The 71,874-nt window shown below is 41.7% G+C and overlaps 3 protein-coding genes across 4 annotated transcripts in view; all 3 read right to left on the bottom strand.

Moving 5' to 3' along the window:
• Positions 1-22,397: 22,397 nt before the first annotated feature.
• On the bottom strand, positions 22,398-47,820 carry ankef1a (ankyrin repeat and EF-hand domain containing 1a). The gene is made up of 11 exons (XM_074685398.1): positions 47,687-47,820; positions 45,545-45,752; positions 45,209-45,370; positions 36,891-37,090; positions 36,639-36,788; positions 36,262-36,385; positions 35,003-35,822; positions 33,758-33,984; positions 33,444-33,583; positions 23,749-23,904; positions 22,398-22,738 (listed from the first exon to the last, which is right to left on the bottom strand). The coding sequence occupies exons 2-11, from the start codon at positions 45,732-45,734 to the stop codon at positions 22,613-22,615; spliced, it is 2,295 nt and encodes a 764-aa protein (XP_074541499.1). The 5' UTR covers positions 45,735-45,752; positions 47,687-47,820; the 3' UTR covers positions 22,398-22,612.
• LOC141802256 (uncharacterized) lies at positions 30,771-32,321 on the bottom strand. Its single transcript, XM_074685783.1, has 4 exons — positions 31,704-32,321; positions 31,114-31,274; positions 30,910-30,990; positions 30,771-30,809 (listed from the first exon to the last, which is right to left on the bottom strand). Exons 1-4 carry the CDS (start codon positions 32,305-32,307, stop codon positions 30,771-30,773), a joined length of 885 nt encoding a protein of 294 aa, XP_074541884.1. The 5' UTR covers positions 32,308-32,321.
• A 9,785-nt stretch (positions 47,821-57,605) lies between the features above and the next one.
• emilin1a (elastin microfibril interfacer 1a) overlaps positions 57,606-71,874 on the bottom strand; it is a 60,518-nt gene continuing 46,249 nt past the window's right edge. Inside the window, exons 7-14 of one of the 2 annotated variants that reach the window (XR_012599484.1) lie at positions 69,470-70,747; positions 68,662-69,076; positions 64,568-64,693; positions 64,467-64,484; positions 64,117-64,251; positions 61,841-61,894; positions 60,621-60,708; positions 59,984-60,180 (exon numbers count right to left, since the gene is read on the bottom strand). Coding sequence is in view for 1 of the 2 variants with exons in the window: in XM_074686020.1 (XP_074542121.1) it covers positions 58,771-59,084; positions 64,117-64,251; positions 64,467-64,484; positions 64,568-64,693; positions 68,662-69,076; positions 69,470-70,747 (2,286 nt within the window). In the remaining variant the exon portion in view is untranslated. Of the gene's footprint in view, positions 59,085-59,983; positions 60,181-60,620; positions 60,709-61,840; positions 61,895-64,116; positions 64,252-64,466; positions 64,485-64,567; positions 64,694-68,661; positions 69,077-69,469; positions 70,748-71,874 lie in introns of those variants that run through there. The other variant, XM_074686020.1, reaches the window with a different exon arrangement.

Here is a 71,874-nt window from a genome sequence, read left to right as displayed (position 1 = left end):
GCAGCCTGTGCCTCGGCAAACAAAAACAAAAAACAAACAAAAATATTCACAAAAATACTGCTTTACAATGGAGCCCCTAAGGGGACATTGAAGGAAAGATCTTTTGTGAGCCTATATTTTGTCGTATCTTTTCTTGAGTGAGGTTCACTCCTGGTCCTCTTGACTGACTGCGTAATAACTTTGTGGTGTAAATTTCTAATGCTGGCATGAAGAAGACACAGATTTCAATAAGGAAGATGAGAGTTCTGGCAGCTTTGTTCCAATCCTTTATTTGAAGCAAGCAAATGGAATTGACACAATGATGGGACACGGTCAAAAAAACCCAAAACTTAATGCCCCAGCCTTCTTTTTATACTCCTGGGGTGTTCCTAAATGCGTTCATGCTGTGGCCTGCAGGTCTGCAGGCTACAGCAGACAGCTGAGGGCACTAAATCTATCAATACTGGCAAAATGAAGTCATCATCTCAAGTTTACAGTCAGGCTATAGTTGTCCAAGGGTCAAAGGTTAGCTCCTGCAGGTTTCTCAGACCTCTGCAGAGTGGCTTCTGCACTTCACTAAATAAATCCTCAACAGTTTTACAATTTTTGTGAGATTTGGCAAAAATGTTATCTAAGTAGTGATTGGTCAGTGTGACTTCCTCTGGTTCAGCTCAAACAAAACAATGGAAGGTGCACACCAGTGGGAGAGAATTGTTAAATTAAATTTTGGCCTACTGTATACTCTCCTGGTGTCTCTGCCTCATCCTCCTTACAATAAAGTACTCCATCTTTTTAGATCACATTAAAAATAAAGACTAAAACGGAGAAATATGGAAAATCATGGGTAAATCCTGAGTGACATACATTTATTTTGTCTCTTTTTTTTGTCTTTTCTCTCCCTCTTATCTTTGAATTAAATGAAATGAGAGAAGCCAGATATATACTCAGTATCAGATGTTAAGGCTGTTTATTGTTTAATTGTAAGATGAGCATCGAACTTTCAGCTGCAGTCAGGTTAACTTTCCATTATGACAAACGGCTTTAATCTGACATCAGATGCGACAGGACAATTAATATAGATACAAATGTATATACTGGTTTAGACGGTCACATTAAATAGCAATTGCTGTGATTGTCTATTGCATTAAAATGTGCCTGAACTCTAGAAACCTGCCTCTGAGGCTTTGTTGACGTGTGCTTGTCACCAAATTACAGCTGCAGCGGGTGAGCTCCGCTTTGTGCCAAGAATAGACCAGGTTGGAGCTGGCGAGCTTTCAGCGCACTTTCTGCACTGTTTTTGGCACAAAATTGTCACTGTGCTAACATGAATCTGCAGACACCTCCCCCTGGTGTGCTGTCACACCCATGTCTGCGCAGACAGTCTACAAAATTGTCAAATTGGCAGCGCATGGCGGAGCGCTGCACGAAATTAACACTGCGCAGGGTACGCCAGGCTTGCACCGCCTGTGCTGCACCAGATTAGAGATTAGAGATTAGAGCCCAGGCTCTGTGGTCAACTACCGACCAATATCTAACCCCTCTTTCATATCTAAGATCTTGGAGAAAGTTGTCGCAAATCAGCTCTGTGATTTTCTTCATAACAACAGTCTCTTCGAGGTCTTTCAGTCTGGGTTCAGAGCCCACCATAGCACTGAGACTGCGCTGCTGAGAGTAACAAACAATCTACTTTTGGCTTCGGACAGTGGTGGTCTTCTTTCTGTGCTTGTCTTGCTCGATCTTAGTGCTGCTTTCAACACTATTGATCGTCTCATTCTTCTGCGGAGATTAGAGGGTCTTCTTGGTATCTTAGGAACAGCTTTAGCTTGGCTTCGATCGTGTCTTTCAGATCGAATTCAGTTTGTTCATGTGAACAACATGTCTTCTTCGCACACCAGGGTGCAATATGGAGTTCCTCAAGGTTCAGTGCTCAGACTGATTCTTTTCATCTCGTATATGCTTCCTCTTGGCACTAAAATGAGAAAACACTTCATAGACGTTCACTGCTATGCAGATGATACTCAGCTTTACTAGCCAATGAAGCCTGAAGAAACCAACAGCATATCTAAACTTGAAGCATTCCTCAAAGATGTAAGATGCGCAGTCGGCTCTCCAGAGTCAGTTTTTTAGAGAGTACTGCGCATGCGCAGTACTTTCTGGAGAGCTGACTCCTTTCTTTGAGGGGCAAACGTAAACAAAGTCTTTTTGAGTTCAGAGGTCAGTACAGCCACACAGCGCTGTCTGGAGCGACACAGACTGCAGCAGAGGACTAACCTGAAGCGGACCATGATAGGATATTGGTGAAAGACACGAGTTTTTGGACGATTAATGCAGTTTTAGGAGTGGCGCTGTCTATGCCCAGATGGATCCCATTATACGGACGACAGCTGCACGATTTTGGATCTAAATATCTCCTGAAGCACTGCTTGGATCAGGAAAGTCTTCTTGGTGAGTATTTTGTTCTACTTCATTCTATAAACAATGTAAAAGCTGTATAAACTGAACTTATCCTTTAAAGTCCCAACTGGTCAACTCTGTGGCGTGCCAAATATCCTAATTTGGTGGCCCATTACAGCCAAGCTGTACTGACAACTTCTCCAAGTTGTTATCCATCCCGCGAAGAAGTCCAGGAATCACATCCTGCCTGCGATTAAGTTTGCATATGGCTTAAGTCTGAGGGCTCTAATTTCGTGGCGCAGCGCAGGGGGCGCTCCGCCTTGCGCAGCCTGCGCAGTGCTAATTTCGTGCGGCGCACCGCTGTGCGCTGCCAATTTGCCAATTTGGTAGACCGTCTGCACTGAGATGGGTGTGACTGCGCGCCAGGGGGAGTTGACGGCACACCAGGGGGAGGTGTCAGCAGATTCATGTTGGCACAGTGACAATTTCGTGCCAAAAAAGTGCGCTGAAAGCTCGCCAGCTCCAGCCTGGTCTATCCTCGGCGCAAGGCGGAGCGCACCCCACGCAGCTGTAATTTGGTGACAGGCGCACATGTGCGCACATGTCAACAAAGGCTCAGAGGCAGGTTTCCATAGTGTCAGGTACATTTTAATGCAATTAACAATCACAGCAATCACTATTTAATGTAACCATCTGAACCAGCATATACATTTATATCTATATTCATTTTCCTGTCACATCTGATGTCAGATTAAAGCCGTTTGTCATAATGGAAAGTTAACCTGACGGCAGCTGGAAGTTTGATGCACATCTTACAATTAAACAATAAACAGCTTTAACATCTGATACTGAGTATATCTGGTTCTCTCTTTTCATTTAATTCAAAGAAAAGAGGGAGAGGAAAGACGAAGAAAAAAGAGACGAAATAAATGTATGTCACTCAGGATTTACCCGTGATTTCCCATATTTCTCCGTTTTAGTCTTTATTTTTAACATGATGTAAAAAGATGGAGTACATTATTGTAAGGAGGATGAGGTAGAGACACCGGGAGAGTATACAGTATATCACCAAAGGCTCTGCTATTTGGCGATGACAAACAAGGAGTGCAGGTGGATCAAAAGTATTCTGAATGGATAAGCCAGCTGTGTAACTGTCTCTTCATTTTGTACTCCTATGAGTCGTGTCCTCCGATGCGCCCCGCTGTCCATTGACCTGCTGCAGGCACAGCGGCTCTGACCATCTCAGCTACCAGCACTCTCTCCGCGGTGCTGGAGATCACTCAGACCAATCAGACGCTGCGCCTCAGTCGCAGGGCATTTAAAGGCGAGGAGAGGTGCTTATTTGATTGGTGAAAACAGCGCTCGGCTGTGTTAAACCCACTCGCGGCTTTTCTCCTCCCTCTCTGCCATTTGCGCGGAGGGAGGCGTGGACGCGCAGCTCTGCGCTCATGTGCGCCTGTACTGCGCCTCTCTTGGCACTGCAGGAAACTTGCAAAGTGCGCAGGTCACGCCCTGTGCGCACGGCGAAGGCCAGCGCAGGGCAGGTGTGCCTGTGCCTGCGCCTGGTCTCCGAAATTAGAGCCCTGAGTGTTGACAGCCCAGCACAATCCCTCAATGACGGGCAGCTTACTGAATCCCAAAAGTGCTGCCTGTGTCTTCTGAAGTTTGCTATAAATCAGGAAACCTCCAGCTCCAAACAGCAGAAAGTTTGTTATTATAATTCCAATTATGTAGAAATCTTCAACATCCTTGATGGTACGGATGACTGGCATACGGTCCTTCAAGTATCCCAAGAGTGCATTGTATATCCGGCTACAATAATTCCGATAGGGCAGGCGGGCTCCCCTTTACCCAGCTTCCTTGTTGAGAAAATTTGATAAATTGCATTGAAAGACCAGCCAATCAAATCCACGATTTTAGGTATTGGATAGGATACAAAGAGAGGCTCTGATAGTTCAGACAGAGACAGATCAAGAGCAAGCAGGGCAGATAGGGAGGAAGGAGCAAGAAGAAAAGCATCTGCTTTCGTTGAGAGCAGAAAAGAAGTGACATAAGATAAGAATCAGTGGTATGTGACAAACAAGTTTTCTTAAAGGGGCATTTAAAAAAAAAAATAATGCAGCCCTATTCACAGTTTGGTGGTCAAAATTAGTCATAAAAACAAGCTTTTGAATCACTCCTTTAGATAGCCTTGACTATAACTGTAAAAAGGCTGAAACTCTTTCCTCTGGGCAACAGTGCCTGATCAAAGTGTGTCCGACATACCTTAAGTGCTCGTTTATGCCTCTGATAGGGCAAGTTAAGGCTGTGGTGTATCTGTTGTGGCTGTTTTGCAGCTCCTGCAAGGCCATCTACTGGAGTGATCCCAAATGTCTTTATTCAGTCATCAAGTCATATTGACCCCATATTTATAAAATTAGGGCCCAGGTTTGAAAAGTACTGAACCTCCACTCTAAAATAATGGATTGTAATGAGCATATTTTGTGTTGAAATGCAAACAGTAAAATTACATGAAAAGTTGAGGTGAAAACTGCCATCCCCGTCCTTCATAGCTCAACTCATTGATCTCTTCAGGACACCACCACATACTTTACTTACAAAGATGCACTATTGGCCTCTCTTGGCTGCATATATACAAATTCACAGCCTGATATGGATCTGTTTGTCCACAAAGCCCCCATCAAAGAACCTATTGACTCTCAGGTCTGCAAACAAAGATAGCCATAACTTGACACACTGTTTTCAAAAACTCCACTGATATTTAATACTTTAATTGGCGGTGCTTGCTCCCTCCAAGTAGCTATCAAGTAAGTTATTAAGTAAATTTTACTTAGTATAGCACCTTTAATAGAACGGAGTCACAAGGTACTTCACAGAAAATGTAAATTAAAATCATAACAACAAACACACACACACAAAACATAAAAAATGCAGTCAAACAGCAAGGACTAAAACATGGACTGATCAAATATGATACTAAGATTTCTGGGTTTAGACTGGACAGAAGAGAGGGAAGCAATACAATGAGAAACCTTGGTAACCACAGAATCGGAGCCAATAATTAGGACCTCCGTCTTGTCAGCATTTAGCTGCAGAAAGTTACGTTTGTCTGTTTCATCAGGCTTAAACGGCACATACAGCAGTATATCATCTGTACAAAAATTGAAAAGATACACCTTTGAATTTGCTAATAATGTGGCTGAAGGAAGAAAATATAAAGGAAATAAAATAGGGCCCAAGACTAAACCCAGAGGAACACCACAGGAAGGGGCAGCATACTCTGACATGTACAGACCAACTGATACACAGAAACTTCTGCCAACGAGATAGGAGAAGAGCCAATCCAGTGTAATCCCAGAGACTCCCACCCACTGCCTTAGCTGCTCGATAAGGATACAGTGATCAACTATATCAAAGGCTGAGCTGAGGTCCAACAGCACCAAAACAGAGCATTCACCAAGATCTGAAGACATCAAAATATCAGTGGACACTCTCAGAAGAGCTGTTTTAGTTAAGTGCTTCTGTCAGAAACCTGATTGAAATTTGTCCAGAATGTAATGCAATGTCAAGACCGCAGTGAGCTGTTAAGCAACAACTTTCTCGAGGATTTTTTAAAAGAAACTGCAATTTAGAGATGGGCCCTTGCTTGTAGCATTCTTTCAAAATGTCTTTCGCTTGGAAGACAACTGTGCCTTAGTCCAAGAATTGATTTAATATCTTTATATTTGAGGCAAATATCAAAGTGCCATCATTGTTTTGTTTGAGTTGACCTGGAAGAAGATACACTGACCAATCACAACTGAAACAACATTTGTAAGATCTCACAAAAGTTTTGCAAGATCTCAGGATACTTTTTGGAGCTCTCAAGACAGTTTTGCAGTTCACTCCTGCACTAGCTCCACTGCACCTTCACACCTATACCTTATCAGACCATCACCACCAGTTTTTAAACCCTGCACTCTGTCTCTACCAGTGCCAGAGTATTTCAGCCTTCACAGAGGTATATGGTATTAATATGTTTTGGATGTGATGGCTAAATAAAAGCTTTCATCCAGGGGAACACCAAAGTATTCAAAAGTAGGGACCCATTTAATCCTCTTGGATACATAACATAGATAACAAAAACAGAAAAGAGAGGCTGTCATGCTGGGAGTTAGGTCTTCAAAGCTGCCTTGACAAGATGGGTTTGTGCAAACTGCAACCTTCGGTCTAAAAATGTGACACAATGCTAGAGAGCAATGCAAGACCCTGTTTCACAGCCAGGTGATGTCAGGGAGACTTGTCCACAAATCATACAGAATATGTTTGAGTTGAGAATGAGTTGCAGATGTTGGAAGGGGGCTCCAGAGGGTTGAGCCAGCAATAGAGACGCCTCTGTTGCCAACGGTGAGGTGCTTGGTACTGGTGATGGGGGTCAGGAGGCACATGTCTGAAGATTTGAGATGACGGGCGAGGCAGTGATGCTGGAGGAAGGTATTGGGGAGCAACGTTAGATGATTCTGTTAGCTTTGTAGGTGATAAGCAGGATCTTAAAGACGATTCAGGGCTGGACAGGAAATTGTTAAACATGTGAATGAGATGGAGGCCTTTGAGACTCATGTATCAAATATTATGTAGAGCGTCAAGCTATTTCACTCCATAAACTGCCAACAAATTAGCTTAACACTGACAAAAGATTCCAAAAAATATTTTATAGATTAGCCTGTGTGTTTGAAAACACACCTTGCCTTGCCTTGAAGACCTTGAAAACCAAAAAAATCGGTGCTAGTATTGTCATTGTCAGGATATTAGCACACTGATATTAGCTTTTGACTGGAAGCACTGCTGTATCACAGCTGAGTTCAGGGCCCTTTCGCTGTGCTCCATATGTCTTAGCTTTAGAAACATTACATCCTTTTTTCTGTGCAAAGCGCCATGTTTCTGTTTTTTAAAGAAAATGATGTCTTGAACAGAAACTGCCCTGTCTTTCCCTCCCCTTTACTTCTCCTTCTCAGCTCCTTTAATTCTGGTCCGCTTTTCTTTCCAATAACCCTCTCTCAAGCCTCCCTGCCTTTTCCTCCCCTTCATCGTGTGTTTTGGCCCTCAGGGTAGAAATCAGCATTTCTTTCCCCCTTTCTCTGCTTCCCTTTTAATCTTACCCTCCTTTCTCATCCATCCCTCTCCTCCTATTCCTATCATGTCAACTACTTTTTAAACTCCTATCCCTCTATGTCTTTGATGTGTCGGGTCGGTGAGGTCAGGTTCCTGGTTAGGTAGTTACATTTTCTATATGACAAATAGTTAAGTCCATATTTATAATGGCACATGCCCTGCTTGAGTCTTGATTGTGAAGCTCAAAAGCCTTTCATTTATCACTCTCTGTGTGTGTGTGTGTGTGTGTGTGTGTGTGTGTGTGTGTGTGTGTGTGTGTGTGTGTGTATGTGTGTGTGTGTGTGTGTGTGTGTGTGTGTGTGTGTGTGTGTACTGATTTCTTCTAAAAAATCACATCTTCCTGTGCTGGTATGCTTTTTTGAGTGTGTGCCGTGTGTGTTGCTCTACTCATACTGTAATTTGCATGCAATGTTTCATCTCAGCAGATCGAAAATGCTAGATTAGCTCCCAGTGTCTTGCACCTGCCTGTTGCTATGGAAACTGGGTATCCTCTGTGCGTCACCTGTGCCCATGTTTGGTCTGATTTCCTGCTCCTGTTTATCAGCTAGCCCTTCTCTCTGTCTCTTTCCATCGCTCTCACTGTCTGCATCCGTGTGTGTGCGTGTGTCCTTGTCCAAACCATACTTGCTGAAACAGGCAGACAGACAGACACACACAATTGGTTACAAACCTTAGATATTAGTTCGTCATTTAAACAAATGAATTAATTACAGCACTTAAAATAACTGTAAGGATGAGTCATAATGTATCATGGTACATACACAATACACACAAATCACAGAGGAAGTGACATCATAAGGTTTGTTTTTCAGAAAACCAACTGATAAAATAGGTGTGTTAACCTTAAAAGAGTCATGGAAACCCTCGTGCAAAAACTACAGTATTTATTATTAACTTGCATGTAAAAATAAACATATCGAGCAAAGCGTTAGGTCAGACAGGCACGGAGTCAATCTGCTTGGCTGAGCTCTGGCTCATTTGCTTATGGGGGCGGTCTTATTGGGCGGTCTCACGTCAGCTGATGGGTCCCGCTTCCCAGCCAGATCAGCTGATCTATTTGGCGCGCTATTTATACTGCTCCAGTCTACCTGAGTGTCTGGCTGCTCATCTGCACGCTGCTCATAACCCACCAGGAGCTCCTCCTTTGTGTTCTGACTTACCAATGTCAATGTTGTCATTAATGCTTGCTCTGTTCCAGGGGTTCTTGCTGCCTGCTCTCTCTCCCTCATGCTCCTCCAAGTTGGCACTTGGAAAGGCAGGGAGGAGTGCTCTCCCTGCCTCAGGCTTTCCCCACAGGCGCGGGGAAGGGGAGGGAGGTCCCAGAACAGAGCCACACTGCCAATAATTTACTCAGGTCAATGTTATTGTCATTTTGTTATAATGCAAGTAGTTGTAATTTATCTTGATGTTTTTCAAATGGTTATGCTTTGACTGAAATAGATATGATACATTTCTGGCAAAGTGATCCTGGCTAAAATAGTTGTATTATTATACAGACACAAAGACCAAAAAACATAAATTATGGTTAAAGTTAAAGGCCTTGTTCAATTTGAGAGCATGTCCCCCCCCCCCCCAACAACAAAATTGAACAACACCAAAGAAGAAATTGACCAAAAAACAAACAAAAAATTAAATAAAAATATAAACAAACAAAATTAAATAAAAATATAAACAAAAGACTAACAACACAACAAAAATAAAAAAACAAAACAATTAATTTAAACAAGAAACAAAAACAAATTAAAGAAAAAAAGGAAAATAAAACAAAATAATCAAACAAAAAACTGCAAAAAAACAAACAAAAGGCAAACAAAAACAAATGATACAATAAACAAACAAATAAACAAACAAAGCAAAATCATAGGGTTTGGGTGATAAGGGTGTTTAAAAGGGAAGTTATTATGACAAGGGGTCCAAAACCAGACACTTACATTTATCTATCCTTTATGAAACACACCTGAGAATACGTTTTATAAAATACTACAAAGTCCCTATTTTTTAAATGCCAATGTTGATAATACACAACAATGTTAACACTGTAAACAAGTGAAGCATAGGTTGCCAGACAGACAGGAGGGCACCGGCAGGTATGAGAAAGCAGATGTCCTGAGGGGAATGAGGATGAGGACAGAGGAACTGAATGACACAAAGAAGGGGGTGAGGATGGCAGGCAGCAGAGGAGAGAAAGGGGATGGGGTCTCTCAATGTAGAGCAAGGGGGGGGGGGGGCGCCAAAAGCCACCACTGCAGTAAGCCACCCCTCGACCATGGCTGACCCTCCTCCTCTCCCTTCCTTTCCATTCTCTCCTCATCGATTCAGTGCAGCAGGAGCAGCAGCAGCAGCATAACAAATCTTTGGCAAAAAACAGCCTCCTCCGTCTCAGGCACTGCAGTGGCTACCCAGCTTTGGGAAACCACCCCTGTTTTCCCTCCCTCTGCATCAAGTCTATGAGCCCCTGCCCAAAACACACTGGTGACTCCCCATCTCCGTCCTTTCTGTATTAGAACCTCACTGCTGGTTTTCATTTTTAAGAAATCACCTCAAAACCCTTTTCTTTTTGTGATCCGTACATACTCTGCAGGTCTTCATCAGCTGATATTCTCATCTGACCTGCTGTCCCCTCCCTGAGGTGTTGCTCATTTCGACTATTATTTATAAGATTTTCCCATTCTAAAGTGTAAACCTGTTTTCACAGACTGATACAGTAACATCGGATTAATTTCAAAGTCAGAAATCTTAGTATAGTGTTCAGTGAGAGATAACAAAAGATCTCTCTCTAAAAATGACAGAGCTTTAAGAGGAAAACTCACAAACTCACTGGCTTTGTAAAGATAACACAGAATGTAAGACAGTGACATGTTCATCCATTTTCTTAAACTATTATGTCCAATCATGAAAAATAAAAAGCGTTTTCTTTAAAAACAAAAAACAAAACAGAAGTTGTCCTCTTCCCTCATCAGTCTTCTTTTACATTTCCTAAATTAATTGTGCTCGTATCAAAAGCTGTGTTGACAACTTTATACAACATTTATATTTTACAACCATTTCCCCAACTGAATTTTGAATAAAATATCATTCTCTCTCAGGATTCTGACTTCTGCTGAGAGATTGGCCTCTGAGGCCTTAATCAACACAGAGTGTGTTTTCGTGAAGAGGGGGGGGGGGGGTAAGAGATAGAGGGAAAGCATAAGCAAAAGAGAGAGATAGGGAGAGGGAGTCAGCTTTTCTCGGGGAGTCCGTTTAGGATGAGACTGCAGTTTTAACCGGTTGAAAATGCCTCAGGATACAATAGAATAGAATAGAAGAGAATAGAATAGAATTGCATTGAATATAGAATAGAATAGAACTTTATTGTCATTATAACAAGTACAACGAAATTGAGGTCACAGCAGGATCATTTCAATGTAGAATGGAGTTAACTTTACTAAACTTTAGATGACATCAGGACATGTTAAACATGTGAACATGTCACCAGGCTGCTTGTCTCGCTGCATTTGCCTTTGCTCTCATTTTATGGAGATAGATGTCCCAAGTGTCTTTAGACACCTTCCCTTCAGCTTGTGAACCTTTCTTGTTTTTGAGAGGCCTATTGCTGATTCTTCTCTGCCTTTCTATTTGTTTTCCTCTAAAATGACTGATTTTTATTGGTCAGCCTTTCAAAGTGCAAAGGACAGGGGACATATCATGCTGATCCCTGATTTAATACTTACATATATTATTATAAATTTGAAAACAAGACCTTTCACCCCCTGAATTTTCAAAAAATGAGAGATGGTATTTTTTCTGATATCCTAGAACAAGATTTAATGCCTCTGAAAATAGGTCATTGCCATTTGGCCGCGAGATTTGACCTTTGTGACGGCATGAAGATCCTTTCTTTTTATTGGAGTAATCTGATAAAGCAGCTCCTCCTCTGTGATGTCAGTTAGTCACACAACCGCCACCGAGGGATACACCCACCAAGAGCCGAGTATAAATAAAGCTCTCAACTAGCTCTGGCTAACTTGACTGAGTGCTGGATGCAGGGACCTTGCTCTGCTAAGCAGCTCGGCTTTCCATGGTGAATTAGCAGTTAAAACACTGTAGTTTTAGCAGACGTTGTAATACTTGTGAGACTGTGATATTTGCATGCTTGTTCTGACATGCACTGTGAACCTGGACCACAATAATGCTGCGGTAATAACAAAGTGATGAACTGATGGTAGAGGCGATCTTTAGACTACACTTTCAGCATGATGGATAAAACAGACAGAGAAAAGTGAAGGAGCAGGATGGAGCCCTGTTATAGAAATAGTTTATTGGTGAAGTCTGCCTATATTTCCACGTATAAACTATACATGTTACAGTACCGGTTTGACTCTCCACACTGGAGCGTCCTGAGATGATCTGTGTCCAGGTGGATTTTCTTCCTCCTGAGCTGCAGAACCGTCCGGGTCTGACTCGGGGTCCAATACAAAAGGACGTATCCTACACTCTGCCATTTTATTAGTGCTATCAATGCCTTACGGTGAAGTTTTGGCAAACGGCAAACTCGCTCGGTCTGCTCCATTCAATGTGGCGATTTTGTAAATACTGCCATGCTGCAAAAAACCGCCCCCTGGCTCTACCCCTCCCGCCCCTCTGATAGAACTGACCAATCAGAGCACAAAGGGCTGTGACGTTGTGAGGTTACTGGAGGTCATTCTCGAAACGGAGTGTTTCAATGAGATCTTCAGAACGGCCTAAACTGAGGATATTGAGAACGCTATTGTGGGGCAATGAAGGAACGAAATGACTTGTACTGAGGGCAGAAATGCTTTACAGGCATCCTAGTCTGGCATAATGAAAAGGAGAAACAAGCATGATATGTCCCCTTTAAGATGCCCATGTACCACAGCCTCACATGCTCCCCTGCCCTGTTTGGAGATGGTATTTCAATTAAAAAAAACAAAACAAAACAAAACAAAACAAAACAAAACAACCCCCAAACTTCTTGATAATTAAGGCTAATTATCACCAATTATGCAAACAATCCATGTTCTCCTTGCAGACATAAAGAGAGGGATACACTTTTATAATTGAAGAGGAAAAAGTAGCTCAGATATTACATTACAGCATATTACAGAAAAATGAGGGTTTCTCTCACATTTGGGCAGTTTTGGGCCAAACGGTGCAAATTTATGTTAAAATACTACCTTTGTAAGGAGCAAGAGAAGTCAGCTAACGTTTAAATTTTTTATTTTTCTACAGTGAAGATTTTGGAAGTTATGACAAACCTGTTTGAGAAAGTTGTAATGTCTCAGCAGCAGCCTCTTTCACTCTAGCTGAAGAAGTTCTGCGCTGTAGGAGCGGCGGTAGGAGGGCAAAATCTGAAAAGTTGATTTTGCCTGAACAGTGATATCTCAAAAACTGTAGGAGATATCTAAAAGTTAGTACATAAGTGAATAGCCAAAAGATCAGGAAACATTTTAAAGCAAAAATAAAGTCTGTAAGTGGAAATATACCAAAGTTTTAGCACCTCAAAGTTAGTGGAAATTTTGGGGGGGAGAGTCAAAGATTCCGAAATGCAGAAAGAAGTCATAGCACACCGATCCTGATCAAACATTTTGATGGAGGACAAGCAAATCTAAATTTTTACCAGGAGATGAAGAAAAAAAAAGAGACAAACAGGAGAACCCCTGAAAAGAAAATAACAGAAGCTTGTTATGGAGGAGAAGGACTCATTGCAAGCCAGAGCCCCTAATTACAATCAGAAAGTCAAATGAAGATAAGGTAGAGGTTACCGTGCTATAACCAAAGTGACATTTCTCTGGTTTTCATGATCACTGCCAAAAACACTAAAGAGCTATTTGAAGGGACCACAAAATTTTCCCTCCATCAGAACAGGCACAAAAAAAAAAAGCCGCTATTATCCCTCCAACAGAAGCAGTTTATTATACTTCAATAAAAATAACATTTCAAAGAGCAGTGGTTTTATGTAGTTAGCACACCTCATTTTTGGGACAGTTCTTTATTAATTCTGAATAAGGTATTTGCTGGGACAGACTAAACATTTCTGTCTCACCTTTGAGAATGAGTATGTTTTTAAATCCTGTTTACGAAGACAGTATTGGTAGTAAAGTGTAGTAAATTTGTAGTCTATCCGGTGAGATACTTATTGCATCCACTTCATGATTCTTTCCCAGAAACGGGTTCATCTAAGCCAAGACTCAGTTCTCTGTTTACCATCCAACATCATTGGTCTCACTATGAAACTCAAATCAATATCCTCATAATAAAAGGCCCAGGCCTGAACACATTTGAATCTATAGCTTGGAAAGCCTAAGAGATCTATGGAAGTGTCAATGCTGCCCCAGTGAATGATGAATGACTGCAACACGCACGGATGCAGACTCACACAGACATGCATCTGTTCACTCAGTAATCCTGCACAGGCATCAAACAGCTATGGAGAATCCACAAAAATGCTCACACACACATACGCGCACACACATGTGCAGCAGTGTAGTGTCACAGTGTGAAACATGATTTGCTCATCAATAATGCACTGTCAACCTAGATCTGCACAACACTACCATTGTTTCACTCGACACACAAGACACTCCATACCCCTGATACTTTGTTTACAGTTATCTACTCTTTGGGAAGCAGAGACACCACCACAACTGAAGCCATTCCAACATGAAATTACAGGAAATTGATTTTCTTTGAACCTGAGACTCTGACTACATTTAAAATAGAATAGAATAGAATAGAATAGAATAGAATAGAATATTCTTTATTGAGCCCCCTCGGGGGAAATTATTTTGTCACTGCAGCTTACAAAAAAGTGCAAAAATGCAATAACAATAAAAAATAGAATAATGATAATAGAATATAAAATTGGAAATTTGAAGAAATATAGAAAATATAGAAAAGTAGAAAAGAATATTACTATTTACATATTTTCTCACCTTGTGCTGTATTTTAAATTATTGATTCAATTTATGACTACAATACTTAACTAAAATAGATGTTTCACAGTAAAATTCAACTTTGTGTGTAGCTGTCCATGTAGGAGTTGAAACTACTGGCTCTGATCAACCTCTGTTGTCATTGTTAATATTAGACCTGTGGTTGTTTGCCGCTATTCACCCCTCTCTCTCTCTAGCTCTTAAACACAGGTCTAGTTCCACTCAAAGTTGGGCTAAACCAAAGTTTACCCTCCCAACTGTAGCTCTCTTAATGCCAGAAGTCCTCTGCTCAATCAGGATAAAGATGAGAACAGACTGAGGGACTGATCTACTAAGATCCAAAATAAGAAACAACCAATAACCAATTGCATGTGCAATCAGTGGGCGTGTTGTAGGTGATCTACTATGATTGCACAATGGATAATGTACAAATCATCCTGTTTCAATTACGATTTAGCGTGTGCTAGCAGCTGTCACCATGGAGAGTTTGGGAGAGAAGAGCGGCCATAAACAGAAAATGAAGTTTCAAGCCATTGAGGTGGAGGTCTTAATGAAGACTCTGGTGAACTCCAGCAGAAGAAACGTTGATTTGTCATTGCACCTCTGTCTCTTTCTCTCCACAATGACCACAGCCATCCATGGCTGTGCCGGGCTATGCCAGTTTGCACCTGCCTTTCTAACGTGCAGAATATATAGATAGAATATAGAAAGAAAAAGTGACCAGTTTAAGGTTTGATAAATCACTTTGGGTGCAAAATGATTATATTTTCATCTCTTCCTCCCAGGATTTTGTGCATTCTGATGATCTCTGATGTGGTTTTTGAACTCTCACGTTTTCCCATTCTGATGAATCTATTCATTTTAAGACGTCAGCTGAAGAGTTGTTGAGTTTCTACAGAATGTACAGAGCTGTAGCCAGCAGACTATGAACAGTCCAGATGGAGTTTGGTGCGACCTTACAGATGGACTTTGGGTGTGGTCACACTAGTCATCCAAACCATCCATACCAGCTTGCATAAGATCAAAAGGTACCAGATTCAGGTAAACACATTCTTGCAACTGTGAGAGAGAGTGGAAGAGTAGGTCATTTTCCATACTGGGCATGAACACAGCATTGCAAGTTTATATACTGAGATATGGAATATTTTAAATTACAAAACTTTGAGATTTTATTATTAAAGAATTAAATATTTATTACCACATAAACACACACAAAATTACCGAAAATTGGTACCGTTGAATACTGTTACCGACTGCCAGGTACTGAGCATCGGTACCGAATCGATTCAAATGTGAAAGGTGAGGTGTATGTTTACATGGAACACGATCTCATCAGTCAACACAATGGGCTCTAATTTCGTAGACCAGGCGCAGGCGCAGGCGCAGGCGCACCTGCCCTGCGCCGGCCTTCGCCGTGCGCACAGGGCGTGACCAGCGCACTTTGCAAGTTTCCTGCATTGCCAAGAGAGGCGCAGTACAGGCGCACATGAGCGTAGAGCTGCGCGTCCACGCCTCCCTCCACGCAAATGGCAGAGAGGGAGGAGAAAAGCCGCGAGTGGGTTTAACACAGCCGAGCGCTGTTTTCACCAATCAAATGAGCGCCTCTCCTCGCCTTTAAATGCCCTGCGACTGAGGTGCAGCGTCTGATTGGTCTGAGTGATCTCCAGCACCATGGAGAGAGTGTTGGTAGCGGAGACGGTCAGAGCCGCTGTCCCTTCAGCAGGTCAATGGACAGCGGGGCGCATCAGAGGACACAACGCACGTCACCATGTGGGCCAGCTCCCGGGACAGATTTAATCTGTTCCTTTGTCATTAATAGGAGTACAAAATGAAGAGACAGTTACACAGCTGACTTATCCATTCAGAATACTTTTGATCCACCTGCACTCCTTGTTTGTCATCGCCAAATAGCAGAACCTTTGGTGATATACAGTATACTCTCCAGGTGTCTCTACCTCATCCTCCTTACAATAATGTACTCCATCTTTTTAGATCAGGTTAAAAATAAAGACTAAAACAGAGAAATATGGGAAATCACGGGTAAATCCTGAGTGACATACATTTATTTTGTCTGTTTTTTCTTCGTCTTTTCTCTCCCTCTTTTCTTTGAATTAAATGAAAAGAGAGAACCAGATATACTCAGTATCAGATGTTAAGGCTGTTTATTGTTTAATCGTGAGATGTGCATCAAACTTCCAGCTGCCGTCAGGTTAACTTTCCATCATGACAAACGGCTTTAATCTGACATCAGATGTGATGGGACAGTTAATATAGATATAAATGTATATGCTGGTTCAGACAGTTACATTAAATAGTGATTGCTGTGATTGTTTATTGTATTAAAATGTGCCTGACACTCTGGAAACCTGCCTCTGAGGCTTTGATGACGTGTGCACATGTGTGCCTGTCACCAAATTACAGCTGCGTGGGGTGCGCCCCGCCTTGCGCCGAGGATAGACCAGGTCGGAGCTGGCGAGCTTTCAGCGCACTTTTTTGGCACGAAATTGTCACTGTGCCAACATGAATCTGCTGACACCTCCCCCTGGTGCGCCGTCAACTCCCCCTGGCGCGCCGTCACACCCATCTCTGCGCAGACAGTCTACCAAATTGTCAAATTGGCAGCGCACGGCGGTGCGCCGCACGAAATTAGCACTGCGCAGGCTGCGCCAGGCTTGCGCCCCCTGCGCTGCGCCACAAAATTAGAGCCCAATGAGATACAGAGAGCACTGCTACCACTTTAGGAACGTTTTAGCTTGACACAGCACTCCCCCGCCCTGTGTAAAATGATCGTCGAGAGGTGCGCTCGCAGAGGTCATACGTCATGGATCACACGCACTGCATTCTTGTGTTCATGCATGAAGTAAACCGTGCCAAAGCCCACCTCTCTGAAGCGTGTGAGAGGAGAAAGAAGAGAGGTGAATCGCACTCTAGCACGGTTGCGGTCACACTGGCCATTCAAAACGTGCTTTAAGGCTAAAGCGTGTGCACAGTATGGTTTGCCAGTGTGACCGCGTCCTTTGGTTTGGATGGTTACCCTGACAGAGAATGTAAGTGTGCACATCATTCAGAGCATGATTTATTTAAGTGACAGTAAAATGTAAAATGAAAGACCTCGGACATGCTTTGGTTTGAGCCCTGCCATCATGCTGAGAGCATAATGCCACTATACTAAAAGATTTTACTTATTCCAGCAGATGAAACGCATGAAGCCATGGTTAGGTTAAACTGAATAGCATCATGTCCCCCGCTGCTGATACACACACTGTAAAAAATTTCACCATAAAATTACAGTAAGTTACTGGTTAATAATTGCATTACTTTCACAGCAAGTTGCTGCAAATATTTTCACAGCAATTTACCTTAAGTAATACACAGTAGTTTACTGTAATTGTTTCACAGTAGTTTACATTAAAACAACAACACTTTACTGTTAATTCACGGTTGCCAGGCCCAAGGAATTACCTTAAAACAGGACAAGCAGCCTATGCTGTGGAGCACAACCAGGCAGCCAGGCAGCCAAGACAAGCAGCCTATGTCATGGAGCACAGCCAGGTAGCCAGGCAGCCAATGTCACTGGGCACAGCCAGGCAGTCAAGACAAGCAGTCTATGCTGTTGAGCACACACAGCCAGCCAGCGCAGTCGCCCATAGACAGCTAGCTGGTCCATGCCATGGAGCACAGACACACTGGCCCTGCGTGGTATCTTAATGTGCATCAGGGTCTCATATCCACAGTGTTGCCTCCTCACCCATGGTTTTTCCTTTCGGGTTTTGCAGATTATTGAGTTGAAACAACTGAAAACTTTAAGTTGGACTGATGCAAAATGTTGATTTGAGAAGAATTAAAATATTTAGTTTATTTGACTTATTAAGTTGTGTTAAATGAACTAGTTTATTTCATTTCAAAGAACTTAATTTATTTAGGTGTGACCAATTGAAGCAATTCATTTAAGTTGGTCCAACTACTTCTTTTTATTAGTTGTACTAACGCAGAATTTCAAGTTGACATGATCCACAGAAATACATTGGAAACCTTAATCTAAAAATTTTGAGTTGGATTGATTAAAAAAATTACATCACCTCAACTGACTAGAGATTCCCTTTTTACAGTGTAAGCTGACATACAGTCTTTGTTTCTAACGTGATCTAAAAAAGATTTTATACTCCTGTTATTGACAAAGGAACAGTTTACATCTGTGCTGGGAGCTGGCCCACACGGTGACGCGCTTCATGGCTTCTGACGCGCGCCCCGATGGTCAGTCTGTTGTCCCGGTTGCTGAGATAACAGAGGCTCCGACCGTCTCCGCTACCGGGTCTTTCCAGCACACTTTTTCTGCGCTGGCATGGACCATTCAGACCAAGCAGTCGCTGCGCCTCGGCCGCAATAAAAAAGCGTCAGAAAAGCAAATAAAAAAGCATCAGAGAAAAGAGGAATTAATATGGTTAACTTCACACCAGTTCAAAATGACAATATGTAGATAAAGCAAAGGTGGAAAACAAGGGTACAATAACTTGACAGAATATGTTAAACTTACTTTGGTGGCATCAACCTTCAAAATGTTGAAAATCTGCTGCACGTCCCACACTTCAGTTCATGGAATTTGCTGTGTTTTTGCAGTGGATAGTCTTTATACAGCATTTCATGGTGAAATAATGCAATAAAATGCTGTAAAATCATGGTAATAATTGAAACAGCAAATATCACAGCAGTTGACTGTAGTAATACTGTTGTTATTGTAAATTTTAAAATTACAGTCTTATATTGTAATTATTACAGTTAAGTCCTGTAAAGTTGTAATACAGCAATTTACTGTGAGAAAATACAGTGAAATATTGTGAAATCCTGGTAATTTTTTACAGTGCAGATATACTCACACATAGTATGGTCACAGAGTATATTTCTAACATGGGAACACAGAATTGCCAATGCATCGTGGTACTTAGGTATTTAAATAGGCAAAAGTGTGTGACATTGTGCACCTTTGAATGCTCCCATACAGTAAATAGCAATATGTATGAGCACATCTGTCTGAATGTGTATTCATCATGTTTTAAATTTTAATGGATTTGATCTGTAAATATTCATGATGTCCTGAATGTTTGTGTGTTTGTTTTTGTTTGTGTGTGTGTGTGTGTGTGTGTGTGTGTGTGTGTGTGTGTGTGTGTGTGTGTGTGTGTGTGTGTGTGTGTGTGTTTCAAAACGTTGTTTTGGGGAATTGAAGGTTTGGAAAGCTGAGTGCTGAGTAAGCGGTGCAGGACCAGAGCTGGGAGACTGCAGTGCTGCTGGCAGCAACACGCACTGATCCAGGCTTAGACTGATACTCAGCAAGAGGGGGGGGGGGGGGGCAAGGAGAAAAAAGGAGAGAAGAAAAGACACACACACACACACAAACACACACACACACACACACACACACACACACACACACACACACACACACACACACACACACACACACACACTCACACACACACACACACACTCACACACACACACACACACCATCAAGTCTTAATTCATGAAAGCAACCCATAAAAGTAACTGAAATTTACTGATGCCTTACACATCACTACATCACTCATATATGAGCATTCTTTTACATAAGAAGAAAATTTTATACCTCCTCTCATTTGACATGACCACACAACAGGAATATCGAAATCAAAGCACTCACAACAAGCACACATACTGCAAGAGCCTGAGCCCACGCCCTGACAGACACACTGCGTCACAGCTCACAGTTGGAGCCAGCAGCCTGGTTTACTCCCTTTAACCTGTGTGTCACTTATTGTGCTAGAAAAGCCCTCATCTTCTCCTCCCACCCACCCACTCCTCTGCTCCCACCTCATCCCTCTGCCAAGCTGCCTCCCCATCCTCTGAGTCACCCTGTTTTGTTCATTCGCCACCCCACCCCCTCTCCTCTGCTCTGCTATCTTCATGTCCTTCCCTCGCCTTCCCTTCCCTCACTGTCAGTCCTCTTTTTTTCTCCTCGGTCTCACCTCATTATGAATGGCTCTGCTGGGTTTACAGAGATATTTCTCACTCTCTTTTCTCTGTCTCTTTATTTCATTATGTATGCATGCTATGCATGCCTCTCTGTGTTTTTATCTCCCTGTCTCCCACTTTAACTCTCTCTGTTATTGCTTATTGCCTCTTTCTAAACATACTTGTCATCAATAGTTCTGTGACTATGACTACTAAAACAATCCATGAAAAATGACCCTAAAGCCTCCAGCCTCTTCCTCGCCCCTCCTGCCTGTTTATTTGATTATATAACTGTGTCCCCGTGGACCTTGGAGGCACTGCAATCTAATTTTATCTGTTAATGTTGGAGGTGATGATGGGTGCACATCAACATGACTTTGAAGAAAAAGATGTCTATTGTCACAGATCATATCTGAGAAGAACATCAGTAAATTTAGTAAGACCTGAAAACTGCAGCCAGGATCTCTGGAACCATTTATGTAATGCACCCTTTGGGGGCATATGTAGAGGAGGTTATAGGTACTTTCTGTTCAAAGACACTTATAAATGTTTTTCATGTGGGCACACATTCCGGTCTGACATGAGAACAGTTAATACATGGCTGCCATTTTGAAGTCTTTCTGTGTAGGGTCTCAACAGCTCCCTCCAAGTTTTCTGTTGTCTGAATGCAGCTATATAAAGGCAAACAGCTGCACTCCTCAGTTTGCCAAACAGTGCCACACAGTGGTTACAAGGTGGAACTGCATTCAGCCAAAAAGAAGTTTCTGGCGTAGAGCAGGTGTGAAAATTTCATTGGTGACTGATGTCCATATCACAGCACATGTTTCACAGGGAAGAGAGACACGAGAGACATGACTTTTTTTTCTATTGATGAGAAAGTGGGACAAAACTCAAAGAAAGGGGGAATATCAAAGACCCAGATGAGGCAGGGGAGGACAGGAGAAGGCAGACAGTGAAAAGAAAGAAAGAAAAAGGGTGGGCAGTTATGTATTGTGTGAGCCAGCAGTTTATCATTTACTCCCTTAGCAGCTTCTCATTGCCACTTCTAACACTCTCCACGTCTCTCACTGCAGATCCAGACACCGCAGAGTCAGGGGAGGATTTAACCAGCTCTATTACTGCAGTATGGACTTACTGTACACTTTGTGCTATGCACAATGAAACTTGAGTTCTCTTGATATAAAAAGGCTATCAGTTCAACCCCGTTTACCAGCAGCTTGGATTACCTGATAAAGGCTCAATGTCCGACTACAGAGTGTAAGTAAGACCCTAAAAGCTCTTCATTATCATTGAGCATGCACAATTAACTATCCCCAGGGTTACCTACTGATAAAACTCAGCAGATAGAGTAACTCCAATAGAGGTTCACTAATTTTAAATTCATCAGGGCCTGTTTATGACAGCATGCACTATAGGAACTATTTAGGATCCCAACTGCTGCTTCTTCACAGAAAACTTCTAAAATGTCAACCAATAAAAATGGTTCCCAGGAGTCAAGACAAAAAACTGTTCTGTATGAATACTACAGCAGCAACCAATGCTTCATTTAAATCAAAATGTGCTAGCGTATAATGACAATAGATTACAGCCACATTTTTCCTTTAGCTAACAGTCACCAAGAGGGACAAAAGTCCTGCTGTACATTGTGGATTCACGGTGCTAAACCTCTCCTTGGGGTTAGTTTATAAAAAGTTCAACTTATACATCTACATCATTATCATAATTATTGTTATATTACATTAAATATATATATATATATATATATATATATATATATATATATATATATATATATATATATATATATATATATATATATATATATATATATACATACATACATATATATATATACATACATATATATACATATATATATATATATATATATATATATATATATATATATATATATATATATATATATATATATATATATATATCATACAGGTATTGATTTTATACTTCCTGAAACAGCTGTGCTGGATTAGGGATCAAGGTAATATTATGTTTAACTGTGATGATTAAGTTCCAGAGATCAGAACAAAATAATCTAAGATAAAGGTAATGGGTGGTGAATCAGGCCGGGTTACGAACTAAACCTTCAAAATGAGAGTGTCTCTGCCTAACCTTGTTCAAGTCTCGTTTGTGCTTTTGTCCACCTCAAGTACTCAGCTCTTCATAGTCTTGTTAAAAGGCACCAAGAAGTCTTCAAAGTCCACCTCCATGGACAAGATCTCCTTCCGATGTTCTAGCTTTGACATTAGCTGGCTGTTCGTTGGTGGTTTATCCCACATCTGAAAGGACAGAAGAGTTTTTATTTTTTATTTTTTAAAAGGCAGACGTCTTCTATCAGAAATCAAAATGCACGTACCCACTTTATATTTAGTGCTTCTGCACATTACACTTCAAGACCATGTTCACTTCACCAGTCTCTGTGCTGAAACATGGTTATATTTAAAGCGGGGGCATTTTGCTTTTCCATGTTTTAAACATAGATAGAAAGTACCAAAGCTGGATGTTCGGACCTGGTTGTGCAGATTTTCAGCCCTCTACATAATCATATAATGTAAAAATGCCTGAACCTAAAAACTGACCAAAACACCCTTTTCTAAAAATAGCAGCAGATCTTTACCAGATCTTTCTCAGGCAAACATAGGATGGGTGTGCTATGCAGCCACCTGCCAAAGAACATATACACAACAGAGCAGATCCAGTGTAATTTGACACATTGTCTTGAATGGAAACCTAAGTGATTTGGTACCAGGACAGAATGGTCTAGGGATGCATTTCTGGAGGTGTACTTCAGCTGATAAAGAGACAGCAGCTTAAAATAGAGTGTTTTCAGGGAGAGGCTAAAATAAAGGATTTCTAAAACACCTGAGAAAAATACAGATTTTTATTATCTGTAAAACATATAAAGCTACTACGGGAGCACCAACGAGGCAGAATAAAGACTTGAATAAAGCACAATGTTACTTTTGGTGGTACACATATTTTAAGGGAGAAAAAAGGGTGTTTAAAAGGTAAGAGGCTTTCAAGGCTTGGCCAAAACACCAGCAAACTTGCTGGTATAACTCAGCAGCTGGTGTACTTGCTGGTATACCAGCAAGTACACAAGCAAAATGTAAACCAAGAGGGATGAGTGGAAAAAATCAGAAATGTTTTTATTGGTCAAAAATTCCCAGCAAAATGATCAAAATCTTAGTAGCTAAACACAGAATCAACAACACTCAACACATGGGAAGCAAAAGCAAGCAGACGCTCCAAATAATCCAACTTCCAGTGAACAACAAATGAGCCCTACTGTTTTTGGCACAAAGGTGATATCCACTGTGTTGGTTTTCCCAGCAGTGATCCTGCTGTTTTGTAGGATGACACTGTGTGATTCTTTTGGTGGAGAGGTCCTCTCTGCTGTTGTATTCGATGTCTCTGTAGGCACTGGCACTTCTGCAACAATAACCTAAAGAGAGCACAGAGATCATTTTATTTCTCTTAGATAGAGGCGAGATAATGTTAAAAACTGCAATAATCAATTAAGCACGAAATATCTGAAACAGAGTTAAAGCTCAGCATGTTTCTATTGTGTGACTTGCTGCAAACAGTAAAGTATCATTCCTCTAACACACAGCTATTACCACACAAACGTGAGGTATCAGAAAGTCCAGTTGCGGTATCAGATTCTTACAGCTGGCCCTGACAGCTGGTCACTTACTGGAAGGATGATACAATCTGGTCCTATTTTTGTGTGTTAATAAAAGAACATTAAGTTATCCTTTACTTAGCCACACTAGGGATGGGCATACCATATGTTTTTACAATGATTGGTACTAGGTACTACATATGGTATTGGGCAGTGCCTGTAAAAATACCTCATTTGGTACCCATCCCTACGTCACACAAATCTTTTTCTTGTTTTTGAAGGCTGATGAGAGATTGCATTTTAAAAGCACCTTCTCTAGGTGAAGATTGAACCAAGATTTAGAGTGCGGGAAGGTTTCCTGAAATGCAGAATAGAGGCAAAGAAGGACAAGATTATGGTCTCGCCTGCAGATAGGATATACATGTATATGTAGGATGTATTAGGATTGTGAATGTTGAAAGCATTCACAATCCATGAGAATAATAGAAGCACTTGTCACATCTGTCACACTTAAATGGTTTTTCTCCAGTGTGAACTCACAGGTGGAATTTCAGAGGAAACGATCTGGAGTAACTTTTACCACAAACTGGGCAGAGTGAATGTTGAAAGCCCCCTCCATGAGTGGAGGGGTTTGCGTGTCCCAATGATCCTAGGAGCTTAGTTGTCGGGGGCTTTATGCCCCTGGTACGGTCTCCCATGGCAAACAGGTCATAAGGTAGGGACCAGACAAAGTGTAGCTCACACAGACCCCCATGATGATGAACAAAAATGGTTTAACGTTTCCCTTGCCTAGACATGGATCACTGGGGCCCCCTCCTGGAGCCAGGCCTGGGGGTGGGGCTTAATGGCGAGCGCCTGGTAGCCGGGCCTGTTCCCATGGGGCCCGGCCGGGCACAGCCCGAAGAGGCAACGTGGGACCCCCTTCCCGTGGGCTCACCACCAGCAGGAGAGGCCAGAGGGGTCGGGTGCAGTGTGAGTTGGGCGGCAGCCGAAGGCAGGAACCTTGGCGGTCTGATCCTCGGCTGCAGAAGCTAGCTCTAGGGACATGGAATGTCACCTCTCTGGTGGGGAAGGAGCCTGAGCTGGTGCTTGAGGTTGAGAAGTTCGGGCTAGATACAGCCGTTCTCACCTCGACGCATAGCAAGGGCTCCGGAACCATCCTTCTCGAGAGGGGCTGGACTCTCTTCCTCTCTGGAGTTGCCGATGGTGAGAGGCGGCGGGCAGGGGTGGCGATACTCGTTGCCCTCCGGCTTGGTGCCTGTACATTGGAGTTCACCATGGTGGACGAGAGGGTAGCCTCCCTCTGCCTTCGGGTGGGGGTACGGATCCTGACTGTTGTTTGTGGCTATGGTCCAAATAGCAGTTCAGAGTATCCACCCTTTTTGGAGTCCTTGGAAGGAGTGCTTGAGAGTGCTCCATCTGGGGATTCCCTCGTCCTACTGGGGGACTTCAACGCTCACAGCGGCAATGACAGTGAGACCTGGAGGGGCGTGATTGGAAGGAGAAGGAACGGCCCCCCTGATCTGAACCCGAGAGGTGTTTTGTTGTTGGATTTCTGTGCTCGTCACAGATTGTCCATAACAAACACCATGTTCAAACGTAAGGGTGTCCTTATGTGCACTTGGCCCCAGGACACCCTGGGTCACAGTTCGATGATCGACTTTGTAGTTGTGTCATCGGACTTGCAGCCGCATGTCTTGGACACTCAGGTAAAGAGAGGAGCGGAGCTGTCAACTGATCACCACCTGGTGGTAAGTTGGCTCCGATGGTGGGGGAAGATGCCGGTCAGACCTGGTAGACTCAAAAGTATTGTGAGGGTCTGCTGGGAACGTCTGACAGAGTCTCCTGTCAGAAAGAGCTTTAACTCCCACCTATGGTAGAGCTTCAACTGTGTTCCGGGGGAGGTAGGGGACATTGAGTCTGAATGGGCTTTGTTCCATGCCTCCATTGTTAAGGCGGCCGATCGGAGCTGTGGCCGTAAGGTGGTTGGTGCCTGTCAGGGCGGCAACACCCGAACCTGCTGGTGGACACCAGTGGTGAGGGATGCTGTCCAGCTGTAGAAGGAGTCCTATCGTACCTTTTTGGCTTGTGGGACTCCTGAGGCAGCAGACAGGTATAGACAGGCCAAGCGGACTGCAGCTTCGGCGGTCGCCGAGGCAAAAACCCGAACATGGGAGGGGTTTAGTGAGGCCATAGAGAACGACTTCTGGGCGGCTTCAAAGAGGTTCTGGACCACCATTCGGCATCTCAGGAGGGGGAAGCAGTGCACTGTAAACACTGTGTTCAGTGGGGATGGTGCGCTGCTGACCTCGACTCGGGATGTTGTGGATCAGTGGAAGGAATACTTCGAAGGCCTCCTCAATCCCACCAGCACGCCTTCCTTGGAGAAAGCAGGGTCTGGGAATGATGGGGTGGGCTCTTCCATCTCTGGGGTTGAGGTCGCAGAGGTGGCTAGTAAGCATCCTCTGTGGCAGGGCCCCGGGTGTTGATGAGATCTGCCCAGATGTTGTGGGTCTGTCGTGGCTGACACGACTTTGCAACATCGCGTGGACATCGGGGGCAGTGCCTCTGGATTGGCAGACCGGGGTGGTGGTCCCTCTTTTTAAGAAGGGGGATTGGAGGGTGTGGTCCAACTACAGGGGGATCACACTCCGTGGGGTGTGTAGGATAGTCGAACCTCGGATTCAGGAGGAGCAATGTGGTTTCCGTCCTGGCCGTGGAACTGTGACCAGCTCTATACCCTCAGCAGGGTCCTCCAGGGTGCATGGGAGTTTGCCCAACCTGTCCACATATGTTTTGTGGACTTGGAGAAGGCATTCGACCGTGTCCCTTGGGGAGTCTTGTGGGGGGTTCTCTGGGGAGTATGGGGTGTTGGGCTGCTTGTTACGAGCCGTCCGTTCCCTGTACTGGTGCCAGAGCTCGGTCCGCATTGCTGGCAGTAAGTTGGACTCATTTCCAGTCAGGGTTGGACTCCACCAGGGCTGCCCTTTGTCACTGATTCTGTTCATAACTTTTATGGACAGAATTTCTAGGCGCAGTCAGGGTGTCGAGGGGGTCCAGTTTGGTGACCTCAGGATTGGATCACTGCTTTTTGCAGATGATGTGGTCCTGCTGGCTTCATCAAGCCGTGACCTTCAACTCTCTTTGGAACGGTTCGCAGCCAAGTACAAAGCGGCTGGGATGAGAATCAGCACCTCCAAATCCGAGTCCATGGTCCTCAGCCGAAAAAGGGTGGAGTGCCCTTTCCGGGTCAGGGATGACATCCTGGCCCAAGTGGAGGAGTTTAAGTATTTTGGGGTCTTGTTCACGAGTGAGGGAAGGATGGAGCGAGAGATCGGCAGGCGGATTGGTGCAGGGTCTGCAGTAATACGGACTCTGCGCAGGTCTGTCGTGGTGAAGAGGGAGCTGAGCTGGAAGGCAAAGCTCTCTGTTTACCGGTCAATCTTTGTTCCCACCCTCAGCTATGGTCATGAGCTTTGGGTAGTGACCAAAAGAACAAGATCGCGGGCACAAGTGGCCGAAATGAGCTTCCTTCGTAGGGTGGCCGGGCTCTCCCTTAGAGACAGGGTGAGAAGCTCGGCTATCCGAGAGGAGCTCGGAGTAGCGCCGCTGCTCCTGCGTGTTGAGAGGAGCCAGATGAGGTGACTCGGGCATCTGATGAGGATGCCTCCCGGACGCCTCCCTGGTGAGGTGTTCAGGCCAGTCCCACCGGGAGGAGACCCGGGGCTGACCCAGGACACGCTGGGGAGACTACATCTCTCGGCTGGCCTGGGAACGCCTCGGGATCCCCCGGGAAGAGCTGGACAAAGTGGCCAGGGAGAGAGAAGTCTGGGCTTCCCTGCTTAGGCTGCTGCCCCTGCGACCCGACCCCGGATAAGTGGTAGAAAATGGATGGAATGTTGAAAGCTGAACTGAATTCACCGCTTCTGAGGAAAGAATAGAAGGCTAACAAAAATAGGGACTCATTGTATTGACATATGGAGAACATATACCTTCTCTAAGAACTGAGAGCATTTTGTGCATAATGGACGGAGTTATGGGTAATCTGCAGTCAGGAGGAGAGGGAGAGGCTTTAGATATGCCATTCAGCAATAATTTAATGGCAGGACTGGAAAAAATACTAGGAAAAGCAGGATCGGAACAACTAATGTTAAACTGAATGCTAACAACCAAACCATGGATATATTGAGGTTTGAAATAGCGAACGTCCATGCAGTAACAAATAAATCCACAAATAGTTTTTAATAGGATGGGTTTAAGTGGCACATTGATGGACAAACAAAACATTGCAAAGGTTTTCCTTGCAAAATAGCATGATCGAAGGGTGGAAGCTGCCAAGCCCTTCGTCGTAAAACTTTTGGCAGCCTCTGTGTATCTAAACATAGAGGTCTACCCTAAAGAGGACTAACTCCTTGAGTAGAGGAACTGGGGTTGGAGCAGGATTGGCCTCTGGACAGATGCTTCGGAATGTCTGAAATTTAAAACGGGAGAAAGTTTCAGCTAAAGCATTGAAATGACCGGGATCGTGATGAGCAGTGATAATGAATTTGTGAGTGACAGCTGACCAAGTGATACTTCTCATGAATGGCATGTTGTCATTAGTGGAGGAGCGCCCTTTATTGATAATATAGACCACGGCCTCATTGTCTCAAAGCACCCCGATGCGCTTGCGCCACCAGTAATGCCCCCACATGCAACATGCTACAGCGATAGGATACATTTTGTGCAGCACTGAAGAAGGATCAAGCCGCGGAAAATCCAGAGGCCAGTGGCTAGCGAAAGTGGCTTTAGAAAACCCCCCCAAAACCCATGGTGGAGCCATGTCTGTGAAATGCCGTAGAGAATCTGAGGACTGCATGAGCCCATAGAAAAAAGTGACGCCGTTCCGTTGATCTAATAAGAGGGACCAGAAGCGCAATATCGAGCAACAGCCCTCATCTAATGAAACAATGCCATGCAGGTTGGTGACTGAGGAAGCTTTATCCAAAAGACGAGAGATAAATGACTGCCCCTGGGGAATGACACGCATGGCAAAATTAAGGTGACCGATGAGAGAGATTAACTGTTGTTTAGAGATATTTTCTGCTGCACGAAACAAAAAAGCTATTTCACAAATGTGCTGCAATTTCATTAAAGGGAGAGATACCTTCATGGTAGTGGAATCCAGAGGTATGCCTAAAAACTCGAGATATGTTTCTGGGCTGACAGTTTTTCTTCAAGGGTACTCTGAAGGACTCAAAGCAGCTCTTAAGCTTCTTTGTCGAAGAACCGGAGCTGTCGCGAGGGGGATCAATCAGGAGAAAATTGTCAAGCAGGTGTAGGACCGCCGGGACTCTGATTCTGTTTAACACGATCCAGCAGAGTGCCTCAGAAACCTGGTTAAAAATACTGGGGCTACTTGTGCAACCGAACATCAGCCGCACGGTGAAATAAAATTTCGACTCCCACTTAATCCCAAAAAGATGCCACTGGGATGGTTGGTTGGGGACTATTTTGAGAGCATCTGTGATGTCTGCCAAATGCCTTGCCCAGTTGCGAGTTTAATAAATCGAATATCAGTCTTTTCTTCCCTGAATATTTTCTGGTAGCTACTTCTAAAGTATTGATTCAGAAAATATAGAAGGGGGATGACTTAAAGGTATAATTGGTAGTTTGATTTAGATACACTTATTGTTATGCTGGTTAAAATGATCTATATGTACCGATGGCAAGAAATACATGATGTGTTCTTAAAGTAGAGCGGAAAATATCCGCTATCTACAGCAGGAGTAAAACAGGGAAAACACCAACCAATCGTCTTCCAGGGACACCTTTTTTGTAAACCAATCAAATCCCGTCGCCGTTCTGCCCGCCTCCTGTGCGTACATTTCACTGGCGTGCACATGATTCAGTGCGCGTGGCCGAGCTGAGAAGGAAGGAGCAGCGCTGCAGAACGGCGGAGAAGCTACATATACCTCGATTGCTCGTTGCCGCTCCTCCAGCTAAACAGAGCAAGAAAAGAAAGATGGAGGCTTTCTTTTCTTGCTCTGTTCCCCTGCATCTAATTACTGCCCCTCTCGCTCCACCTTGGGCATGTCCCCTCTGACCTGATGGGGTCCTTGGCTCTGGGCTGTAGTTCGGATCAGAGTCTAATAAACTCTCACCACAGGGGCTCTGACAAGCAAAAAAAGAAAAAAAAACTGTGATATTTGGTAAGTCCTAGAGAAAATGTACATGTACTATTTGTATTATAGCTTTACTCCTGATATCATGTCACAGGTAAAAGTGGACGATTCTAGCATGACAGCCTCGAGTACTGACAAAAGCCACGTTTGTTTATTGTTCTTTTAGCTTTTGGTTTTAACGTTTTGGTGTTTTCTTACCTCAAAATGAGACGTGGCTCTACACAGTGCAAAACATAAAATGATGTGCTGAGTCCGTCTTTCAGTGGCACTCGTGCATGTGAGCAGGGGCGTTGCTTTGGAGGAGCTCCAAGGGGAGGGGGAGGAGGGGCTAGGAGGAGTCCTGACGAGATGCTACATTCATGCTAGTTTTTCAGGACTGCCAACCCTGCCTTTAAAAGGGCCAATGGCGTAACCTTTGTCCACCTCTCTCTCCAGCAAGTGCATGACTGTTTCTGGATCTTTAACAGCTCACTGGAGATTATTGGCCACAAAGGTAGAAGAGGGGAGAGAGATAGAGGACTCCTACCCAAAACCCCTGTGATAGCCCTGTAAGGAGGTGAGCTACGAACACAGTATCAGGATGAGCAGACAGTTCTGCTGCTAATCATGATAAGTTTATTGGAGTAGATGGGTGATTGATTATCAAGTCTTTGAACCTCACCGGTTTTGCTGCCAAGCAGGGATCCAGGAGTTCCTGCTGCGCAGGGGGCAAACATACTGGGGGTGAGCATCCTTGCATCTGCTGCAAATGTGATGCAATTCGGGTAAGTACACAGTTTTCATTAAAATAATTACAGATGGGAATGTTATTAAACAGATAACATTTCCAATTATCACAGATGGAAATGTTATTAAACCGATGCACCTGATGCCCATGGGCGTCAGCTAAATGCACAGAGGGAGTTGAAGGCTGCGGCATAGGAGGGAAGGCTGCAGGGGTGGAGGACTGGAACGGAACAGACGGGCACAGGGAAGCAGAGTAACCTACATTCCCACAGCTCCTGCAAGACGATGCCTGCGATCCTCCTGCAAGCAAAACTAGGAGCTCAGTTTCCAGAACCGACCATTCCAGGCAAGTGTTAAACTGGGTAATGAAAAAAAGCTGCTTTGCTGGAGAAGGATTTGTGATACTGATAAAAAAAAAGTCTGCCATATTTCAGATTCAGGTCGCCTATTAGTACCAGATAGGAGTCCAACTCCGCCCTCCTCTCTGGAAAAACTGAGCATATGACATCCAGGTAAATACCAAAAGCTACGAGAAATTCTCCAATGGAAAGACCTCTAATTAACCGAAGATCAGCATTTTTTAAAACTGCAGTGACATTTTCCCCCAAAGCAAGCTTTTTGTCACACTCCGGGGAAGGCAGAATAAGGTTCGCCAGATTAATGTCTTTGCCTTGCAGAATTTTTGACCTGAGTCTGAGATGTTGGCAGCTTGAAGAACAAAAGGCCTACCTAGAGGTTGTGCTGGGACAGCGGTGGCCAGTGAATGCTGAGCGGCGGACAGTGTGCCTGAAGAGGGATCGCATGAAGGCGCGGGCTGTGGCAAGAAGGCCTGGGTGGCAAGAAGGGAAACTGGTGGAGCAGCATTCTCCAGATACCAAAGGCGAGCGTCAATGGATTCCATGGAATTGGCCAAGGCCTGGGTAGGAGGAGGTCGTCCGATGTAGATGGTCCGGAAGTAGTGGATGGGGCTAAAAACACCCGGAAGTGGTCCACTGGGCTGACGAGACTTTTCTTCTTGGCCGGGTCTTGAGGGTGGTCGAATTTCAAAGCAGGGGGGAGCCAGAATATCTGGGCCCGGGCTCTGAACGAACTCCGCCGGGCTCTCGCCGGCTGCTAGATCCACCAGCTGGCGGAGTTGAGAGATAGAAAGCTCTGGATCCGGCGTCATACCGAGCTCTTGAAGATGAAGCATGAGAGCTGTCTCATTTGGAGGGGCTTCCCCGAGACACAGGAGGCAAGCGCCTCTGCGCCGGGAGCCCGAGGACGTACAAGCTGTTTTAAGCAGAAAATCCTCGCTGAGGCCCGGGAACTGATCAATATCAGAGTTGGACATGGATCTAACTGCAAGTAACATGACGAAGGTAAGGAGGAAAAGTTCTGCCATTCGAGACAAAAGCCTGAAAGACAGCTAACAAGCAGAAGAGATGGCATTTAAACTTTGACAGCTATGTAAGGATTGGCTAACAATTGAAGCAGAAATGATGTGACTGAATAGAGAGAAAAGTTGACATGCCCCGGTCCGCTGACAGAGAGAGGCGGGAAAGAGTGAGTGAAGGAAAAGAAGAGTGAGCGTGAGAAGAGTGAGTGAACCCTTATCTCCTTCAGACAGGTGGTGAGTGTTGAGAGTGGTAGTGAAGATGATGGAGGTGATAATGATGATGATGATGATGATGATGATGAGGACAGCGACAGATCAGTTTGGGATATATGGCTGGGTGTCATCAGCATTAAAGTGGAATGGGATTCCATAGTGGCCAATGACACGTCCAAGAGGGAGCAAGTATATTACAAACAGCAGCAGACCAAGAAAAGACCCTTAAGGGGCACCACAGATGGGAGGAAGTTGTTTAGATTTTTAGGGTCCCATGCTGACGAAGTGGGTCCTCTCAGATAGGTAGGATATAAAGTGATCCAGGGCAGAGTTTGACGGTCCAATCTCATCACGGAGGTAGTTGAGGAGAATGTGGTGGTATGACACAGAGAAGAAAAGACAAGCATAGAAAGGAGCATAAAAATAGTTCAGAAAGCAGGATCAGAAACATTTGGGTCTAAAAATGTTGTTTTCAGGTCAAAATGGTCTGAATATGGAAAAATAACCCTGATCAAATCCAGATCCTGACATAATACCATCCTGATATATTTTGCTCCTATGGCCCCCTAATGGAGAACATGTTCCTTGGTGAGAGGCAGAGTTTGCAGATGTTCAAAATCAAGTGTGATGCTCTGGGGTGCTATTAGTTTGTCAAACTCAAGCCAAAGGTAAGAAATAAAACTTTCAGCAGTGTTGCTGTAACATAACTCTTCAGGTCTAATTTGCTAACAAGTTGCTTTATCTGCTTGATCAGATCTTCTTACATGGTTAGGTTTCAAATGGTGAAACAACAACCAGAGTAAACAGAAGAAAAAAAACAGAAAAGGTATTGAAGTCAAAAAGTTTTAATGCATTTTTGAGGTGGTCAAAGGTTATACCTTTCCTTTAGGCTTCCCAGATTTGCCCTTCTTCCCCTTAGTGGGCTCATTTGGTTTTGGTAGGGTATCCATTTTTTCTCTGACCAAATCAATTATCCTGGAGTCTGCAAAAGTTCTTGCAATTTCAAGACAATTTTGACCTGGGAGAAAAAATCGTGGTCAGTTAAATAGCGGATAAGGTCTCAGTTTTTTCACAAATTGTCTCAAAGGATAAACAAATAACAAAAAACTCTTCAAAGATTACAGGTATCAATGAAAGCCTATTCACAATGTGTTGATGTCAACATTAGTGTTCACTCTGCTGCAACACACACCTTTCCTGTTCTCTGCTTGGACGCCAGCCCCCGCCTTGATGAGAAAATCCACACTGGAGAGGTGACAGCTCTCGATGGCCCTCATGAGGGGCGTGCCTCCACTGAGGGCCTTGGCATCTATGGTGGCTCCCGCCTTTACAAGGAGCTCAATGAGGTCCACTTGTCCAGCTTGAGCTGCATAGTGGAGAGGAGTCCAGAGGAACTGATCCCTCACATTCACATCTGCCCTGATTAAATAAAGCATCACAGCCACATCATTAGAAGAAAACATTTGCCATAGTTACTCAACAAACATGTTTTTCTTTTATTGTTGTTTATATTTGCAACTACCAATTAATAGCAGTGCTTCTCTGCACATTTTACTGGATAGTAAAATGTGCAGAGAAGCACTGCTATACAGCAGAGTTTAAGGGTTAGGACCACGCCTCAAACCTATCCCTCGTCCCTCCTTTTTTTCTCACATTGCACAGCCCTTCCTTCCTTTCTTCCAATTCCTCTCTTGTATTCTGTACACAGGGCTCCCAAAAGGTGTTAAAGCAAATACCCTAAGCCAGTGGCGGACTGGGACTGAAAATCAGCCCTGGACTTTAACTCGGTCCAGCCCATAACAACGGAACGCGTAACCACTCAGCTAGGAACTGAAATCTGAACTAAGAAGGCTTGGCTCCACTTACAGCATTTTTTTTAAGTGTTCAGTTTTTTGGTAAAATTCATCAATGTTGCAACTCCATCACCTTCCAATCAAAACCAAGAGGGGGGCAATATTTTGTAGGTATCACCAATAACAGTGGCCAATGTTGTACCACATACTGTAAAAAAAATGGACGTCTGCTTGCTGGGCTCGAAGTGAGGTCTCCATAAAAACCCTCATCGTCTCTACTGCGCAGACTCTGGCTGCAATTGCTGTCAATGGCTGCACCTGTGACTGAGGTATTTTGGCTTCGAAACCGTACAGTGATAAATGGCGGAGCCACGCGATCCACTCTACATACAGTCTATGGGTTGAACAAGGAAACAACACCATGAGGTGGAAGGAGAAAAAGCACCTCAAACCTGCTAGCATGAGCACACTCTTTTACACATTGGCATTTAATATACTGTTATTCTGATATCTTTGATTAACCACGCTTTTAACACTCAGTATCGTTGAAAATAATTTCAAAGTGTAACTCTTTGTTACAAAGTGGCAAAACCTTTCTTTCCAGCAGCTCGACATCAAATGAGAAGATGAAATAGATTTCTCACCCATGACTGAGGAGAAACTGGACCACCTCGTAGTTGCCACAGGAGCAAGCTGCCATTAGCGGAGTCTTGTAAAACTGATCTGTAACATCCACAGGTATTCGCTGACTGAGAGCCAGGTTCAGAGATTCCAGGTCCTCTTTCTTCACACTGTAGCTGATGTTGATGTAGACCTTTTTGGGCTTATCTAGGTACCATCCTGAGTCATTTATTATGGGATGTTCCGGTGGGTGATCACAGTCAAATCGGAAGGGGTCAGAGCAATTCTGGTAAGTCTCAATCATAAAGTTGGGAGGGCCTCCATCTGGTCGTCGGGGCATGAGTTCTTGAGGAAGCGTGCAAATAGGCAAAGGAAGGACAAATTTTCCCTTTTTCTTGCCTCCTTTTCCTCCCTTTTCACCCTTCTTTTTTGGCATATAACAGGAGAGAAGGAATGGTTTCTTGATATACTTGACTCCTTTGATAAAGTCACTGATACTGACACATCCTTCCCTTTCCTTGTCAAGGGCTGAGATGACTGTATTAAGCTGGTCTTTTTCAACTGGAGCTTTTAGAGCTTCTAACACTGAAATAAAAGTGTCTGTGGCAACTGTATCCAATTTGTCACCACAGGCTTCCCGTATTTCTGTCTCATACTCATAAGACCAGTCATGAAGGTTCAGAGCCCAAAGATCTGACAGGGGAGCGATAGTGCTAGACTGTGGGCCTTTCCCCTTCTGCCTCTCTGCTTTACTCAGCTCCTTGGCTGCAGCTTTGTGACCAGCATCTTTGGCGATCAGACGTGGTAGAAAACCTTCCTGGTTTTTCAGTTTTGGGTTACATCCTGAAAAAAAAAAAAAATCACAATTTAGAAAAAACAATTGCAAAAAGTTGAATCAATAAGTTTGGTTCTGAATCCTCTTACTTTGTGTTGTTTTTTTTTCATTCTTGACTAAATAATAATAATAATAATAATAATAATAATAATAATAATAATAATAATCATCATCATCATCATCATCATCATCATCATCATCATCATCATCATCATCATCCATAAATTCATTTTCTGAACCGCTTATCCTGTTTAGAGTTGCAAGTGGCTGGAGCCTATCACAGCTGTCATAATAATAATAATAATAATAATAATAATAATAATAATAATAATAATAATAATAATAATGATAATTGAATAATAATCACAATAATTTAATAATAATAGTAATAATCTAAAAACAATAATAATAGAAAGACAAATCAAGCTCCAGTAAAGACTCTTGCACCTCTTTGGGCCAGGAACTTGCAGCAGTTGGCATTGCCCGTGGCAGCAGCATAATGTAGGGGTGTGCAGGCCTCTAGGTTTAACACCCCCATGTCTGCCGAGTACGCGGACAGCACCTGAAGCACCTGGGAGATAAAAACACAGCAGTTACGCATCTGAATACTAAATCTCCATTCTCCTGTAACCAGTGGGAATGTTTGTATTCTGTGTTGGATAAAACTGAGAGAAATATAATCAGTGGGAGGAGACTAATGCGTTGATCAATTAGCACTCTCACATTCTTCAAACAGTTTATCCCTTAAACCCAGACAGCAGCCCCCTGTTTGGCTAAAGTATCAATGACATTTTCTTTTTACATTGGCTTAATTAATGTCTCACCTCAAAAAAGCCCCCCATGGCAGCGTAGTGCACTGCTGTCAGGCGTTTTTGGTCCAAGGCATTAGGATTTCCGCCCTTCTTGAGAATAGCTCTAACCAGCCCGAGTGAGCCTGCTTTGGCTGCCCCCATCAACGCAGTGACACCAGTTTTCTTCAAGGTCAGAGCAAAAGGAAGAAAGAAGTAAGTGCAGACATAAAACTCTGCCTCACTGCCCCTAATGTCTCAGTGTTATACCCAGCATGCCATCTTTACCTCGTTTGTTGCATTAGGGTCTGTCCCTGCATCCAGCATGATGTGACACATGGGGGAGCACTCAGCTGCTTTCTCACACAACAGCTGGAAGATGTGATTTCCCTGAGCTGACACATTGTTGACATCTGCCTGGCACTTTAATGCCACCTGCAGGCAGCGAGCATGGCGCTTGGTGGGAAAGACGCAATAGAACAGCACACCTAATGGGAGATAAAGGTACCAAAGACAAGGAGGTAATTTATGGTACAAGATGCACACATGGTTTCATATGGGAGTAACATGTGACAGTCCCAAGTCACCAAAGAAGCTATGTAAAGTGATGTCACAAATCAAACCAAGAGGATCAGGATCCAAAAAGGCATATTTAAACTGTTCTCTATTGCTCACATGTTGCTGTAGTGTGCATGATGTCACTCCTTTTTTACACCAAAAGATCAATGCAGGGCTTTAAAGCTGCACTGCAATGAGAGCAGCTATATTCAGCTGTCACCCTGCCTCTCACCCACTTGGTTGAGTTCCAAGTTTATGTACAGGAAACAGTGTTACAATCTCCTTGACCCACATATATGGATTAACAAAGGCTCAAGAAAGGAGGCCATAACATAAAATAAAGGATCATCCATCCATCCGCCAGAAAGAAGAATAAAAGTTAGATCCAAAGGCTTTAATTAGACCCAAATACCAAAATTAGAATAGAATACAACAGAAAACACTTGAGCAAACCAAAAAAGCTGGGGAACCTGGCTGAAAGAAACAAAAATGGAAATGTGCCAGCCAGGAGTAATATCATTTTAGAAAAATGAAGCCTATGTGAAAGTGCTAAAAGCTGCTGTTCATCAAGAATCCACTTGAGTCTGGCTGCAGAAAGACCAGAAGTCACATACACACTGAGCAAAGAAAAAAGAAAGGTCTTTAACAAAATTAAAAACATATTTACAGCCAGGTTAAAAAACAAACAAACCTGGGTCTGAAACACTGATTTCTATATCAACACACCGGAGATCAATTTTTTTCTAACTCTGCAGTTTAGAAGATATTAGGATCGTCTGATTGTCCAATCAGAGACTCAGCTCTGGTCATGTGACAGATGGTACCCTATAGCTGATAGAAAGGAAGCTTGATGCCTGTGTCATACCCAATGATAATAAATAAATTTATCCATACTTCAAAAGAGGATTGTGTAGATGTACTTTTTGCATCAGGATGAAGTATCAGCCTCAGCAGAAAACTTGCAGTGAATCCTCACAGCACTCTCTCTTTGGAACTGGAGAACTTTAAACTTGATGAAAGAAAAGGGGAGAGCATTTACTGCTCCTTTTTCACCTCTTTAAAGGTGCAGTGAAAAGATTTAAAGATGCTGGCCCTCATTCATCAATCTTGCGTCAGAATTGGTGCAGATCTGGGTGTCAAAACGATCATACAGCAACGTAATTTACATAACACGGCCCTAAATATTCAAGGCTCAGCTGGCCGAACCCACTGATTTTACAACATGGAAGGACACATTACAGGAAAAGGGAACTCCTCCATGCCGGTAATCGACAACGCTATAGCAACAGAGGTAGAGAGGAAATGATGCCACGTTGTTCGGCTGTCGGAAAAGTAGAGTGAATTAGAAAAAACTCACCTGCAAGGAAAACACTGCAGTGATTCAGCAGCGTGAATGTGACAAACTGTAATACAGCAGAGCTTAAAATATTTAATTTGCACATTCTTCGTTGGAAGCCACATTATCATAAATTCTTTACGTTAAGGTTCAGAAACATGGAAAGTTGGCTTTAAAAATGTGTTTTAGCTCTGAAAGAAGCTGAAGACTCTAGCCTGAACCTATCCCAGACTGAGGAGGGAGTGGAGCTGAAGTGTGTCGATCATGCGCAATTAGGCACGGGTAGAGCAGAGTTTTATGATTATTTATACCATGAGAGGAGCACATAGGTTATGATCGCATGTAAATGAAAGTCTTTCTTTATAAAATCGTAACTTTTTTGCACACAGGTCACTTTTATATGATAATATTGTGGGGAGTGAAATAATAATCTCCACAGTGAATCCTGTAATCAATACAGCTTCCTTAAAAATTCCAGGATAAAGTTTGATCCAGCATCCTCTGAATGTTCTCTGCGGGGACTTTATCATGGACATGGGAGTGTATTAAAAACTGATAACAGCCCCTCTATTTTTATTTTTTAAGTAAACCGATAGAGGAAACACATTTTTTATGGGGAAAAATCAGCTGACAGCTTGGCTGCTCTTTCATAGCGAAGTATTTTACAGATTGGCGGAAGAACAGTGAAATGTTAGAAACATTCTTGGTGTCATATCTGACATAACGATCTAAATACTAATCTAAGAACATCAGTTTTTATTTCTGAAAATGTTTTGCCCTCATATGATCTAATAATTCTCCTCCACAGACAGCTATCCCTCGCTGCACCGTGCTCCCCATTGACATAAAAACTTGTGTACACAAACTCAGACCTGGCGTGGGATTTGAGCGTACCCGACACCCACATTCGGATTGATAAATGCCAATCTGTGCGTGAAAAGGAGCGTACACCTATTTTTCACGCACGTTTGATAAATGAGGGCCGCTGTGAGGAGGATCTGCTTTAAATACACTGCCTCGCCACCTAGCCCAGAGTCTCAATTACTTTTTAGTGAGGTGCATATCTGTTTTAGAATTAAACGGAGATCAAATTTAAAAAAAACTTTTTTGTCCAAGACAACTTTCTTTTTCATTTCAACAGCAATATTTACACAGAGTAATGTGATATAAAAGAGTTGTGTTCCTATCCTTTGCAGTCCTCAGTTTTCAGTTTTTACAAATTTTAAATGATATACAGCTTGGGGAAGACAAAACGTATATATTAAAAGTATCAGAAGTAATTCAGAGACAGATATGTGTGACATAAAATGAAAAATACAGAGATTGGGAAAAAAAAAACAAACAACAAAAAAAAACAATTAGCTGAGGCAAGAGAGTATCACAGGAGCTACTGAGTGAATTCCTCCACTAAGTCTTTCCGTCAGGGTTTTTGCATAGTTAATCCATGTGGCCTACAGTTTAATAAATACATCTTTTTACAATCTTAAACAGAATGTGATTCTTACCATGATATTGATATTATTTACTATATCAATCCATTCCTTCACTGTGGGAGGTTCAGTAAGAAACCAGCCCCCTTTTATGGCTTTTTTACAAGCACAACTTAAAATGCCACACAGGTACTTATCAGTAGGCCTGAAGATCAATGCCAATGCCAAAAACAATGTAGTAAACTGCACTGTAAAAATGAAAACTTAAAATTGTTGGCCTGACAATGTTTTTTTAGTCAGGCAAACATGAAACGTTTTGTTGTGTTGAAAACAAGGTAAAAGCAGTTATTTCAACTACCTTTTATAAGTTTGTTGTGTAAAGTTGGTCTCATATAAAAACTTAGGTTGGCAGAACTTAAAATTGTAGGTTTGAGGCTATGACTAAATTCTTTGAGTTGGCACCAACTCAAGACTGCAGGGGTTTTTCACTGCACTTTTAAGTTCCCACATGTTCTGCCATTTTGTCTTTGCTCTTGCACTTGGTGGATGTCGTCCCCATAAAGTTGAGTATTTTATTTGAGTTTTTATTAAAATCCAGCTTTGCAGTTGGTAAGTGATTTTAACTTTATTGCCGATTAATTAAACCTTATTTTTTGTTAGTTTAAGACGGCATGGTTAATACAGATATGTTAGCCACCTTGAACATTAATTAGCTACCATGCTAGTGGTTGACTGTGCTGTAATGAGGTGCTGCTTCACCAAACCACTAACCCGGGTGAGGAGGTGTTTTTAAAGTGATACTCCGGGATAGAACAAGTTGGGTCCTATCACAAGGTTTAGGGCAGAAATGACCCCTACAGCAGTGTTTTTGTGCAGCAGAAGCCCAGAGCACTCGCACCAAACACCCCCTCCCTGCTCGTCAGCTGGTTTCCTCTGCACTCAGATGGGGCCATTTTTTACTTGACCAAAGAACAAATAAACGGACTCCCACCGAAAAACTCTGATATCGGTCTGCATTCACGCTTTCGTCAGAGAACTTTCAGTGCGTTACTTTCACAAATAATTACTAATCTTGACAAAGGTGTTACACAGTCAAGTTGGTGGAACAATTGGATAGTGCGCTTGGTCAAAGTTCAGGAGGTTATAGGTTCAAACCCAGCTCGGGGCAATAAATGGTAATGTGAACTTGTAAAAACTTGTTTTTTTTTTGTGTGTGCAACTCAAAATTTTAAGTTACGTTACTCATTAAACAGTTATCTCAACAAAAACTTATTTGTTCGTTCAAACTTAATATTTTTAGTTGGACTCAAAACTCAAAAATTCTGTGGAGACTGTTGCCTTGAAATTTGAAGTTGACCCAACTTTTTTATTTTTACAGTGTGTAGGGGCAAGTCAAAATTATCTGTACTTTTTAACATCTTATGAAACTCTATCCAGAAGGGTCTTAACACTGGGCACTCCTAAAAGATATGCCAATGGTTTGCTTCCTCAAATCCACACAGCCTCCAACACTCTAAAAGAAGCTTTCTGCTTTGGAGTGACAAAGAAACAAATCAAACACTTCCATCTAAATTCACGTCATATTTGAGAATTTGTACACTTCCACTGAAGCTTACATATATCTAACCAAACTTCATTTGCTATCAATGGGTGACCCTCTTTCTACCATTTCTCTTTGACATATTCTGAAGTTTGTGGAATCTTCATCATGAATCCATCGTAAATTTTAGAAATAATACCTCTGTGAGTCACCCTGGTAGGCACTTGTGTATAATTTCAAAATCGGATTGTCAATGTCTGTTTTATTTATTGTGTTATGTACAAAAATTACTATGTACCTGGAGATGTCTGTAAAAATCTGATTTTTCAAGAAACTCTGATTTTTCAGGTGTTCAAAATCTTTTATTTGGCCCTTTTCTGTTATTGAGACATGCGTTGTTATGGCCTTCATGATACACACTTTGAATCCATGGTCTGTTTTACTGGCTTTGAATTCAGGCTCATGAGCACACAACTGGAGTATTTGTGTTTTTATCTATTAATTTTTATTCTTCTTTAATTCTCATCCAGATTTTCAAGTGACCTTTGATCCAAGGATTTTGTATTGTGTCTTAAAATGCATCTACATTTTTATGGGCCAATACCACATGAATCGAAGAGTTAGTCACAATGGAGAGTTTGATCTTTCCATCTAGCTTGAAACGTTGGGTTACAGATGATAAACAAAGGTTTAATTTGGGCAGCATAAAAGTAATCTTTAAAATTTGGAAGTGCCTTTTTTCCACTCTCTTTTTGAAGTTGTAGGGTTTTGAGTTTTATCCTGGGTTTCTTGCCCTGCCAGACAAATCTGGAAATTAACTTCTTTAATTCAGAAAAATGTTTTTCAGAAACTTTAACAAGTAAAGCTTGAAATATAAAGAGACATTTTTATGGATTCAATTCTAAGACTGAGACTGAGGAAAGAAACTGAGTTCCACCTGCCTATGTCATCTTTGACTTTTCCCAGGAGGGGATCATAATTTATTTCTGCTGTTGAGTAGAGTGATCCCGATAAACTTACACCTTAGTATTTCAAAGAGTTGTGATCCCAATTAAGTCTGAATTTCTCTCTCAGGTGGTCTGGGGGTGAGTACTTTAGAGGCATGATTTCCTTTTTATTTTTTTTTGTATATTGACTTTATAACCTGCATGTCTACGGAATATTTCAATAAGGCTCATTAATTTAAGAAAAAGAATCAGAAGGATAACTTAGATAGACTACTGTCTTATTAGTTGTGCAAAAGGTTCTATGTAAATGGAAAAAAAGCAGTGGTGAAAGAGGGTATCCTTGTCATGTACCACGTTCTAAAATAAAAGACATTGAAAAATGTCCATTGATCTTCATTCAGGCTGATGGTTTACCATATAGAGTACGAATGATCGTTGTAAACTTTTCGTTCATACCAAATCTTTTAAGGGTGTTATACAGAAAAAGCCGACTCACTGAGTAGAAAGCTTTTTCAGCGTCAAGACTGATGAGAAGAGGTTCAATATTATTCTGTTGTGCAGAATGTGTAATGATCGTCTAATATTGTCATGGGTTTGTCTTTTTTAGATAAATCCAGTGTGATCATTATGTATAAGCTCAGGTAGAGTCTTCTCCAGTATTCTTGCATTAACAGCAGAGTACACTCTAAGTGATCTTTCCCTTCTTTTGAAATAATTGATTTCCCTGCTTTATTCCATGGAAGGGGGTAATAAATCCTCCTTTAAAATTGTATTACAGGATCTAAGTAAGCTTGGCATGATCTCACATTTAAAAACCTTACACCACTCAGATGTCAAACCATTTGGGCCAGGTGATTTGTTAGCCTTTATTTTGGAAATAGGGTTATTGAGTTCTGAATCAATTATTGTATCTGTTATTGTTTTATTTTGTTCCTCTGTCGGGCCAGGTAAGTAAAGTGTTCTCAAGAGTTTGTCTAATTGTTGCTCATTCTCCAATAGTGGTTCTGTGTACAGAAGTTTGTAATACTTTTCAAAAGTCTTCTCTATTTCTTTAAGTTTATGATGAATAGTTTTATAAACAGGGTCTCTTGAACAGCCTGACAGCTCCCAGCGTTTAGCGCTTGATAGCATGATTTAGAGAGTCTTCTTCACTCTCTGCTACAGTTTTTCAGGATTTGAGTCACAAACTAGTGTCAAAACTCCCCTAACTTTTTAAAGTGAGGACATTTATCTGATAGAGCTCATTCAAGCTCACACTGCACCAGTAACATTCAACGGGGAGGAGGAGGGGTGGAGTGCGCATGAGCAAGTGGATCCCAGTGGATCGGCAGTTTCTGGAATACTCAGACCAGCCCGTCTGGCATCAACAACTATGCCACATTCAAAGTCACTTTAATCACCTTTCTTCCCCATTCTGGTGCTCGGTTTGAACTGAAGCAGATTGTCTTGACTATGTCTACATGCCTAAATGCACGAGCAGTTGGACAGGTGTGCCTTATAAAGTGGCCGGTAAAGGAGTGTTTGATTCACAAAATCATCATTATTATACTTAATTTAAATTGAGCTCTATAAATAATATTGGAGCCACTCCTCCTTCACAGGGGCCACCACTATGCACTGCCATGTCACTTTAACACAGAATGGACAAACTTAATGGCATGCGCTTTTTCTTTTTTCCATTTTTTTTTAATCAACTAAGCAACAATACAAAAAGTAAGAAGAACAAAAAGAGAGTGTTTTTTGATAGCTAAGACAGACTCTGTATTCACAATTTGACAAATGGAGGATCATACTCATGTTTCACAGCTGCTTCTATTCCACAATGGCAGTGGTTACTACAGTAATGTAATGCTTTGATCCTTAAATATGCAAATAGATCAGTACTGATACTAGGCCTGCAGAGAAAGGGACTTGGCTGTAAGTGTTAAGACTTAGCTAAACCAGTCCTAAGGGAGTGCAGGATCATATCAGGTTACCCAGCCTATGAGAGGGCTGCCATTAGTGGTTGAACAGTAATTAGATGAACTGATGCTGGCTGACACACGCACACACGCACACATCACTGTACACTAATACACACACAACATTCAGTGCTTACAGTACTCTACACGAAAGCATGTCTTCCTGCATCAGAGCACACATGCAAATATCCTTCTGACTAAGCAGACCTCTGCACCCCCTCCTCCAGCGTCTTTGAGTACGCAGTAAGTGATGTCGGGGGTTCACAGTAATTAGGGTCATTATCACAATTGGGTTAAAATGGTTCTGAAGAACACATTTGGGTTTGCTGGATGGAGTTGTCCAGGGTACTGATCCCTCATCATTATGTAAACAGATGCAGCATGCATTTTCATGAGGGGAAGACAAGACAGGGCATTGAGAACCAACCTGAGATGGAAAACATATCTATTTCAGAAACAGACATGTCAAGCTCAATTAAGAATACATTAGCAGCAGAGAAGTTGTTACTTTAGCTCTACTGGTTGAAGCTACTCAATTATTGACAGTATGGATACTTCAGTGAGTTCATTTGAGAGCTTTAGGCATGGAATACTTTTCCCCCCTGATATTTGATAAGAAAAAGAAATAAAAACTATGCTTTTCATCCAGAGTTAATCAGACTTGTCTGTCAGTTATTTATTTTTCTTGATGATGATGACTAAATGTGTAAACTTTATCATACATCACTATTAGAACCTGTTAATATTAATATGAAACTTATTGTTTTGGACCTGTCTTATTTTTTTTATGGGGCTAAATGTTTGGGTTAGTTCAGTTTTAGTTCAGCTGCTCACCTTTGCCCTCAGTATCTTGTAGCCTCAGGTTAGCCTGATTCTGGGTCAGCAGTGACACTATAGCATAATTTCCCAGTTCTGCAGCCAACATGACCGCCGTCCGTCCCCTCTTGTCCTGGATATCAGGGTGTACTCCCTTAGAAAGGAGGAAGCGGACCAGATCTGTAAGGGGCCAGGTGAAGCACAGAAAGAGTATGGTTAAACAACACCTGCTGGTTACTGGTACAGGTTTTGCGATAACATGCTCATACTTGGATGAATTTCTTTTGTATATGCACTCTTCTCATGGGTACTGTAAAGAAATATGACTTTAACACTTCGCTATAAGTTCATCACCCTCATTGTTTGCAGACACTGCTACGTGAAGCACACCGGTACCATCTTTTGGCTCAGTGAGATTGATGAGGTTTTCCACCCCGTGGTTGATCATCTTCTCTATTTGCACCATGTCCCCTTCATGGACCCACTGCAGCAGGCGGTAGATCTGCAGGAGCTGCAAGCTGCCCTCTGCCTCTTTGCCACTCATTATGAGATGAAACGTGGGCTGGATGGGAAATAAAAAAGTGAGACATAACATAAGTGTTAGAAAGTTTTAAACAGTAACTATGGAGGCCAGTGGTTGTCGGACGATTTGCAAAAGCCACAACACAAATGCATTCCTGTTGAGGCTTTTGCATTCATGTTTTTGCTCTTGCATTTGTGTTGTTGCGTTTGCATTGGTGTTGTTGCTTTTGCAAATCTGGTAACATCTACCAGTCACCGTAATCCTAACTATAAAGTAAGAACTATAAAGTGAGAACTACAAAGGTCAGCGTTACTTCTGCAGGACTACAATATCAAAGGAAACAGGTAGTTAAACAGCACATTCCGAATTGTCAATGTATTGAGGAAAATCTCACCTCTCAGTGAAAGCAGAAGTTTTAAAAAGCAAAGGTTATTTTTGGACCCTGCCTGTTTTTTCTGTTCAAAAACAGGTAACGGATCCGTTGTTGAGTGGTTAGAAAGGAACCCAGATAATTAACATATGACAAGTAGTACTTTATATTGGAAACAATAACAGAATTGTCGTAACTGCTGTTTTAAAATAACGGATGCATTCATGTGTCATTTTTTTAACTTGTCTGGATTCTCCCTAACCGCTTCTCACCAAGGTTGTAACAGTTACGATAAGTAAACTAAAACTGTATCTTGTGTTCACGAAACTAACTGAAACTAACTACAATTATAGAGAAAATGCCCTTAGTTTTAGTTTCTGACAATATTAATAGCCTTTAGGATTTAAATTAATCCGACACATTTTCCCAACCAATTTTAGACAGTTTTCAGCAGCTGTGCCGTACGGCACCATCATAGCGACGTATAGGGACGAGCTTGTTTACTGCACTGGCTGGCTGTGCGCTGTGCTGCAACGAAACGTGGTGGAGCAATGAATTACAGCATCTGTAATAGTTTAATTGTTACAGAGTCCAAGTTTTTATTTATTGAAGCTTATATTATATTGTTTTTTGTTGTATAATTTATGTTAATATTATTTTTATGTAATTTATGACAACATAATTTTATATAATTTATGCTTATATTTTTTTATACTAAGTTTGTATTATTTTCTTGTGTTTAAAGCAGCAGCCAACAGTTTAGTAACAGCACTGACTGAGTAGTGAGCACTCTGTTGGACTTGAAAATAAGCAGTATGACGAAATATTTACTCTGACCTTTTTGAATCCTGCACCTGGTTAATAAGGTATGAAAAAACTAAAACTAAACTAAAACTAAGCCTTTTTGCAAAAATCAAAAGTAAATAAAAACTAGAATGCCTGCTCTAAAACTAATTAAAACTAAACTGTAATGAAAAATAAAATGTCAAAACTAACTAAAACTAAACTATAATGACAAATCCCAAACTACTATAACCTTGCTTCTCACCAGTAAAAAAAAAAAAAGTTATACCTGTTATTATCATAGTACTAGTGCAAGTTTTACATCTTTGCAAACACAGCATGTTCCAAAATCCATCTTTCATTTCTTTCTTTATTTCTCTTTCTTTTTGTTGTTGGAAAACACAAGTAATTAAGTGTTATACTTGTGACTAGAAAGCCAATATGCTGGAAAATAATTGAATGTTTAATTAATTATTATTAAGTGTTTAGCCGTATAACAAGCACCCCTAAAAATCTGAGTCTAAATTCGTCCCAGAGCCACGGTACATATAACATCAAATGGGCATAATGCTTAATCAATAGCAACGTGTAAGCGTTATAACGCTTACACGTTATAACGTTGATATATAATATGAACCATAAAGTAGCAGTTAGAGTTACTGGCCCACACAGACTACAAAAAAAGATAATATAAATAAAAAAAGAACAAAACAGGCTGTAGTTAAAAGTTTCCTAAATAAATAAATCATAAATAAATACACCGCTGTACACATTAACAGTACGAGTGTTGTGATGAACCCAACGCTTGTCTTTCACCCACCTGCTCACCGAGGAGGAACAATAAGCAAGCCAATTACTTGCCCCGCGCTCCTTACTTGACCAGGAGAACATCAAAGCCCGCTTCGCTTACATACACGGTACGCCAACTTATCTTTTCCTCAACAGAGCTTTAACTTTGTTTTAAAGCTCAACTTTTCACTTTGAGCGAGCTGTAGGACGGAAGCAAACTCAGCTCCATAGCAACGGAACGCGCAAAAGAGCAGGGAAGGACCTTTCATGGTTCCTGATGCTGCTTTCAAGTACTGCTGCTGAGCCCGTACATGACAGTTCACTTGTGAAATGACTGCAACGACTCCATTAAATACTACGGAAGCGTATTAATTATTGCCACACAACAAAAAAGCGTAAATAAAAATGCTAATAAAGAAATGAATAAATGAATAATTTAATTAATAAATGAATAATAATAATAATAATAATAATAATAATAATAATAATAATAATAATAATAATAATAATAATAATAATAATAATAATGATGTTGTAACATTAAACTAAATAATCCTGGTAGAGTGTAATAACTTTTTAAAATAGGACTAGCGCAGCTTGTCTTTGGAGCTTTCTTTTCCAGCTTTTAAATGCTAAATGAAGCTACTTCCTGAGGGTGAGACTGTATGGAGCTGGAACTCTGACAGTAAGATTTGGTATTGGCATTGTAAAATGCTGAACTGAAAAACTAAATAAAGGCACAAGTTTTTTTTTGTTTTTGTTTTTTTCCATTGGTTTGGCTCATTTCTTGAAACAGAAATTACACTCTTTAAATAACATGGACAAACCTCCAAACTACTTAGCAGTTCACAACATATTTGAATTTCTCATTAATTTCAACAAATTTCAAATGCTTTAGTTTAGTTTTGCAAAAGACAAAGTACAGGTAGCCAAGACACGGACAGCAACCAGTGAAGAAATATTAGTTTTTAAACTCCAGCTTTATTTACAGCACTGTAGGCTACATATAGTTTTCCTTGTTTTTTCATGTGTTTATACTACAGTATTTTGGGCTTCATACATTTAATTTTTACTGTGATGTAGGGAAGTTACTTTATGTGTGTGAATATTGAAGGTTATATTTCCCTAGCAGTATGAGTGCAATGTGTGATGTCAGGCCTTGGAGGCTGCTCTTATCGTAAAATCTTTTCTTATATTTTATCCAGCTTTTATATTATTGTATTTTGTTAGCTAGACAAAAAAATGAGTACAGTAACCTTTTTGAAGGACTGAGCTAAGACTGAGAGGTGGACATGAGGGATACACTCAGAAACTGCACTCTTAAACTCCAACTTTAATTAACTCTTTAACAAAATTTCAGACAAACAAGACAAACAAGTGTTAACTGTTAACAAGTGGTTTAGTGGAATATTCTTACTCCTATGGAGTTACTGATGGAAGACCAATGTATACCAACTTAGTGTCCATTTCACACCTTTGTGGTGTTAATACTTTACATAGTGAGAGTTGGCTGGTCGACACTGTCATAGTGTTAAACTTTTAACACTTTGAAAATAACACTTTTTCAGTGGTTCCCATATAAACCCCAGAGCAGTGTTAAATTTAACACTAAGGGAGTTAAATTTTCCCTCTCAGATTTGCAGTGTGAAATGAACGTGGACGTTGATGCCCTTTTTTTCTTGAACGCATATCAGGAGTGAAAGAATAGGATTATTAAAAAGGAGGACTTTGTCGAGAGCAAATAATTGTTAAGCAGGCACAGGCTGATAGTCCACTGGATTAAAGTAGCCTATGTTCTTTTTTTGTACTTTTTGTTATGACGTTGTACGGTGGTGAGTAGACTAAGTTTTGCATTTAAAGCCTATATTTTCTGTTCAGTTCTGCCTAAACAACAATGTGGGTTAAATGTGTTATTACAATAAACAACGTCTCTAAACTTTACACACCCTTGGCCATTTATGTTTAGTAGCGAGACTGCTTTATGGTCATTAACAGAGGCAACACCATGTTTCCATGAGCATTGGGGGGGTATTCGACTATTAGTCAACTTTTGTATTAGCTGAATACTAAAATGCAGTATTTGTCAATGCGCTATGTTCCACTGTGATTTTCTCTTTCAGAAAATGGAGCTACAGATGGATATTTTTTGTGCCTGTATTATAAATGTACAACACAAACGGTCTTGGCATTTTAGTTATTTTGTTAGTCATACCATAGCAAAACCATCAAATTTGATTTTAAATCTTATACCAAAAGTTATATTGTTTACTGAAAATATATCTGGAAGGGATTTTTATTTTTACAGCTGATGGAAAAAACACTTCTACATAGTCCACCTATGGTTTAAGAAAGTGAATTAGTGGTTTATATGGTCTTCAATAAATTTGTAGAAGTAACCACCTCTTTTACAACTGGAAAAGACAAGAGTTAAGGTTTTCAGGAGAGGAGAGCGGCCTCCATTGGCTACCAGCAACTTGTTACCCCTGCCGCTGTGATGGTACACTGGATAGTAATAGATGTTAGTTCACCTTGAGCTCCTAAACAGCCAGTAAGTTTGTTTTCAGGGTCCTAGGACACTATTTTCTACAAAGGAGGATTCAGGCCATTTTTCATGGAGTAACGTCAAGATTGAAGTCAAAATGGTGAGAATAAGTTGAAATGTCTAGACTTGAGTTTCAGAAAAAAAATCTGAGATTCAAGTCGAAATGACGAGAAAAAAGTCAAATCACCTGCCCTGATGTTTACCACAAGTACTCCAGGTACAGTCAGCTGTGGCTCCTTAACAGCCACTGGTGCGAACCGACAGTGGTAGGAGCTGCCATCCAGGAGCCTAAACGACAGTCTTCAGGATACATGTATGTGTGACAGGGTCAGTCTTTTACTTTTTTTATTGCATGCGGTGTTTTATGAAGTGTGTGTACATAATGTACATAATATCAGTTCATTGGAGACCCGTGTGCATGACTACTGGATAGATACCGAGCAGCAGATAGCAAAGAGGGATGACAGAGGGACAACACAGGACAGCAGCGTAGAAAACGGTGTCTTCGCCCAACCCGAAAATACCAACCAACAGAATCAGACTTGCTGGCGGTTTGGGAGTTCGAGGTGACCTTGCATATATTACTGTCCAGTATATGATCAGTGATCACAGCTGCAGGGGCAACAAGTTGCTGGTAGTCAAAAAAGGCCGCTCTCCTCTCCTGACAAGGGAGTAGAATTGCGTATTGACTGTATGGGATGTCCTCGCCAATCTCAAACAATGGCTGAAACGTCCCCACCAATACTAAGGCTGAAAGGAAAAATAAATGCACCCCATGGGGCACACAAAGGGTTAAATCCTTTCCCACTTGGCCACTGACTTCCAAACATGTCTTTGAGACTGGTCTGTAGATGTCGGGCAAAAAGAGAAAGTGGATTCATTTCACCAAACAAAGTGTAATCTTCCGAGGTAATCAGTCCCTCTTCATAGGCAACTGCTAATGAATGCAAAACACAATTTCCAACTATAATTTCCCTCTTAATGATAATCGATTTGTAACTTTCACTTTTCTCAGGTGACAAAAGAAGCAACAGAACTGCAGTGGAAGGGCAGTGGAATGGCAGGGTTACAGCAACAGGTGATCTTGAATTAGGACATGGTGGTTGATTTACAAATGGAAAAATGGACAAAAAATGACTGAGGCACTCTGAGGCAAAGTTTATATAAATATAAAGAGCAGGCAGACAACATGTTTCTGTATATTGGGATTGTCAGTAGTAGTTCTGATTTAGTGATCCTGACTTAAAGGTTTTTTTCTCAAGCAAATAACTTTACTTTGAGAGACATTTTATTTGAGCATCCTTTTTTTTGTCATAGCCTGGTGGATTGATTTTGTTAAATCTGAGTTCTGCTCCTCAATACTCCTAAGCCAGTGTGACCATGCTCCAGGTTTGACCAAATTATTTTAATTATGCTGAGGGAACCAACTTATTTAAATGACCCTCCAAGCACAACTTTACCATAAACACTTAAAAAGGACAGCAATTTGGCAGTAAGCAAATAAGAGGCAGAGACAAAAACTGTTTTTCAAGCGATTAATTCATTTTGATAAAATGTTTAAATGAGCACTTAATCACTTAAGCTGTAGAAAAATATTAGTTTGTTAAAAAGCAAGAGGTGATAGGTAAGATTAAAATAACACCACTAACTTATTTTAACTAAATAAAGAGAAAAAGAACAAACAACTAAGGGAAATATAGACTAAGGAGGAAACTTACATGGTCGCTAGGGACTTGGATAGGGGTATAGAGGATTAACCATTCAAATGGTACCCAAATACTGCAACTCAAAAGAAACAAAATGTGCTCTGTGAGAAAAATGAAAAGTGACCACCACTCACACACAATTAAGGGTAAGGTGAGCTGCAGGTGGTGTGAGGCCTGTACCCGCAGACAGATTATTTCTGCCAAGGAAGAAAGCAGTCAATCTAACCCATAACAATACAACACTACTCCAAAGCTCTAAACAAACGCTAAAGTAACCTTAACAAAACAACAAACAAACCTTAACAAAGTAGCATTTTATTTTTAACGTGATCTAAAAAGATGGAGTACATTATTGTAAGGAGGATGAGGCGGAGACACCGGGAGAGTATACAGTATATCACCATAGGTTCTGCTATTTGGTGATGACAAACCAGGAGCGCAGGGGGATCAAAAGTATTCTGAATGGATAAGCCAGCTGTGTAACTATCTCTTCATTTTGTACTCCTATTAATGACAAAGAAACAGATTACATCTGTCCCTGGAGCTGGCCCACACGGTGAAGCGCTTCATGTCCTCCGATGTGCCCCGCTGTCCATTCTCCTGCTGCAGGGACAGCAGCTCTGACTGTCTCCGCTACCGGGTCTTTCCAGCACACTTCTGCGAGTCGGGGATTACTCAGACCAATCAGACACTGCGCCTCGGCCGCAGCGCATTTAAAGGCGAGGAGAGGCACTCATTTGATTGGTGAAAACAGTGCTCGGCTGTGTTAAAACCACTCACGGCTTTTCTCCTCCCTCTTTGCCATTTACGCGGAGGGAGGCGTGGACGCAATCCTTTGCGCCCTGACTGCGCCTCTCTTGGCACTGCAGGAAACTTGCAAATTGTGCCAGTCACGCCCTATTCGCATGGCGAAGGCCGGTGCAGGGCAGGTGTGCCTGTGCTTGCGCCTGGTCTATGAAATTAGAGCCCTATATGTATCAGCTGTGTGCATCTAAAGCATATGCTTGCCCTATGTATGTCTTGTTTAAATTTCCAGCACCAAGCTCCAAGTAACCCAGTCAAATGCAGAAGAACAGGATATACCTGCCCATAAATTGAGGAAGTAGACTGAGCTGTGTGACTGAAACTATGGGAGCCTATTAGGTACGAGTAGGCTGTCAGTTATACCAGATTAGAGCATATGAGCACTCTATATGCTTGTGTCTTGCTTTAAATCCATGGGGCAGTTATGTCCCCACCAATATCAAAATTAAACCCATGCCACTGTCTCCTAAAACCTGGAAGCGTTTTCTCTGGAACTGAAAAAAAGGGGATTAGGAAAAAAACAGTGATGCTCATTAAAAAAAAACAAGTGCAAAAACATATCTGAATATTGGCATTGAAAAACAAATCATAACATAAAAAAATCTTTTAAAATAGTGTCTCTTTTAATGTCTATACTTTGATTTTCAATTCAAATTTTACAATGCTTGTTTCAGATTCAATTCAACTTTTTCTACAATGCCAAGTTTCCCATCTCATTGCCAAATCCTACTGTGTACAGTGTTCTGGTCCCATAGGACTGATTTTTCCTACTGTAGAGACAGTGGCATGTACAGACATTTTGTTTTTTACAGGGAAATAACTGTAAAAATACAGGACTAGATTTTACAGGCAAAACTAATTAAAACTCAGTATTTCATAGTCTCTAAATTGTCTGTTGTAAAATAACATATAAATTCAGTCAAAACACATTAAAATAAGATCCCTTTCAGGCTAATCTCTGTGGTTTCATGATATAACTTATTTATTTTAGAAAACAGTCAAATTCATCAGTAGTAATTTCAGTAGAATTCCATATTTCCAATGTACAGTAACAAATTTGTGATGTGTAGAAATCAACTCTGTACATAAAACTTCAGATAAATGTCTACTGATTTTCAGTATTAATAAGTAATTTTAGATAAAGATACCATTCTTTTTGTTGTGATAGTGTTTTGTAACTGCACTGTAAAAAATTACCAGGATTTCACAATGTTTCACTGTATTTTCTCACAGTAAATTGCTGTATTACAACTTTACAGGACTTAACTGTAATAATTACAATATAAGACTGTAATTTTAAAATTTACAATAACAACAGTATTACTACAGTCAACTGCTGTGATATTTGCTGTTTCAATTAATACCAGGATTTTACAGCATTTTATTGCATTATTTCACCATGAAATGCTGTATTAAGACTATCCACTGCAAAAACACAGCAAATTCCATGAACTGAAGTGTGGGACGTGCAGCAGATTTTCAACATTTTCAAGGTTGATGCCACCAAAGTAAGTTTAACATATTCTGTCAAGTTATTGTACCCTTGTTTTCCACCTTTGCTTTATCTACATATTGTCATTTTGAACTAGTGTGAAGTTCACCATATTAATTCCTCTTTTCTCTGACGCTTTTTTATTTGCTTTTCTGACGCTTTTTTATTGCGGCCGAGGCGCAGTGACTGCTTGGTCTGAATGATCCATGCCAGCGCAGAAAAAGTGTGCTGGAAAGACCCGGTAGCGGAGACGGTCAAAGCCTCTGTTACCTCAGCACCCGGGAGAACAGACTGACCATCAGCGCATCAGAGGCCATGAAGCGCGTCACAGTGTGGGCCAGCTCCCAGCACAGATGTAAACTGTTCCTTTGTCAATAATAGGAGTACAACATCTTTTTTAGATCATGTTAGAAACAAAGACTGTATGTCAGCTTACACTGTAAAAAGGGAATCTCTAGTCAGTTGAGGTGATGTAATTTTTTTAATCAATCCAACTCAAAATTTTTAGATTAAGGTTTCCAATGTATTATTGTGGATCATGTCAACTTGAAATTCTGCGTTAGTACAACTAATAAAAAGAAGTAGTTGGACCAACTTAAATGAATTGCTTCAATTGGTCACACCTAAATAAATTAAGTTCTTTGACATGAAATAAACTAGTTCATTTAACACAACTTAATAAGTCAAATAAACCAAATATTTTAATTCTTCTCAAATCAACATTTTGCATCAGTCCAACTTAAAGTTTTCAGTTGTTTCAACTCAATAGTCTGCAAAACCCAAAAGGAAAACCATGGGTGAGGAGGCAACACTGTGGATATGAGACCCTGATGCACATTAAGATACCACACAGAGCCAGTGTGTCTGTGCTCCATGGCATGGACCAGCTAGCTGTCTATGGGCCACTGCGCTGGCTGGCTGTGTGTGCTCAACAGCATAGACTGCTTGTCTTGACTGCCTGGCTGTGCCCAGTGACCTTGGCTGCCTGGCTGTGCTCCACAGCATAGGCTGCTTATCCTGGCTGCCTGTGCTCGACAGCAGTGAGGGCTCCAAATACTCTTTCAGTAAAGGAAATTCAAATATAACTGAAGACAAAACCCAGTTTGTCATTTCTGATCAAAATTTTAGCCCATCATCACATCTCATTTATTATTACTCTTAAAGGTACACAGTCCATGCTAACCGTGAATTAACAGTAAAGTGTTGTTGTTTTAATGTAAACTACTGTGAAACAATTACAGTAAACTACTGTGAATTACTTACAGTAAATTGCTGTGAAAATATTAACAGCAACTTGCTGTGAAAGTAATGCAATTATTAACCAGTAACTTACTGTAATTTTACGGTGAAATTTTTTACAGTGTGTGAATGGATAGGGAACACAGTGGATGTAAGACTCTGCTGTACATTAGGTATTGCATTGGGAAAACAGGCTGCCTGTGCAACACTGCATGGACTGGCTGCGTAACCTTTATTACTCTGTTATTAAAAATTGACCAACATAGCAAAGACCATCAACACATCTTGTGTATTAACACAAAACAAACTGTAAAACTAACCGGATACATAATCCGTGTCGTGGACACACAGACAGCCGGTCCACTCAATGGCGCACAGACAGCCGGTCAGCCCCCTGGGACCCAGATAGCTGGTCAGCCCTCTGGGGCACAGACAGCCGGTCAACCCCCTGGGGCACAAACAGCCGGTCAGCCCCCTGGGGCACAGAAAGCCAGTCGGCCCCCCTGGGGCAAAGACAGCCGGTCAACCCCCTGGGGCACAGACAGCCGGTCAACCCCCTGGGGCAAAGACAGCCGGTCCACCCCTGGGGCACAGACAGCTGGTCAACCCCCTGGGGCACAGACAGCCGGTCAACCCCTGGGGCACAGACAGCCGGTCAACCCCTGGGGCACAGACAGCTGGTCACCCCCCTGGGGCACAGACAGCCAGTCCGCCAGGGGGGATTAGACAGCTGGTCTGCTCAATGGCGCACAGACAGCAGGTCCACCCCCTGGGGCACAGACAGCCAGTCAGCCCCTTGGGGCACAGACAGCCGGTCAGCCCCCTCGGTTACAGCCAGCTGGTCCACCCCTGGGGCACAGACAGCCAATCTGCCTTGCACAGGTCAACTCTTGCAGTCTGGATGCTATCTTTTTATGAGTGATGAAGTTAGAATAGAATAGAATAGAACTTTATTATCGTTGTAACAAGTACAACGAAATTGAAGTCACAGCAGCCATCAAGAAAACAAAATCAAGAAAGTGTATAGGAAGTGCAAAAAGGTCCATAAGAAAATAAATGACGACAGCCCGTCCACCACTCTCTAGCCCAGCCAGTCTCCACCTCCACAGGGTCCAGGACTGAGTCTCCCCCCAGCCTTTTAAAGCTGTTGAGAGCAGAGGTGCTTAAAAAAGATCTCTAATCTCCACTGAAAATTAGGAATAAATGAAATTAGGCCTCTTCTCTGCAGCCATGCTGGTTCAAAGTCTGATGCTGTGTCCCAAATTGCTTCCTTTCGCACTTACACTTAGCATTTGAGAGCATAACTGTGTGTTCACACTGACAGTATGGAAAAGCACAGTGCACTTTGATTCCTCAGCTGGTGCACTCAAAACAGACAGTCAAGTGTGAAACTGTGGACACTCCTAATACGCAATGATCGCCATATTGGCTACGTAGAATAAGGGGTGGGAACGTTTCAAATGATAGTTGATGAAAGTAATCAATAATAAGCAGAAGAAGACCTGTGAATGGCTGTAAAATGTGATTGTAGTTTCCAGTAATTGTGAAGCTACAGTGTTTGATTTGAGACAACACTACCCTGTATGATTTCATGCACTATTCCAGTAAGTACAGAGTGTACTCGGTACACAGTGTACACAGTGCACTTCATGTAATTGTACTTAAGGAAGCATTTGATTTGGGACACAGCATCAGTGTTGTTCAGCAGCAACGGCTCAGTCACTGTAATACTGATAATGAACACAGGGTGCCACTGCCATGCAGCAAAAGAACTGCCCCCTGTCTCAGTCAGTTAAAATGAGTCCACGTAGAGAAAGACTAGGGACATTCTCCAGGAGTCAGAAAAAAGCCAGCCCTGCTGTTTGTATTGCAAAATCTCCAATTGTTGCCAGTTTGAGCCTAAAGGCAGGCTAAACAGAAGCTTTAAATTATCAAATTCTCTTTTGATAAAAGAACTCAATGCACATAACAGTAAGCCGACACCAGTGTAAAACTTGGTTTGTGTATTTGAGGCATACTTGTGACAAAACATACAAAACATTTACAGTACCTGGTAAGGTGAAGTGGTAACTCATAAAACCTTTAAAAGAAAAAAAAATAATGAAAAAATATTTACATTTCTTTAACACAATGGAAAAAATATCAGAAATATAATGTTAGACCTTACACTGAGGATACAGAGTTATACATGTATGCATAGCAAAAAAACAAACAAACAAAAAAACTCATTTTCTGGTGCTTAAACTTGATAACTTCCACAACAGTGTATGCATACTTCAGAATTCAGACCATTTGTCATATTTTCTCTTCAGATAATGTGCATGTTCTGTTTAAAATCTATTTGTAATATCTACAAGCTCAGGAACAAATTTCTTCCAAAGGCATTTTACAACACTTATGATGGCAAGAGCCATGTGTATTCTTCTGAGAGGTAGGATTTTCAAAATGAAGTAAAGAGGGGAAGTGTAGCTTCATAACTTACTATTTTTAGCTTTATACAAAAGTTCCATTGTAAGATGAACTGACAGTGCAGTTCATAACCTTACGTCTTAATCCTCAAGATGTGTACATATCCTTAATTAGGACAGAGAAAGAAATAGCCCTCTTCTTCCCTATGGCTTTATTCCAGCCTGGCGAGTGTTCCTGGGCAAAGCCAATGCCCCTAAATGGTCTTCTTATTTTGCTGTCATATGACAAATAAAATCCTGTGGTTTCCTGGCTGAACTGGCGCTGACTTTATTTGAGCATTTCCTTTTAAAGAATAGCAGACTGTGACCCCCTCAGCCTACATCAGTGATTTTCCGAGAGATTGGCATCCAGCATAACATTTCTGGGAAATCTCCTTGTGGTCAGAGTGAAACAATAAGAAAAATTATACTTCATCTGCTAAGAAAATAAGTGTACAATAACCCCTGAACACTTGATGTGATGTGGGCTTATTAAAAAAAAAACATATCAACTGAATTTCTTTTTGTCATTGCATGCAGTAAATTCAATCTCTGGTGTCAGGAATTAAAGTAAAAAGCACAGAATGATCGGTGGAATAATAACCCTGATGTTGCCTTTTTTGTTCTTTAAAGAATCATAAACTACAAAAAAAAAAAGCTTTTGGCAAAAAGTTTTTAAAGGTGATTACAACCAAAAAGATTGTGGTAGAAAGGGGTGTTTTCCCTTCCTGACAAGCACACATGGAAATATATAAAAACTGTTTCTCCGTGCTGAATAAATTCAGTTCAGTAATTCCAGTCTCTTCCACTGATGGGTCAGTCGCTGATGTTTAAAGTCTGGCACACAAATGAAATGAGCTCGACTAAGGGTTCTACTTCAACCACTTAGTTGTATAGCAGCATCCCGCTAAAGATGGTCAAGGGTTCGGAGGAGTATGCCAGTTTTCCAGTGACCAGGTCGATGCAGACTGTGTCCCCTGCTTCCATGGCTAGAATGATATTGAAGACAGCGAGAGCTCCGGGTATGTGCTTTGCCTCGGCCATTGGCTTCTCAAGGCCTTCAGGCTGATATCCAGCAGAGTCCACGCGTGCCACACCTGTGTTGGACTTGGACAACACTGCCTCAATCTTCGAGTTCTTGTGGCCTGTGAGGATGCCACTGAAAAAGTACATCCCACTCACTGGAGCTGTGAAATGTCCTGAAGGATGGAAGCAGGTCACAACAAAGACTTTAGATATCAGGCCTGGAAATAAAACGCTCACTTAAATTCATAAACATATTGTATTGTTTACTTCAGGTTAAGCAATGTAGATATGTGATGTTTCTTGCCAAACAGAGGGACGTGGAATTTGATATCACCTCACAATTAACATGTCAAACACGTCATAATCTTTCGCCAACTGTTTAATCAGTTTCAACCAGGGGCGGTGTTATGGGTGGGTCCAGCCTAAACTTTATATATATATATATATATATATATATATATATATATATATATATATATATATATATACTTGAATGAAGAAAACACTGGGTCACCAAAAACAATATGTTAACATTTTCCCTAGAATTTTTAAGTCGGGCCAATTTCTGGCAGAATTACATTGCATCAAAGAAATATTTTCAGTATGTTGAATTACCTTTTAGTCTGCATTAAAACACATTTTGAAGCAACATGAGCTTGTTAGTTGTCAACTTAAAAGCAAGTATTTAAGTTTATCCAACATAACGTTTTCAGTAAGGTGAAGAAGCTTTTTTGGGCTCTGTAAAGCACATTTCTAAGTAACTAATTAATTAGTTATTAAAGTAGTTAATTAATAGTTAGGTTAAGCCCTAAGGTTATTTTCTTGTGTTGGGCAAGAGGCTAAGTTGCTCAAAACTCCAACTTCATTGGTTTCTTGGCCGGCTCCACCAAGAAGCAGCCCACCCACAAAACAGACAAGATTAGATGTTTGAGGCACTTAGTCTCCCCGGAAACAGGCTATTGTTACAAAGAAGGTTGTATTAGGGGTATTAAGAAGCATGAAGGGGATGTCAAAACATGGCAAACGGAGAGCATGGTGCTTAAAATGAACAAAATTTCAAACAGAAATATTCAGAATTATAAGAACCATTTATTAGAATTAACAATATCACTAAATTCTTAACAGCAGCATTACTCCAATCAGCAAGGCATGGGATCTGGCGACATCAGTCCTCTGCAGGATCTTGTTTCCCTCAATTGCAAAGGTTGCACATCCATCACCGATGATGACAATCTTCATGGCAAGGTCTGCATCGAGCTCCTCCACATCCTTGCAGAAGAAATTAAAAGGTGTTAGGATCAGGGTTTCCACTCTTTAAAAAAAATATATATTTATGAAATAAATTTTGTAACATTTTATCCTTTCTTTCCTCAATTTGCCCACAAGGCAGGGGGATAAAAAATACTTTTCCAGGATAACCTAGCCATTTCCAGGACCTCTGATTTTTTTCCCAATTGTTTTAAGTTTGCCGTGACTGGCAAACTGGTCAATCATTTTCCAGGTTTTCCAGGATGTGTGGACTGAGGATGCATAAAATACATGGCTCAAGCTCTTTAGAGTAATGTGCATAAAGGAATGCAGGGTGACCATGAACTTCAAAAAAGCCCACAGGAGCCTGGTGCACTGGCTTGAAATGGACATACCTCTATGTAGGAAGGCTACAGAGAAAAGCAATTTAAATAAAATTTAAAATTAAAAGTGTTGATTACTTGTGCCGAACTGTTTGAAAAGGTCCTCGTCCTTTTCTCCAAGATAGACGTTGAGGCAATGAATGGCATTTTCTCTCCTCTTTTCATCCTGATTCATGGATAAATTAGATTAAAAAATCAGATGTGTTACCCAAATAATGACAACATGAAACAGGGAACAGAAACATTTATTTATAATAATATGATATAATAAAGGTCTATTCATAATAAAGTTATTCATTCATCCATTCTTATTTAACACTATTTAAGTCCACATGCAACAGTTACCAGCCTTGACAGTCCCTGTGTGTGATCAGGGAGGAAAAATGAAATCATCACATGACCCCTAAGGCCTTTGCTGGAGACATTGCCAACCAAGTGGCCACTGATGCTGATGAGTTGTTTGGAGGAAATAGTTTCAATTGTAGTTATCTCGTAGAGAAACTGATGAGAGATGCCAAGATGTACTATATTAACGAGGGCACAGCTCAGATCCAGAGGCTCATCATTGCCCGAGAGCACCTGGGAAGAGCCCGGAAATCAACTCTGCACACCTGCCTTATCCTCATTGAAATGTACTTTGTTGTAACTTTTTTCAAAATGTGTGAATCTGGGCATAGATCTAGTTGATGAAGAAAACTGTAGTGTTAGAACCCTTCTAGTGTTACAACCGGCCCGGTCTCCCCTGAACCAATATGGAATAAATCAGTGGTGGGGCTATATTAATTTGAATGACTGTTGTTTGATCATTTTAAAGCATGAGGGAAACACTTTAATCTGTGTAGTGAAGAACAGAGTCAGACCTATCCACACATACCTGAAGGTGTAAAAAACAAGATCTTACCACGAAATCCCAAGCAGGTAGAGTTCTCGCATCTCTCTCCTAAGAGGTTCAATACCGACCGCTTATTTTAGTTTTCAAACAATTTGGTATTTTGAGGGATGGTTGGTAACCCCTGGAATAGCTACTACCCTAAAGATAACTAACCAACACACAACCTATTTGTGCATCAGTTTGTTAGTCACCCACCAAAACTAAGCTATTACTCTCGGATTTCAGCTAACTCAGTTACAGACAAAATCTACTAGCTAACTTAACCTTGGCACAAAGACTGCACTACCAGCACTACTCAAATTTAAAAGCAAGGACTTCCAGATTTCAGTATTCGGTTAAAGTATGCTATCATCAACAGCTTCCTGAGCTAAAGAAAAAATGCACAATCAAGCATAAAATTACTTACCATTTACCACAATGCTTTCCAGCTTCAGCCGTGCTCACCACGTGGCCATTAGTGCTGCACGATTTGGGGAAAAGGTGCGATTTGCGATTAGGTGGACAATATTGTGATTGCGATTGTGCTTGCGATTTAATAAAAAAAGTTGTGTAATGATGAGTCTACAGACTTGCTTGGTTATCATGGAGAAAAACTTGAATTGCATGTGCTGACATTGCGATTGCGATAACCTCTTTTGCGATTACGTAATTGCATGTGCTGACATTGCGATTGCGATAACCTATTTTGCGATTACGTAATTGCATGTGCTGACATTGCGATTGCGATAACCTCTTTTGCGATTACGTAATTGCATGTGCTGACATTGCGATTGCGATTGCGATTGCGATTACGATAGTCGTGCAGCCCTACCACTCGTCTGGCGTTCAACATGGCCGCTCATTCATATGGAATAGGGAAACTGTGGTCCGTTTACACGTTATCAAGTTGTAATTTACATTAGCAGAACTTAAAATAAAATTGTTTAATCATGAACTGAGGATTTCAAACTCTGACAAGTCGACCATAGTATGTTAAATCAATAGGCATTTACACGTGAAAAGTCTAACAGTAACTCAGAAAATACAGAGGAGCTCAAGCTTACAGGAAGCTTGAGCTCATCTCTATAGACCAATCCTAAGAAACTCCGGAAGTTGACCAGCCGCCATCACTGTGGTCAAAAAAAGTCCTTTTAGTAAAGGAAGCATGTGTTTAAATGAGAGGTGTCAGAAAAATCAACCTAAACCAAAGTATTTCTGTTTTACCACCATAAAACAACTATGACAGGGAGATCTGGGAGGATGTGTACAGTTTTAGGCTGCCACAACAGAGTATCCATTGATAACCCTTTATGAGTGTAGTATAATTGCACTACCACCAGGTCTCAGCATTTCCATCTGTCTCTGTTATGAGCTGACAAGGATTCTCGACCGCTCCAGGTATCTTTGACCAATGAGAAGAGCCCCTGAGGCTCTATCCTGATTGGTCGAGGGGCGTCCTTCATCACGAATGGTTGTAAAGCTCTTCGTTCTTGTGGACGCATATAAGGAAGTCCTGGCTGGTTGTAATATGCTTTCTCCTCTGCACTCCCTGTAATAGAGCCACATCTGATATAGCTGAAAGGCTCTGCATGTTGTTAATTTCTTTTCATGGTCTTTATTTTGATTTCATTTGCGCTACATTTAATGCAGTATAATGCTTCTTTCTATATTCTATTGTCTTTATCTGATATTTCCAAATGCTGTACTGTGTAAAGACCAAATGAGCCTGAACCTAATTTCCTCTTGGGGATGTATAGTGATGCTGATGGACCTGTCCATTTTGTGTAAATAGAAAATGTACATAATGGCTTTATATATATATATATATATAATTTTTTGTCTATAATGAAGCATTGCATTTGGCTTTGTCTTATAAAATATGACTGATGTTGGATGAGAATTTATGTTTAGAATGTTTTACCTTTTTTACAGTATGTCCCAAGTATTTACATTTCTGTCAAGTTAAATTTATAACGTAGATTAGGAGCTATCTACAAATTTGGCACCACAGTTTTAGAAAAAAAGTGCAAAGTGTTCCAAATACCCCTAACTGCAGTCTGCAGACCGAGGCGTGCCAGTCAGGGGCTTCTCGAGTGTTTTGATACCGGCATGTATTGCATCGCGTTCTTGTGGGGCTAAACTTGCGTATGGGCGTGATGTCAGAGAACACGGGACGGGAGGGGCTGTGCTGGTTTTCAAATCGCCATCTTACATGGGTCAAATCACCATCTTACCTGGGTAATCCTGCCTACGGCACCTTTAACTGCTGTCCTTTTTTTGTTTATCCCTCCATCAGCTGAAGTTATGACTTCAGTGCTGTGAACCAGCGCATGCTGACCAGCTACTGCTTCCTGTTTATGTCATCAATAACCAATGGCCATTTGCTGCTTGGGTACAAGTCAAAAGTCATTAGCTGTAAAGGTCTTTTTGATTGAAATGATAAATAAATATTTTATGCTCAGTATTTGGTAAAGTTTTTTGTGTTTTCCCAAAACCTTGAAGAAATGACTTAGGCATTAATTTTAATAGGGTGACAATATAGGATAATTCATTGTTTGAATTAACCACAGTCCACAATTAAAACTTCTTTTTCATAAATTTACAACTTTGTTTTCTTGATATTATAAGTTCAATCCAGTACCATTACAACTTCATGTCTCATGAAGCTCTCGATTTCAGTGATAGCATCTGATCCAAACTGACCTGTTATGGGGTTGTAGACATTATTTTCATTGACAAACACACTGTTGAACACAATGGTTCCTGCGCCTCTCATAGGACGAGTCAGTGCAGCAGAGAAAGACAGGCGTGGCACGTGGGCATCGGACCCTGCAGGACCTGATCACAGAGGAGAGGTAAAGATTGAGAGTTAGTGAAAAATAGAAAGAGAATTAAACTTCCACTTAGGGTGTATTCACACCTGTGGTTCGTTCACATATGCCCAAACAAACCAGGGTTTCAGGGGGCCGCTCACTCTTTCGGAACAACTGCCCCAAATGAACCAGATGTGGATATACCTTTAAGCTCTTTGTAAAGTAAGAAAAATCACATACCCTGTTCACCTCGCAGACCTGAAAAGTAAGATGAAGGATAAGATTTAATCATCCAGCATCCCCACTCTGTTGAACTCCAAGAGAAAGTATGTGATCCTTACCTGGGGGTCCGGCCACTCCCTGCTTGCCCTCTCTGCCTGGAAGTCCTTGTCTCCCTTGGGGTCCAACAGGTCCTTGGAGTCCACGCTCACCTCTCTCTCCACGGGGGCCAGTGAGACCAGGCGGACCTTGATCAAAATAAAAAAAAAGGTTCTCTTGCGACATTCTCAGGTACAGTAGCTCTGTTGTTCCTTTCATCCCTGTGTTTACTTCAACTCCTCTTTCCTTCGTGCTTCTCTGATTTACAGCCTGGATTCTTTTGTATGTTTTAACATGGATCATTTATGGATTGTTGTTAGCCCCATGGGGCCACTTTTTAGTTTGGATGTAACAATTGGGGGCTCGTCCGGGATCTGAATGTCCATGAGGTGTGGTATGCCTGTTCTTTTAGTTTTGCATTTAGTGACCTTTTGGGTTTTGTAGTCTTCTGTTTGTAGTACATTCATTAGTTGTTTACTTTATTTAAACTTTGTTTTTTGAGCACCCTTTTTAGTTAGTCGCCGGGCAGTGAAGAACTTGCCACTTTTTTATTTTGCCTTTCTTATTTTTGGTGGAAATCCTGGGGAGGGGGCACACTTGTGCTTGGAGTACCACCGACTCTGAGTTCAGTGAGGCCTCGAGCGCGGCAAGCCACTGAAGACTAAGTAGGTGAGATATCTTTGTAGGCAGGATTAGGGTGACTCAGGTAAGTTTGGTAAAGCATTGTGGGTGTCTACTGGTTTGGTCACTTTGTGTGTGTGTCTACTTTTAAGTATTTGTGTCCCTTAACTTACAGTTTGTCTTGATTTGGGTGTTATCTACACTCCACTTTTGTTGGGTTACTTTGGTTGCTGCTTGGGTACAAGTTGCAACATTGGTGTGTAGTTGCGGCTCCAATTAACCATTTGGTGTGTGGTTGTGTGGTACCCCATTTTGGTTAAGAAATTTTCTGTTTCTGGTTGTGCTTATTGTAGCGTTTTTCTCTCATTAGGACTTCGGTGAGTACTTGAAGTCACCCTACAGATCTGAGGATCTTTAGTGGTGGGTGTGGCTTCCTTTGCCTCACAAGGTTGATTTTGCGATTTTGCATCTAGCAGTGATTTTTTTTCTTTAAGACTCATGGGTGATCATTTTGTGTCTTGGTCCGGGCAGTCATTTTGTGTGGGATCTTGTGTGTGTGACTCAGTTAACAGCAGCCACTTGGTAGTTGTGGCTACATGCGTTGATCCATTCGCTTGACTGCTCGCCACTTTTGTGCTGGTCATCGTATGTTACTGCGTTAGATGTTAAGTTTGATAACTGTTGTGACAGGGTCACCGTGCTGAAAAAAAAATGAGTGGAAATGGTAGAAAAAATAAAAGAACTGAGTAACGAAAAAAAAAAGGTAGGCTTGGTTCATTTTGGGTAATGACGTAAGTCCCTGTACGGAAAGTATGTGAGGGGTGCAATAAAAATAATGTTAGAAACAAAGGTGATAAAAGGGAGGATGTGGCGTGGGGGAAGAGGTGTGTGTGTGTGTGGAGGACCGGGAGGTGCCGAAGGAAAGTGCAGAGACTGTGGACAAATGGGTGTTAAAGAAAACAAAACAGTAAATGATCAGTTTCAAAAAGCTGTTGATTTCAAGGCAGAAGAAAGTCGTTACGCTGCGGTGCCTACTGTGGAGGCTGTTTCCTTTCGGACCCGTCTGTGGACGTCCCAGCGTGGAGAGAACAAAGGAGCCGCGTGGCCGTTGGATATTCCTCCCGGACCTGGGTGAGGTCATTGTTGTTGTTTTTTTCACAAAGTTTTTTCCTGGGCCCTGTTCTACGAAGCAAGTTCAGCCTAGCGAGATAGCCTTGGAGCTACCTCGCTGAATTGAGCACGGTAGCCGGCGGTCTCGCTACAGGGTTTTACGACGCTGGTTATCAACCTCATAAGAGGATCCAGCTAAGCAATGAGCGCGTGCACAGATATAAAGCGGAGCCCACTGCATCTGACCAATCGCTAACATGGAGCAGTCTGGAGCGTCAGAGCAGGCCGGAGAGAGAAGGACCGCATACTTCACACAGGAGGAGCAGGAGGTGATCATGAGGAAGTATGACGAGCTGAAAAATGTAATTAACGTTAAAAGCAACACCGTCGCCGCTGCTAAAGCACGGAAGGAGTGCTGGCAGAAAATTGCTGACAATCTAAATGCGTAAGTGTAGTGGTGTAGTGCAAATAAAATCTTTTGTGCCATTATCATCCTGAAATAGCACTGTTCAACATGCTCTTGTACTGTAATATGCAACATACCTTATTTATTTCTTAGATGAATTTATTCATTTGTTCTTCCCTATCGTGTTTACATTTTTTGTGTGATATGTAGCCCACATGAGCCCCACATGAATTCCTGTCACAATTTTAATACGGGAAATAAAATATTGTCATGGAACAGAAGTGTTGGCATTGAAGATCTTATTACAGCAATGAGAGTTCTTCATTCCTTTTAATTACCTGTAGAAAGTGTCATGTACTACCAACCCCTTCCTGGAAAAGAGGTAACTTTCATAAAGGTGGTCATCCGAAAAACAGAGTGGGTCGGGCTCCGATGTCCACGGGATCCTCTAAGAACGGACAAGCCATTTTTTCGTGAGGGCTCATTGGTCAGTGGGCGGGGTTTTTATAGTCCGTGAGTTCAATCTGGAACCTAACCTGCCCCGGAGCAGGTTAGCCGTTCAGCGTACATTGCCATGGAGACTCGCCTCGCTGAAGAGTGATCCCTGAAGAGTCGTAGAACAGGGAATCTGAAACCTATCCTCAAAGCTCGGACTGCCTCATCAATCCTGCTTCGTAGAACAGGGCCCTGGTATACCAGTGTTTCAATTTTGATAGATCCTTTTCTTTTGTGGACTATTTTCCTTTACTTTGTGACTTTTTTTCAAGAGCCCAAACCTTCGGGGCAGGAGGCAAAGGAGGACTTTTCTGTGGTTAACAATAAGGGAAAAAAAACTCTTTTACATTGGGCAATTTTTGGGTAAAGTTTGATTTTCGTTGGAGGGTTATTTAGGGATATTTTCTGTTTCTTGAAGTCAAGGTTTTGAGTGTTATTTTGTGTTTCTTTTTATTTTTTTATTACGGAGACGCTTGTGTCGCGGGCAGTAAAGGAGCGACATGGAGAGAAGTGTTTTGTATTTTTGTTTATAATGATTGGTGGTCGTGATATTTAGTTATTTAAAAAACGGGAGGGGTTATAGGGTTATTTTCAGAGTTTGTAAAAATAAATCGGAGAGTATCTTACACTATCATCGCCCAACAAGTCCCCCTTTTTTTTCGATGTAATGCGAGGACATAGGCTGAGCGTTACACTGTGTTTGGGGTTTTTTGTGTACACCTCATGGTGGTAGCCATTTTTGTCCTCTGTGGGAGTGGCAACCACTTTTTAGCTACCTTTTTCAATTGGTGCTGCATTATTTACTGAAGCTGTAGCATCATTAGCTGGCCCTTTTTGATTATGTGTTCCATGTACAATTAATCTTTTAACACCTTTTTCAGCAGCAGTCTCGTAAGTATTTTTGGTTTTTAATTTTTGTAGTGGCAGTTTTTACGTACAGTCTATTAATAACAGCATATTGAGTTATTGTGTCAAGATTTTAAAATAAATGCACAGAGCACTTTAATTCAATGAATATATATTTTCTAATTGTAATTTTAATAAAACGACTTATTCATTGTTTTTAAAGGTGGGGGTGTTACTGCTGACTGTGTGTGTTCCCTTTCTCTCCTGCTTGGTTCCAGGTGAGGCCACTGATTGCCAATGAGGCTCACCTTGTCTCAGCCTTGAAAAGCTCACTGCAGCTTGTAGCAGGAGAGAGGTGTTTGAGCTGGGGACTGCTGCCTTGCTGCATCTTGTTGGGGATTTTGTCATTTAGTTTGTTCAGTGTTTAATAAATTCCCCTTTTGTACCTGTTTAAGGTGTTTTTGTATGTTTTAACATGGATCATTTATGGATTGTTGTTAGCCCCTTAGGGCCCATTTTAAGTTGGTGTAACCCTTTTCCTTTACTCTGACCTTTCCTCTCCATACTGAGTACTGACTCTACACTCTACATATCTTGTCTAAAAGACAAATCCCATGCCCTCAGTCCTCTTTAACTCACCTGTGAAGTCCTGCTGTATGAAACTGTGGAACTCCTTGATCAAGTCCACAACTGAAGAGTTCAGCCTGTGGATGTTGGAGTGAACTTTCCCCAGCTGGACATTCTGGATATTGTCCATTAGATCCCCCTGAGACATTACTGTGACGTTGAGTCCATTAACAACGTTCCACAGCCCAGACACACGCTGGTTCAGGCCTTCCTTGATCCTCTCCAGGCTGTCTGAAATCAAGTTCAAGCGCCCGCACACACCTTCAAGCTTCAGCAATCTTTGGTCCAGGCTGTCACTGGACAGCCGGCACTCCCCAATCTCAGTCAGATAGTTGCTCCTTATTTCTAGGATGTCTTTTTCCAGACTGTCAAGCCTGATCTTGGAGTCATTGATTTGATCAGTCAGCTCTTTCTGCAAACCGTCCACCTTGTTTTAAACACACACACACACACACACACACACACACACACACACACACACACACACACACACACACACACACTTATTGATGTGTGTATTTCTGATTTGTTTCTTTAAAATATTTGATAACTGATTGCTTTTCATTTGGTTTCTTAAACACTACAAATATGCTAGCACATAACCTAAACCATGTCTGTCAAGAGCTTAAGAGCTCAAATATTTCTTTAACTATAATATCATGTCAAAAGACAGCTGCCAAGATAACCAAATGTAATGTTTGATTAGCAAGTTTTAAAAAAAAATATATGTAGGAGTTCTGTTTTTGTTAAGATGGTTTAATAAAGCTGATTTTGGTCTGTCAGCCATGGTTTACATGTCTGAAGCTCTTCATCCTCTTACCTCAGAGATGATGTCGTCCTTGCTGTGGGTCAGATCTGTAATGCTGTTCCCATGCCTCTGCAGTGTCCTGCCCAGGTCCTTCAGAGTGCCATTGATGAAGTTGAATTTGATCATGACTCCAGCCAGCTCTCCTTGAATGGACTTCAGGTCTCCACCTAACCTCCCAGTATGGGCGCCGTGCCCATCCAGACGTTTTTTTAGATCATTAATGTTGATTCTACACTCCCCCGAACACTCCTCCACCTCTTCTCTGAGTCGTCCTACCTCCTCCTGAAGGTTGGAGCACACCTGAGAGCAGATAGACTCTCCTGAGTCAACCTTTCTCCTTATATCGTTTAGTTCTGTCTGGCACTTACTTAGGGTAACGCTTGTGGAGTTGGCGAGCAAGCCTAAGTCCTCCACTAAACTGCTACATATTGAGCAGTCATCTAAATCACGACCCATTGTTTCAACCTCAGTGACGATCTGCTTGAACTTCTCTCCATTCTCCCCGGTTATGTCTTTGATTTTTTTTACATCATTGGTTAAGTTGATGACTCTGTCTATCAGCGAGTCTCCTGAAACAGACAGATCCTTCAAGCGCGTGTTGAACTTCTGAATCTCCTCCTCATTGGCCACCACTCTCCACTGTATGGTTTTAACTGTGTCATCAGTGTGGCGGTTTTTTCCGTTCAGCCTACAGGTTTCATTGCACATGTTTTTGGTGGCTGTCAGCCTTCTATCCAGGAAGGTGGTGCTGTTTTCTAACTGACTCAAACGCCTGCTGTGGTCAGTGACTGTGTCTCCGAGGACAGCCACATCCAGCTCTATCTTTCCGTTCCTGAAGCTGTGGTCATCCAGCCGGCTGGTGACCATGTTGCGCAGCTGTGTGACGTCTCTTTGGACATTGTCCTTCACGTTGTTCCCTGTGTTAGTACACTTCTGCTCTGCCTTCCTCACCGTACTGTTCACTCTCTTTTCCAGCTCTCTCAGTCGGCCGTTCAGCTTGTCCTCTGTCACTCTTCCCTTCCCTCCACCTGTCCCAGCCAGCTCTTTATCCAGCCGCCCTTTGATGGTGTCACATTTGTTAGCTGTGCTGGTGATTCGAACCTCGACATTCGACATCCTTTTCTCCAGCTCGGTGACAGGACTGCAGCAGGACTGGAAACGTTCGGTCGCACTGCTAGAAATGTCCAGGCTCTGTCTCAGGTGCTGGTCCATGGAGCTTATTAGCTTCTCCAGGGCTTGGATCCGCTCCCTGTCCTCCTGCTGCTGGCGTCTCAGGTCCTCTACACCAGCCTAGAAGAGACAGATATGTTGGCAATGTCTTTGTCTTCAAAATGGAGTAATGTAAAGTCATTTACTTACTACATTGTTCAGAAATAGCCCCTGTACAGTAGAAATTATATCAAATACATTAAAGCAGTGGTAGGGAGACAAAAACAGCATCCTCAAGTACAAGCACATTGCTCTGATGAAATTTAACTAATATAGAAATTAATTTTCCAGTCTGGGGGGGGGGGGGGGGTTGAAAAGATTACGTAACCTCCAAATAATGTCAAAGCATGCCTTCCATTAGGGATGGGTACTGAATGAAATACTTTTATAGGTACTGACAGAATTCTGTCTGTAGTACTGAGTACCAATTCACGTAAAATCAAAACGTACCATGTTTAGGTACCAAACCCATCCTTGTGACTTTGAGGATATGGAAGTGATGGCGATTTTCCTTGCTGGACATGGACACAGCATTGCAAGTTTATATAATGAGAAAAAATATGTTAAAGTAAAATAAACTTTTATTTTTTATTATAAAACAAATCAATATTCATTGCCAAATAGACACTCACAAAAGTACCGAACATTGGTACCATTGAGCGCCAATATGGATTGCCAGTTACCCGGCATTGGTACTGTATTGTTTCAAATGTGAAGGGTACCCATCCTTATCTTACATCTCTTATGGTTAATATATAAAAAACAGCTAAGTATGCTAAGTATTGAAAACTTTGTTGTGTCTTTTTTTGGCTGGCACTTTGTTGACAGTTGCTACATTAAGACAAAGCCTGCTGGTCAAAGAGTTCAGTTTGCAGGACGGCTTGATCTGATCTAAGCGATGTTGGAGCTCAAAGCAGACCGGGGTCTGTATGCAGGCCCAGCCATTGGCAATGAGCCACTGATGATGGACAGTTTGTACTAATGGTGAAAAAGCAATGTGCCAGGTTACTACCCCAAATGAAATGTGAATAATAAGGATTTTTTTTTTTTTTTTTTTTGCTCTGTTTTTAATTTACTTTAATCGTCATCAGTATAAGCAGGAAGCGCAACAGCAAAAATAAAAACCCAGACAGAGCAGAGCAACACGACATGAATACATTACAAGCTGGAAGAAGGCTGGGCTAGAGCAGTTTAAATAGCCTGCTCTG

The sequence above is a fragment of the Halichoeres trimaculatus genome, unplaced genomic scaffold (assembly GCF_033239565.1).
Source record: "Halichoeres trimaculatus isolate MK-OKI-2021-1 unplaced genomic scaffold, fHalTri1.1 fHalTri1_scaffold_13, whole genome shotgun sequence".
Taxonomy (NCBI): Eukaryota; Metazoa; Chordata; class Actinopteri; order Labriformes; family Labridae; genus Halichoeres; species Halichoeres trimaculatus.
This window is presented reverse-complemented; position numbering and strand designations above follow the sequence as displayed.

What these genes read in the sequence shown, in the direction of transcription:
- LOC141802256 (XM_074685783.1), bottom strand. Translation starts at nt 32,307, where the DNA reads ATGTCCAACTCTGATATTGATCAGTTCCCGGGCCTCAGCGAGGATTTT. An exon ending in CTGACGCCCATGGGCATCAG is followed by an intron (nt 30,991 to 31,113) that starts GTGCATCGGTTT and finishes TCACATTTGCAG; the next exon opens with CAGATGCAAGGATGCTCACC. An exon ending in CCTGCTTGGCAGCAAAACCG is followed by an intron (nt 30,810 to 30,909) that starts GTGAGGTTCAAA and finishes CTGTGTTCGTAG; the next exon opens with CTCACCTCCTTACAGGGCTA.
- ankef1a (XM_074685398.1), bottom strand. Translation starts at nt 45,734, where the DNA reads ATGAGTGGCAAAGAGGCAGAGGGCAGCTTGCAGCTCCTGCAGATCTAC. An exon ending in CAAGTTCCTGGCCCAAAGAG is followed by an intron (nt 35,823 to 36,261) that starts GTGCAAGAGTCT and finishes TTTTTTTTTCAG; the next exon opens with GATGTAACCCAAAACTGAAA. An exon ending in CAGTTTCTCCTCAGTCATGG is followed by an intron (nt 33,985 to 35,002) that starts GTGAGAAATCTA and finishes TTATTTAATCAG; the next exon opens with GGCAGATGTGAATGTGAGGG.